Source organism: Solanum lycopersicum, chromosome 10, assembly GCF_036512215.1.
Source record: "Solanum lycopersicum chromosome 10, SLM_r2.1".
In the NCBI taxonomy this organism is placed as follows: Eukaryota; Viridiplantae; Streptophyta; class Magnoliopsida; order Solanales; family Solanaceae; genus Solanum; species Solanum lycopersicum.
The window spans coordinates 3,011,240-3,073,950 of NC_090809.1; the positions used below are offsets into that span (position 1 = coordinate 3,011,240).

Below are 62,711 nucleotides of genomic sequence, written 5' to 3' on the forward strand. Positions count from 1 at the left end.
TCAAATCACAGGGATGTGATATAAATAGAAATGGAAATACATATTAATAAAATAATTATTTACTATGTAATAGAAGTGTATTTCACAAGTTTGTATGCAATATATAATTTCTTCTTTGAGTTATCATAATCATGGGAAAGAAGCTACTAAGCTACGAGACATATTTATAAGATTTGGATAATCTTTCTTTCTTTAAAATTTAAAATTTAATTTCTCACATTAGTGAAATGAGATAAGATTAAAACTTAATTAATATAATCGGACCAACTATAAATAAATTAATTTAATTTTTGAAATTTGTTGACATATTATTGTTGACTAATTTTTCTAGAGAGATCTAAAACATCTAGAATCGCAATTTCTAGTTTAAAAAAACATGGCAGATTTGATGTGCCTCTGGTAGGCCATAATTCAAAATCAGCCACATATGTACAAAAGTCGCCCAGTGCAATTATACATTTTGAAATTTTTGATTCCGTCATTATCTGAGGTAGTTTAGACCTCTACATATGAATTTACGTAAAATTAATAATTTTTATCTAAATAATATATATATATATATATAAGAATTTATGAATATTTTACTATAAATCTAAGTTACTATATTATAATATGAACTTCATATTAATTTAAAAAGAAAAATATAAAGTCACCATTGAAATTGTCTCGAATTTTTAAAAAGAAACTTTAACTTTACAATCGTCCTATTATCCCACTAAACAATTTTGAATAGATATAATTACATCATTTTTCGTCTATCTAACAAGAAAATGGTGTGCAATCTCTCAAAGAGAGTGAGCACCTTAAAATAACTAATATAATTGTATTTTTACAAGTATTTTGTTATAAAATATATTTTCTTAATTTTCTTATTATTTTAACTTTTTTTTCCTTTTTATTTTTTCTCTTTTTTTCTTCTTTCTTTTCAAAAATTGATTTTCATCACCATCAATTGAAATTTTTTACTTTCAATGTCATTTTTACCATAACTTTACTTTCTGCTTTTTTATTACTATTAGTTTTACTCTCTTTAGTTTTAAATTTTTATCTAAATATGTTATTACATTTTGGACAATTCGATAAACTCATTAGATTTGAAGATGATTAGAAAGTATCATATAGTATTTTTATTCGATTTCAATTAAGTTCTTTCAATTTTCGAGAAATTAATTGATTCTTTTAAAATTTTCATTTCTAATTTTGAATGTATGTAAAAATGTCACGACCCAAATCGGGCCGCGACTGGCACCCACACTTACCCTCCTGTGTGAGCGAACCAACCAAATCTAAACCTTAACATTTCAATATAATATCAACAAAAGTAATGCGGAAGACTTAAACTCATTAATAAAATCAATAACTATTATTATCTCCAAAATCTGGAAGTCATCATCACAAGAACATCTATGATCAAAGTACTAAACTAAGAGTATCCTAAAAAGCTAAAACAAGTAAAAGCTAGTCCATGCCGGAACTTCAAGGCATCAAGACATGAAAAAGAAGATCCAGTCCAAGCTAGAAGCATTAGCTCACCCTGAAATCCGGTGTAATGAAGACTGGCTAGAGTTGCGGTTGAGTTGAAGACGATGGCACGTCTGCTGCACTCCACAAATAACAAAGAAGAAAACATAAAAGTAGGGGGTCAGTACAAACACAAGTACTGAGTAGGTATCATCGGCCAACTCAAAATAGAAAACAGTATATACCAACTAATATCATAAAATCAACTATGATACTCAACATGTAGAATTTACAATTACCATAACCCTTGGTTACAACACCAAGTTCATCAATGAGGACTTACGCCTCCTCATCATACTCATTTGGGATTTAGGTTCATTAGATTGAGTATATTAACATCTTTCAAGATTCATTATCTTTATTTCTCTCGTGTCGATACGTGACACTCCGCTCCTCATATACTATCCTGGTGTCGGAACGTGACACTCCGATCCTCATATACTATCCTGGTACCGGAACGTGGCACCCGATCCATATTCTATCCTGGTGTCGGAACGTGACACTCTGATCCTCATATACTATCCTGGTACCGGAACGTGGCACCCGATCCATATTCTATCCTGTTGTCGGAACGTGACACTCCGATCCTCATATACTATCCTGGTACCGAAACGTGGCACCCGATCCATATTCTATCCTGGTGTCGGAACGTGATACTCCGATCCTCATATACTATTCTGGTACTGGAACGTGGCACCCGATCCATATTCTATCCTGGTGTCGGAACGTGACACTCCGATCCTCATATACTATCCTTGTATCGAACGTGGCACCCGATCCTCATATACTATCCTGGTACCGGAACGTGGCACCCGATCCATATTCTATCCTGGTGTCGGAACGTGACACTCCGATCCTCATTCTATCCTGGTACCGGAACGTGGCACCCGATCCCTTAATCTCCTTCTATCAATTCATCAAGCCTTCTTTCTTACCAAGGCATCATCAATATCATTATTTTAGTTCATCACGCCTTCTTTTATACCAAGGCCTCATCATTAACAAAGAGATTAGGGTTTTTCAAGATTTGGGATTCAATAACTTCATCATGCTTATATAATCACAATTATATAATTACATTCAAGCAAGCATACAAGTAAGCACATAGCAGGGTTTACAATATTATCAATACATATCATTCGCTATTAAGAGTTTACTACGAATATCGTAAGAGAAACCATAACCTACCTCCACCGAAGATTAGTGATCAAGCAAGCAATTTCCCCAAGCTTTGTTCTTCGTTTTCTCTCTGCTTCGTTCAACTTTCTCTCTCTTTCTCTTGTTCTTTCTATTTTCTTTATTCAAACCCTCTTTCTTTTACCCTAATTAGTATATAATTAAGAATAAAAGATGGCAATAATAACCCACTAATTAACTTAAGGTTACCTCTTTTAACCCCCAAGTAATTGAGTTATTAATATAAACCCACGAAATATATAATTATAGCAAGAAATAGTCCAAAACGCCTCTTTAAAACTTAACCAGAAATCCGACTCCGACTGGGATTATGCAACCTGTGACGGACCGTCATGCCTGCGACGGTCCGTCCTGCTGCTCCGTCACAGAGTTCAGAGACTGAAATTCTCTGAAGAGTCTGTGACGGTCCATCACGCCTGTGACGGTCCGTCCTGCACTTTCGTCACGAAGATCAGAGAGTCGATTTCAGTACCCAAATTTCAGAATTTCTAAGTGTTTTGAAACGAGACCCCTCGACGGTCCGTCGTGGGTTCCGTCGTCTCAGCCTGTTTTTCCAGAAATAAAATTTGCTGCTCAAAACGACTAAACAGGTCGTTACAAAAAATGAGTACTTGATGATACCTTCAAAATTTTAAATTTTCTTTTAAAAAAATAATTAATTGTGTTATCAATAACTCAATAAAGTCTAAATAATTGTATGAATCTTATAAAGAATTTGACCAGAGAAGGAAAACAAAAAAAGAAAAGAAAAAAATGAAAGTGAGTTTTAATTTGACACGAAGGGTTGTAAGGTGAAGAAAAAAGAAAGAAAATGAAAGGATGAAAGTGGAAGGTGGAAGATGAAAATAAATTTAAGATATATCAAAATTAAAATTCAAAAGTAAGAGAGAGAGAAATAAAAAAAAAGATTAAAAAAAAATTAATTGAAAAAAATTATAATTTTAATTAACATGTGTCATTTAATGATTGGAGTGTGAACTTACTTGCTTGTTATAATTTGAAGCTAATCAAAAAATGATATAATAACATCTGTTCAAAATTGTTTAGTAAAGTAATATGACAGTCACAAAGTTAAAATATACGTATAAAAATTCGAAAAAGACAAAATTAGGCCAATCACTTTATGTATGACGCGAAAGGCAACCACTTTCACGGATCCATGTATATTGATGATAAGGCATGCCATTCCAATTCTATTTGTGTATTTATTAGCCAAAACATTCTACATTCTTCGTTTAAAATTGAATAATCTAATTTAACTTGGAACGAAGTTTAAGAAAGAAAAAATATTTTTTAATTTTGTGATTCTAAATAAAAGTTACACCAAATGTATCAAAATACATTTTGATCTTATAGCCTTAAACATGTTACGTAAATATGATTTGATTTTTTTCAATTTGCTTGATCGCTAAAACATGACTTAATTCTTTTGCTTCTATATTCACGCACGTGCTTAGCTTTCTATACCAAGGCTGAGTGTTCGAGAATTTGAGAAAGAATAAAAAGTTAATTCAACAAGAAATAATGAGAGTTGTTGGTAATATAAATTTATTATTTGAATATACAAAGCGGTTAAATTTTTCGAAGTTTTAATTAATTTTAAGGTTCTTATTATTATTAGAGAGATAATAAAAATGATAATTTTATCTTATTCCAAAACTTCAATAATATTGTTTTCTTTTTGTATATATAAAAAGAGATTCTAAATCTTTTGAACACAAGACTAGAGGATTGACTCTGAAATTTATGAGTTCAAAAATTTAGCAAACAACAATGACTTTACCAAACAACAATGACTTAACTACTGATTGAGCAATGCCAAGTTGCGCCACCACCCCACGGTGGCGCAGCTGAGCTAACGTTTATTGAAAAGTTAACCACTCCAGTCTTTACCGTTTGCATTTAACTTAAATTATTTTAGATGTTTACATTTATTGTGTTAATTGTAATTTTTTTAATTTAAACTAATTAACTAAAAATTGGGGGGCCCTAAAATTGGGGACCAATGAATTTTTTTTAAAAACCTAACTATCCGCCCGTGATATTATGGGATGTGATTTCATATTCACTAAAATCATACTATGAGAATTTCATATCATGATTTGAGATACTTTTATTATAAAAAGATCCACAAGTTTATGTTTTGTTAAAACAATCTCACATTTATATGTACTAACTATTTATTTTCGATACGCACAACGTCTAATATCCATCGTTTACGGCTAGGACTATGGGGTATCTAATACCATTCAGTCCCTTAGCTTTTGTCTCTCAGTGTCAAGTGTCGGTCCAGCAGAGTGCTTTCGTCGTTGGTGTTCTTTTCGATTTCTACTCATTTCACCTCTCCACGACACCTGGCGCATTACCCCAAGGATGTCCTATAGTTCCTCCACCGAACTGTAGTACGGAATCATCGCCAAAAGATCTCGGTCAGAGGTTCCTTATTGTTTCAACTGCAAACTCCAAAAAATGATCCCTCTTTATACTGCTTGTTATTCGTTAGCTACTCTAATTCTCACCCAAGTATTCCGTTCATTCGGACTCTCCATTTTGGTTAGCTCGGTAGAGTGGCAAGCATGGTGCACATGGAATCCCGTGTGAATCATCAAGGACCAACTTGCAAGGCTAAATACTCTTTGGTGACCGATAGCGAAGTAGTACCGTGAGGAAAGGGTGAAAAGAACCCCCATCGGGGAGTGAGATAGAACATGAAACCCGCATGGAGTATTATATCCCTGTCACAATAGGTCCTTCTCTTCCTACAGTACAGGTAGGATCGGGAGCAACAATGTTGGGGCAGTCAGTGTTGCGGTTGACGATTCAACATTTGGTGATAATGCTACAGTATGATACCAAGAAAGCTAAGTCAACCACTGTTTTATCCAATTAAGGATAACAACCCGCTCAAGAATTTTCCGTTCTCCATCAAATACCAAATCTTTTGGAAAGATTTGTATCTACTTAGGCTTTACAGCCTCACGTAGATGATGAATCAATTTCATTGATATGTCTGGCACTATATCTTTGTTAGTGTTGTCTGCCTATAATAATAGCTGAATCAAAAACTTTTCATTTCAACTTATTCTTTCAATTGAAATTGACCAATCCGAGTAATCAACCACTTTTTTTTAATCTGCCTCAAACACCCTAACCTTACCGCCAAAAAACCGTCTGTATAGGGCATGAACGCTCACATTTTTTTGCTTACTCTTCATGATATTGGAAAATCTCATTGCTATTACTCAAACTTGCATTAAACATATGCTTGCATATGTAAATAAAATTTATAACGACTTTTAATAATTTATCAGTCTCACTGAAATAAAATTTATTATTCTCACAAAAATGTAGTTATTTAACACACAACAATCGATTGTTAAGTAATATTAAAGACTAGTACACCACAATTTATATTCAATATTTTTTTTATTGAGTTAAAGTTAGATTAAACAATTAATTTGGGAAAGAACAAATAACAATATAAATAATTTATTATGCAATTTAATAATTTCTTATCTATTTGATAAATTGAATAAATAATTGAGACTATTTTAATTATTTTACAACTTTTGAATTCGTATGTTTGTGAAAAAATATAAATACCAAAATTTTATATTACATATCCAAATATAACTTTAATTTCATTTCATAATTTCATATCATAATATTATATTATAATATCATATCCGTGACCAAACATGCCCTAAATTTAAACTCTAATTTAACATGTGGATCATCAAGGAATAGGACAATTGTGCGGTACAAATAATCTAGTTTAACATATACTTTTTTCTTTTCTTTTTTCAAATAGTATTAATTTTTAGACCAAAAATAAATAATTTAGGCTTAAATCATCTGCGGCCCCTTAAAGTTGTCCACATAATTCACTTAGACACCTGAACTAGGACTTATACTTATTAAACACCTAAATTATCAAGAAATGTGCCTATTAAACACAAAACGCTGATGTGACAATAAATGTATCTCACTGCTGCTGAGCGCGTGAATGCGTTTTTTTTATTTTTTTTAAAAAAAATATTTATACCTACTTTGTTGACACTTGGCATGCATTGACTAAATATATTAAAAAAATTAATTTAATTAAGCATAAATCTTTTAAATCATTAAAAAAAAAAACCACCCCACACTCATCTTTCTTCAACTCAATATTTTAAAAACTTCAAATTTCTCTGCCTTTTGCTATGATTCATTTTTTTTTTCATTTTCTGTAAACAAAATACCTGCTGAATTTTCAAGAAGAAGAAAAAATGGACCATTTGGAGTTAAAAAATTGACCCATATCTGTACTTTTTTATTTTCAATAACTCCAATTGAGCAACTATCACCATCATAAACTTATTAGAAAGCTATAAAATATTTGATATAATTTTAATTTCTCTTTTCTGTCGATTTCAAAATAATTTATCAAGGTCGATTATATTTACAAAATCGAAATAGTCGTCGAAGGAATAACATATAACGAAGAAAATGAAAGAGGAAAACATTTGGTGGATGAATTCGGAATGAGATGGGGTTAGACATTTTTTTTTGTTATGCAGAGGAATGGTGATTGTGAAACAACAGAGAAGAAGAAGATGAAGAAAAAAGGACAGTAAGTTAGATGGAATGGGAGTTAGGTGGGGGTGAGGGTGGGGAAAGATTTTTTTTTAATCAATTTAATTTTTTATATATTATTAAAGGAAGGAAAATATTCTTTATTTTTTAAAGTTAAAATAATGGGCCCATATGCCACGTGTGATAGTTTTATTCGTAATTTTTGTCAAGATAACGAGTGTGCATTACACGCACAATATTTTAATTTGCTTTTTGAAATTTGTTTACATGATGTTGTGGACTAAATTTTCTAAAGAGATCTAAAATATCTAGATTTATAATTTCAGGTCACAAAAAACAATAAAAAAAGACATAGCAGATTTGATGTGCCTCTTGTCATTAATAATTCAATATCAGCCATATGATGACTCAAATTAGGACAAAAGAGGCCCATTACAACCACACATTTTTCGAGGTCGATTAAGATGTCAATAATTTAAACTCTAAATAATAGATATACATTATGATATCTATTGGGGAATATTTTTATATCTATTTGATCATGAACTCAATTGTTATTATAATATTAAGGGCTCCATATATGTGTTGTGTGTATTTCTTAGCCAAACATTATATCAATTAACATGGCCACCGTGATTGAGCAATGTCAAGTTGCGCCACCTCCCGGCGGCGCAACGGAGGTGATACTCCCTCTTACTTATTTTGACCATGTTTGGTTAGGGTTTCGCCGTATGAGGCGGATATTATTTTACAAGCTCTCCATTTCCAAACCCGATTTCGTTCAAAACATTATTCCTCCTCTTAAAAATTCACTCTCCCTCACTCTCAAACACTATACGCCCTTAGCCGGAAACGTTGCTTGTCCACTAGATACAAACGGATATCCTGAGTTACGTTATGTGACAGGAGATTCTGTGTCTGTTACTTTTTTCGAGACTGATATGAATTTCAATTATCTCATTGGTGACCATCCGCGTAAGGCTAAGGATTTTTATCACTTTGTTCCTAAGTTAGGGGAACCTAAGGATGCACCGGGGGTCCAACTAGCCCCGCTCTTAGCCATTCAGGTGACACTTTTTCCGAATCTTGGTGTATCCATTGGTTTCACTAACCATCATGTTGTTGGTGATGGAGCTACTATAGCAGGGTTCATTAAGGCGTGGGCTCTACTCCACAAATTCGGTGGACATGAACAATTCTTATCGAATGAGCTAATTCCATTTTATGATAGGTCCGTAGTAAAAGACCCATATGGACAAGGGATGTCCATCTGGGAAGAAATGAAAAGCAAGAATCTAGATATGCGTGACGTTATGACTCCTCCTCCTGAACACAAGGTTCGAGGTACATTTACTATTAAAAGAGATGAAATAGAGAAACTGAAGAATTTTATATTGAACTCAAGAAGACGGGGTAGTAGTAGTACTACTCTAACTCATGTAACATCTTTTACTGTAACGAGTGCTTATATATGGACTTGTTTGATAAAATCAGAGGACGCGATAGGAGAAGAGATGATCATAGATGATAGTGTAATGGAATGTTTCGGATGTGCAGCAGATTTTAGAGCGCGATTCAATCCACCACTTCCTCAATCTTATTTTGGGAATTGCATAGTTGGGTATGTCACAAAATCAATAAGGCATGTTGACTTAGTTGGAAGGGAAGGGTTTAAAATTGCGGTAGAATCAATTGGAGAAGTCATTCAAGAAAAAATGAAGTATGATGAATGGGTCCTTAATGGTGATTGGTTAAAAGAACTCGACAATGTAGATGTGATTCGATCGTTTTCAATTGCTGGATCGCCAAAACATGACTTATATGCTGCTGATTTTGGATGGGGAAGAGCCGCAAAGTTAGAATTTATTTCTATCGACAATGATGATGACGGAATTTCGATGTCTCTTAGTAAATCTAAAGATTTTGATGGAGATTTAGAGATTGGTTTGTGTTTGTCTAAAACTCGAATGAATGCTTTTGCTACTATATTCACTCACGGGCTTAGCTTTCTATGCCAAGTCTGAGTACTTTTCGAGGATTTGGCAAAGACCCCTACCCTTACAGACTCTCATATTCAATTGCTTGATATTAGTTTTTTCTAAGCCGAATAATTAATTTTTTTTTAAATTTTGTTTATGTATTTTGCACCTTCAAGAGTAATGTATCTTCTAAAAGAAAATGTACTGCTATATATATTATACTTTTCTTTTTGACAAATCTTCTTAAGGTTTAATTATTGGAAAATACATGAAGTCTACTTAAATTAGTCTTCTTATTTTAAAAATATACTTAAACTCTGCAAAAATCTTATAATTCATTCTTTTTGGTAGGAAGATTATTTTCATACCACTTACCTTGAAGGAGGGCGTTGAAGAATAAAAAGTTAATGAGAGTTGTTGATAATGCAAATTTATTAATTAAAAATATAACAAAAATCTAGAAAAGAGCATAGGGTACGTAGCACGTGTTATTTACTTTTAATGTTCATCTATTCTGGTGAAACCAAAATGAGCATTTAGCGCATCTCCTCTGCACTCTATTTTATTCTCTAAATACGGAATTTTTTATTTTTAAGATAATTAATTTTAATTTAATTTTCTATTTTACTCTTTTAAAAAAAAAATTCTCTATTCTCAATATTATAATATTATTTTCTTTGTTCTTATTTTCTTATTTCATTATATAAATCATTTATTTCTTTTTCTCAATTATATATATAATTCTCATGTAATAAAAAAATTATTTTTTCAATTTCTTAATTTAATTATTATATTTTATTCAAAAATTTTAAATACCATAAATTGCACGAGAATATTATAAAATATATGAATTAATGAACAAATTCAAATAAAATTAAAATTATTCAAATCGGAGATTTTCATCTAACACTATTTCTATCGTTGGGGTTGGAGCCTCTACGACATCTTGAATTGGTGGATTTTAAGATTTCGTTCATCCTTAACTGTCACGTTGTGTAGTATAATATATGTTGTCATTATATCATGTAGCACTTTCTTTCTCCGTAAACGTGAGGGACTTGCAATACTTGCAAAACTCTGAATTCTCGTTCAACATCTTTTTTACATGGTTCTTGTTTCATCGCGAATTAATTATTATGTAATTATTGTATTTTATGTTGTATTTATATTATTATTTAATGCATTGTATTGTCATGTTGTATTCAAATTAAAATTTTCATCTTACTATTTTAATTTTGTATATTCTTTATAATGAAAATTAATAATAAAATAATTTTTTATTTTTGATGAAAATTATAAAAAAAATGTATTAATTTGAAATTAAAGTAGCATATATTAAATAATATATTTTTTAAAATATTATATTACATTCAAAATGACTTATGAATATTAGTTATTTAATTAGTGAAACTATATGTAAAATAATATGTTAATTGGAAAGTAATGGTAATAATAGTAAAATATTAAAAAAGTAAAATAGAGAGCATGAATAATAATTCTCCAAATTTAGAGAATATAGAGTGAGTTGGAGTAACCATTCTCTATTTTACTCTCCAAATACAGAGAATGAAGGGTAAAATAGAGGTGGGTTGGAGATGGTCTTAGTTAATTTTAAGGCTCTTATTATTATTAGAGAATTAACAACAAAGATAATTTTATCTTATTCGAAATTCTTTTTAAAAGGATCAACATTTTATATACGATAATTACATTGTCTAGGTCAGCTAATAATTTTTATATATATATATATAAAGAGAGATTATGAAATCTGAATCTCTTGAACACAAGACTAGAGGTTGACTCAATAATTTAAGAGTTCAAAAAAATTACCTTCAAAATTCCAACCGCAAATATTTTTGAATTTTCTTAATGAAAATTCTGAATCTGGCAATGATATGCAAAGTAGCAACAATCACTTGACTAACTTTCATATTATTGTCTAATACATTGATATATAAGCCACACCTACTTTGTGTATCAGCCACACATTCAAAGTCATGAGTAGATATTTATATACCAAACCTATACTTTGTGCATCAGCCACACATTCAAAATCTTTAGATATTGATAAGCCAAAGCTAGTTTGTCTATTACTTTACCAAACAACAATGACTTCTCTTCTGATTGAGCAATGCCAAGTTGCGCCACCTCCCCACGGTGGCGCAGCTGAGCTAACGCTCCCTCTAACTTATTTTGATCATATGTGGTTTGTTTTTGGCTATATGCGTAGGATTTTATTCTACAAGCTATCGATTTCCAAACTCGATTTCGTTCAAAACATTATTCCTACTCTTAAACATTCACTCTCCCTCACTCTCAAACACTACACACCCTTAGTTGGCAACATTGCATGTCCACTAAATTCTAGTGGTTATCCAGAGCTGTGTTATGTGACTGGAGATTCTGTATCAGATACTTTTACTGAAACTGACATGGACTTCAATCATCTCATTGGTAACCATCCTCGAAATGCTAATGATTTTTATCCCTTCATTCCTCAATTAGCACAACCTAAGGATGCACCGGGGTTTAAACTTGTAATGACCCGGATCCGAAAAGATCATTTTTGATAATTTTTAATTGTCATTTAACTAAATTAATTAATGTCGGGTAATTTATTTATTTTTAATAATAATAGGCCAAGTTTGAAATATTTAAATAGGTTATTAGAAAGTGTTACTTTTAATACATATATAATTTTAAAAAAATGGAAAAGGAATTAATTAAATAAATTAATAAAATAATAATAAAAAAAGGGGGCAAAGTGCCCTAGGCTATTAAAAAGCCGCATGGCTTAAAGAAACAGAAAGAAAGGAACGATCTGGAAAAAAAAATACGCAGGTAAGAAAAGAAAAGAAAGGGAGAAAAGAAAAAGAAAAAGGAGGAGAAACAACGATATTTTTATCTCGAGATATCAAGGTAATTATTCTTATCCTTTCTATTAAATTTTTGAGTAACTAGGAATAGATTTTTAGGTTAAAACATGTATAATTTATACTAATATGTGAACTTGTGAACTTGTGAACTTGGGGTTATAAATGTGTATAAGTATTATGGTTCAATCATTGGACAATGATTACTCCAAGATTAGGATTATTAATAGTGGAACGATAAATATGAATTTGAACATTGAGAATAAGTGGTTTCAGCAAATAGTTTTGTAGTCCGTCATTGATGTGTTGGGCAGTTAGTTTCGGCTTTAATTATTTTCATTTGATTATCATATTAGGATTCAAGTTTTGATATATTGAGATATGTGTTAAATAGTGGGTGCATTATGATATATAAAAATCATTATAATTATGTTATTCGGAGAATTAAGATTTAACCCTAAACTTGAAATTCAGAAAATATGAGATTTGATCAATTGGTTGGAATAAAAATTTAGAAATTTTATTATGAATTTGGATGAATTTTGGGTCTAAGATAGAGATATAGCAATATTAATGTTGTTAGTTTCGAAATCATATCGTGGTTATTTATTTGAATAGATTTTATTGGTTTGGAAGTCAACAAAAAGAGGAAGGCTCAAGTTTTGGAGTCATTGTTCGACTATTTGAGGCAAGTGGATTTCTAACTCTTGTTAAGTGTATAAAATGCGTGTATGTCCTTGTGGTATATGTTGGGAGTAACGGGATTGGTGATGAGTTGACTTGTCCACATTGATTAATTCTAATGATGAAAAGAATGGGGATAACAAAAGGCAATGTGATTAATTGTTTATGTGTGTTGTGTTGAGAAAGGGTTGAAGGCTTGTTGAATCATTGTTGATGTAACTTCATGTTTGTGTGGTTGTGAACTGTGCGATGTTATGAAAATGGTCATCTCCTTATTATATGTGTGAACTTGTCATCTGCATTATTCTGAGGCATTGATTGTGGCAAGTGTTATGTGCATTGAGAAATAATGGTACTTAAGAGGATGTACCATTTCGAGGGACGTATCGCGCGCCGCGATGGATACTATATTTCGAGGGACGTATCGCGCGCCGCGATGGTTACTATTATCGAGGGTCGTGTCGTGCGCCGCGACAGATGCATGGACAGATATGTCCCCCATGGGTCCCGGACTGAGAGACAGCGGGTGTGTATCACTAGGTCAGACATGCATCATTATGCTTGACATAGCATTCCATTACATTGCACATACTTATCATTAGTGAACTTGATATTGTGTTTTGCTGATCTAGTGATTGCCTTTTTGCGGAACTTGTGATTGTTGAATACTGAGCTTGTTATTGAGGATATATAATTTGTTGAAGTGTTGTTGTTGAGGATATGTGATTTGTTGAAGTGTGTTATTGAGGATATGTAAATTTTTGGAAGTGTTGCTATTGAGGATATCTAATTTGTTTAAGTGTTGATGTTGAGGATATATAATTTGTAAAGTGTTGTTGTGGAGGATATGTAATTTGTTAAAGTGTTGTTGTGGAGGATAAGTAATTTGTCTAAATGTTTTTGTTGAGTTACGTTCTATGTAAACTGTGAGTTGTTAGGTTGGGCTGATGTTTATGTAGGTTGTAGTTGTGGAGGTTTGGTTGGGGGTGGTAGGAGTACCCGTATTTCATCCCCTTAGCTTGTGTTTAGAGGTTTACTTGCTGAGTACCGTGTGGTTTGGTACTCACCCCTTGCTTCTACAAATTTTTGTAGGTTACTAGCCCGGACTTTTATGATATATTCTCTTCTTTTTCGAGGCTTCCTGGAGATTTTGTGAGGTAGTTGTTGGTCATCTCAACATCCCTCCTTACTCTTGTTTATGATTTTGTTCTACTCTAGAAACAAGTTCATTTGAGACTTATATTTTCTTTTGATCCGATTGTAATACTTTAGAGGCTTGTACACGTGACAACCAGGTTTTGGGGTATAATGTAAGTTGATAGTAAATTTTCCGCATTTTTATTGTAATAGTTGAGTTTTAGGCTTTCTTGTCTTGGTGGGATAAGACGAGTGCCATCACGTCCATTTTTGGATCGTGACAAAACTAGTCCCGGTCTTAGACATTCAAGTGACACTTTTTCCAAATCTTGGCATATCCATTGGTTTTAGTAACCATCATGTTGCTTGTGATGGAAATATTATCGTAAAATTCATAAGAACATGGGGTTTACTCAACAAATTACGCGGTGATGAACAATGTTTAGCTAATGAGTTGATTCCATTTTATGATAGGTCCGTAATAAAAGACCCTTATAAACAAGGGACGATTATATGGGATGAAATGAAGCAAAACATGCCGGAGATAGGTGACATAATTGTGATTCCTCCTCTTGATAGAGTTCGAGGTACATTTATTATGGAACGAAATAACATTGTTAAGCTCAAGAATTTAATATTGTCAAGAAGACCTAACCTAAGTTATGTGACATCTTTTACAATAACTTGTGCTTATATATGGACTTGTTTGATAAAATCAAAGTTCGCGATTGAGGATGAGATGATAGATGAGGATGTTATGGAGATTTTTGGATGTGTAGCTGATTGTAGATCGCGTCTCAATCCACCACTTCCTCAATCTTATTTTGGGAATTGCCTAGTGACGATTGCTTCAAAAGCAAGTCGTGTCGAATTAGTTGGAAAGGAAGGGTTTATAACTGCTGTGGAAGTCATTGGAGAAGCTATCAAGAGTCAAATGAAGGATGTGGAATTGATCTTGAATTGTAGTTGGTATAGAGAATTTTGTGGTATTAACATGAAACACACACTTTCAGTTTCTGGATCACCAAAGTTTAATTTGTATGAGGTTGATTTTGGTTGGGGTAGGCCAGAAAAAATAGAGATAATTTCTATTGATAATAGTAGTGGTATATCTATGTCCATTAGCAAGTACAAAGATTCTCATGGAGATTTAGAGGTTGGCTTGTCTTTGCCCAAAACTCGAATGAATGCTTTTGTTGCTATATTCAACCATGGGCTAAGCTTTTTGTAAAAATGTACCAAGGTCTATCGGAAAATCTATTATTATAGAATCGTGGATTGTAATTCAAGAATTTCAATTCTCAATCTCTATTTATTACTCTTTTGTGATGCATGTTAGATTTTGAGTACGATCGCACTTTATAGAGTTTTTGTATCTGAGTTTGGATCATCTTGAAGTCGTGGTGAGCTGCTTGGTTATTCTGTGGCCACACCTTTCCCTATCTCTATTTGTTCAGATCGTTTTGATATTCCGATAAGATATTTGTTATGTCCATTTGCAAGTACAAAGATTCACATGGAGATTTAGAGGTTGGCTTGTCTTTGCCCAAAACTCGAATGAATGCTTTTGTTGCTATATTCAACCATGGGCTAAGCTTTTTGTAAGAATGTACCAAGGTCTATCGGAAAATTTATTACTATAGAATCGTGGATTGTAATTCAAGAATGTCTAATTCTCAATCTCTATTTATTACTCTTTTGGTGTGCATGTTAGATTTTGAGTACGATCGCACTTCATAGAGTTTTTGTATCTGAGTTTGGATCATCTTAGAGTTGTGGTGAGCTGCTTGGTTATTCTGTGGTCACACCTTTCCCTATCTCTATTTGTTAAACTGTTTTGATATTCCGATAAGATATTTGTTATGTCCATTTGCAAGTACAAAGATTCACATGGAGAGTTACAGGTTGGCTTGTCTTTGCCCAAAACTCGAATGAATGCTTTTGTTGCTATTTCAACCATGGGCTAAGCTTTTTGTAAGAATGTACCAAGGCCTATCGGAAAATTTATTACTATAGAATCTTGGATTGTAATTCAAGAATGTCTAATTCTCAATCTCTATTTATTACTCTTTTGTGGTGCATGTTATATTTTGAGTACGATCGCACTTTATAGAGTTCTTGTATCTGAGTTTGGATCATCTTTGAGTTGTGGTGAGCTGCCTGGTTATTATGTGGCCACACCTTTCCCTATCTCTATTTGTTAGATTGTTTTGATATTCCGATAAGATATTTCTTATGTCTAGACTTGTCATATAGTTTCAGATTTATATCATCTTTTAGAAATTGTTGTACTTATGACATTAAATCTCAGACAGTATTCAACTTTTCGCATTTTTATATTTTCGAAAGACTTGGTATTTGAGATATTTTTGTTTGTTGCTTACCTTTCCACTTTATTTATTAATATCAAATTATAGCTACAATAATTGGATGTTTGATACTGGGTATATAATCAATCAAGATCCAAATAGTATAGTGGGGAATATGTAAGTTGACATTTTCTTAAAGAATAAAAAGATGGGCCCAATAATTCTCACAACAAAATTTATCTCTATCCACTCGAAAAGCATATTTCATTTGAAAAAGAAGAATTAATATTCCATTCTTGTTTCGATAAATCACTTAAATATGCTATATGGAGAAAATATTTATTAAGATCTATTTAGCATTTATGATAATAATTTTTTTAAAACTAAATATAACAATTTTCTGGATCAAAATTGTATAACAGTTTGATCCATTTTTTTCTGTTTATCTGTCTCTGTAATGACCCGCTGGTCGTTTTGAGAACTAGGACTAGTTTGACTCCTTTTGAAAATTTAAATGGGTACTTTTAAATTATTCGAAGACTAAGAGTATTTAGTTGGAAAAAAAAAATTAGTGAAGGATTAATATAGTTAATAGTTAATGGGTCATATCCATAATTTATTCAATATCTTATACTTGACCCATTAATTTATTTATGTTAGTGGGATTAGTTTATTTGTTATAACAAGTTAACATTAGAAAAAAAAACAGAAAAATAAAAAGGGTTCAAAAACTACTGGCGGCGTGGGCATAATATTTACTCGTGAGTCGTGTATTGCAGGTGAACTTTCAATCTAATTGTGTTATTGAATGTTCATAATAATATATTATTCTTATTTTTTTTTATGATTTAATGGGATAATATAGTGCAAAAGTGGTGGGGTTAGGTGTGTGTTAGTCATTGAGTGGAAGAGTTTTTTACTTTTGTTGTTTTCTGTTTATATTTTTATGTCAATTTTCCAATTTTGCTTTGTATACCTGCAAGGTTAGTGGACAAATTTTGTGACTTTCCAATTCTTCTTTATAGATAAAAATTTTTTTTTTAAGGTTTTGATTTGAATTCAAGAATGAAATTGTCAGAATAGGTAGAAAGAGACATTAAATAATAGTTTTATATTATGGGTCCTTACTAGTACTTGGTTGAAACATTTTGAATTTTTTTTTCTACTTTTGGCAAGGTTTTTAGTTCCTAAGGATTTTCAATGGCTGCAGGGATAGTTCTCTTTCTTTTTGGGATTGAGAAATTGTATGCAAATAAGCAGATGTATAGGAATTTGAGGTGCAACAAACTAGTTCTTCGTAAATGGTTTTAAGTTGGCTTATTTTCTTATTATTATCACATTAAGATACTAGTTTTTGGTATATTGAGATAGGAAATTAATTATTAGGTGTATATTATATTAAGATTGATATTTAGGGTATTTGGAGAGATGAAAGTTCAATTCTTGACTTAAAATTTAGCAAGTATAATAATTTTGGCATATAAACTATATTAAAATTTGGAAATTTATTTGAATTATGATTGAGTTTTTTTTTTGGGTCTATGATAGACATACAATAATTTTAAAGTCTACAAACTCGCTTACTTACGAATACGGCGTAATTGGTAGATTGTGAACATTCCGAAACTTTGCGAAAGGGAAAGAAACTATCTTGAAGATTCGTGGCACGAGGTTCGGCTCTTAAGGTATGTTAAGACTTTTTAGACTTGTTGAAGGACGTTTTCCTAATTAAAGATTAAAAATGAAAATAGACAAAGGAATAAGGGGGAAAGATGGTGGTCTCGTATCAATGGTGTGACGGGCATTGGTACGAGTACCGATGTTATAAAACGGAAAATTACTATTATAGAATGTGGATTGAAATTTGAGAATGCCAAAGCATATGGGCATTAGCTGATATATTATTGACTTGAATTCCATGTGTGATTGTGTTCTATTTATTTCACCCGTATAGTTGTGATAATTGAGGTGGTTACGTATTATGTTCATATTGATTGATTGAGATGCATCATCATCCCCTCTATTGAAATAATATTGTGCACATGCATAGACATGAGACTGAGTATAAGTTGGGCACGTGGAGATCGTCCGTGCTGGGGATGGTGAGATGTTAAGATTGTAATTTGGGCACGTGGAGACCGTCCGTGCGAAAATTATTTGATATTATGATAGTGCGTTGAGATCGTCCGCACAGACACGTGGAGATCGTCCGTGTCGGTATATGGACCTCGCGAGTCCCCCATGGGTCATGAGCTCTCGATGTATTTCCGAGGAGTATCATGTATATACGGTTGAGTGAGTACTGGGTATTCTGAGTCATATCATTACATGACATCATATTGCATTGCATTTCATCCCATCATTCATTCTTGATGACTATATGTTTCGTTTGGTGTTTGGAAAATATTAAATGTTGATTTCCTTTATTGATGAAACTTAAATAGTAAGTGTAATATATATATATATATATATATATATATACTTGTACAATCTAAGAATTTATTTTCTTATATAACTCCCGTCACTACTTCTTCGTTGTCGGTCAATGAGACATACTGGGTACACGTGGTTTCGTACTCATACTACGCTTGTTGCACACTTTGTGGTGCAGATTCGATTCCAAGTAGGAGCACATCTCGAGGAGCAGTTTGAGTCCGAGTTTGGAGTGTCTTGGAGTTGTGGTGAGCTGCTTGGCTGTTCCGTGGCCCACACCTCCCTCTATCTTTTACTTATTCTGTTATTCAGTATTCAGAAAGGATATCCCTTATGTTAGATTTGCCTTTTTAGTTTCAGACTTGCATCGTATTTTAGAAGCTCTTGTACTCATGACACCATTTCTTGGGTAGTATTTATTTTTCAGTTTTCTGCATTCGTACTTATAAGAACTCAGTGTTGGAGATTTGAAAATTGTTGTCTTTTCACTTCTTGTTAGTTAAGTTTGTTAAAATATGTTAGTTGGTTTACCTATTGGTTGGGAATATAGGTGCCATCACGACTCGTGATTTTGGGTCGTGACAGTCTCTTTTTCTACATATGATTTCTCTTCTTTTTCAAAATTTTAATTCAAATAACAATTTTTTATTATATTTTTTTAAAGGAAAAAAAAAGATAACAATCCATAAATTGTCACATCTTCATATTGATTTATACTGCACCATTAACTCTCAAAATATCACGAGGAAAAGAATACAAAGACCTAAAAATTGTACAAAATTATATGTGTAAATTGAGATTTCAAAATTTTAAAATTACAGTAGGAAGAATTTATCATTGATTACCAATAAAAAATTTCGGTTTTCAATTTATTATTTGGATTTTACGAAATTATGATGAGTTTGTATAAGTTGTTTCTCCGTATTATTGAAAAAAAAAACATTTTTGAGTTTATATCTTAATTTTAAGGGAAACTAATTAAGTTTAGCATTGATTTTAGGAGAAATTTCAAATTAAAACTCGAAGAAGATGAAGATTCTGGAATTGTCTGTATTAAAATTGAATTAGATTTGTTTCATAATTGTTCTAAAATTGAATTATAATCATGAACAATACTTTTATATACATATTTAAAAATATATCATCTTTTTGGTGATACCAATTAGAAGAATTTAGGTAACTCACATATATCCTCTTCTTTGCGATACTAATTAGTAGGGGTGTGCAAAAATCGAATCGACCAATAAACCGAACCGATAAAATGTTATTGGGTTATTGTTATTGGGTAATTGGGTTATTGGGTTTTTAATGGATTTAGAAAAAATAATTATTGGGTTACTAGGTCGGTTTCGGTTTTTCCTATTGGGTTATAATCGGAGTGAGAAATTAAAATTCGGAAAATTGTATATAATGATAAACTAATAAATCAAATTAAATGTTATAATCGCATTTTGATTTAATTGTACCATGTAACAAACTGTTTGTCAGTCGCCTCTCTCCCTCAAACTCTCGCTCGCCACTCTCCTTTTCTCGCTCGCTACTCTCTCTTTTATACAAACACAAATGTATAAATTGTGTTTGTATTTGTATAAAGCGAGACAAAATTGTATATATATACATATATTTTTGTTTTCCTCCATATCCAGATCTCGGTCGCCACTCTCCCTGATCTCACTCGCCACTCTCGCCTCTCTCGCTTATACATATAGAAACGAAGTATATAATTGTGTTTCTGTTTGTATAAATCGAGAGAAAATTATATATACATATGTAAATACATATATTTTTGTCTTATACATTTATAATTATACAATAAAATTATTCTCATGCCAATTTTCTTTTGTCTTTCTCTCTTTCTTGTTTTATACATACACAAATTATACAACTGATCTTTGTATCTAACTGCTTTTTTTTTTTGTATATGTATAGCGAATTATACAACTAGTTTCTTTGTATATGTATAGTGGATTATCTAACTTTTTTTTTGTATATGTATAGCGAAATATGCATATTTATGTTTGATATGAAGCGTAATTATGCAAAGTATAACTATAGTATACAAATATGATTGTTATGTTTGTTATATTGAAGTTACTCATTAAAAATAGGCGAGAGACAGAGAAAGAGTGGGAAATTAAAAAAAGTGACAAAGAAAAACAAATTTAATAAAATATATAATGTTGTTATATATTGTTATAAATGGTAATAATTAAGAAGTAAATTTAAAATAAGTAATTATTTTTCTTAGAAAATAAATTTTAATAATCTTCCTTTTAAATTTTGTGCCAAATCAATATTAGCCGCACATTAATTTTCTTACTGAATCATTCACATGTTGTCCGTAACGAGTAGGGTATTTCTATTTCTTTATGAAGACAAGGTACTCCTTCAGTTTCGATTTATTTGGTTAATTTTGATTAATATTGAACATGTCACATGACATTTTTGAAATAAAAATTATATATATATATATATGTGTGTGTGTGTATGTATGAGTTATAATTGTACAAATATATATACAAATTATTTTAGAAAATAAAATTTAAAAATCTTCCTTTCAAATTTTGTACCAAATCAATGTAGGTCGCGTCACACATTGATTTTCTTACTGATTCATTCACATGCTATCCGTAATGAGTATGGTATTTCTGTTTCTTTACGACGATAATGTATTCCTTTATTTTTATTAATTTGTTTAATTTTTGTTTAATACAATTCTTTCTTTAAAAAATTAAATTTGATGATATTGAACATGTCACCTGACGATTAAAATAAAGAATTATAAATATTCATCATTTGACTCGTCCAAATAATTGATATGGAGTACCTTCTTTTCGTTAAAGTACTCACAAGTTTTACACCAAATCATTTATTGGTCACACAATGATTTTCTTTTGATTTTATTCCCATACTGTCAATAAGGAGTAGGGTACATTATTCGATGGCATAGATAATTTTTAACTCGAAGTTTGATGGCATATTAAGTCTTTTCTCTTTTTATAATAAAGAATGTATTTATTCGAAATCACAAAGTTGACCGTTGTGTAAGCCAGAACATATTCACTTATGGCCACAAAATTTTTTGGCCAAACACACAAAAAATTCATGAATTATATCACACGAAAAATGAAAAGATCCTTATTATTACTTGATATAAATAGCACTATAAGAAAACTGTTAGTTACACGGGATTTCTTCCTATTTTTCTGGGAATCAGTATGAAAATCCGCAAGAATCTTATTTTCCTGCAAATTTTCATATTAATTCCTAAGAAAATTCCCGTGTAATTAAAAGTTTTCTTATAGTGAAGTTCTAAAAATTGTCAAAAATATCCATAAGTTTGTAATATTATTATTTTATAATGAACGTGTTATGTAAAAAGCCAAGATCAACTAACACAATTAATATGAATCTGAAAAAGAGGAATTTAGAAAACAAAAATAAAATACTATTGATTTGTTTACGAAAAACTGTTATTACTACTTGTAATTGAAAGTTACTAAAGAGGGCAAACTCAGATAACAACAAACTAGAACTGAAATTGAGTCCAAATTATAACACTATGTTTGGATCATTGTTATCCATTGTATTGTATTGTATCGTTACTATATCTACAATGTTTGTTTTGATTGTTACTTAAAATCTATTGTATTGTTAAATTTCATTGTTACGTAACAATGAAAACCCTTGTTTTATGGAACAACCAATTTGGTGTTTTCCCATTGTTACTTAATTTCTTTTTTCAATTATATATTTACATAATATTTCAAAATACTATTTTACCCTTAATTTTAATTATATAAATCTAGTCAAACCTCCTACCCTAGAATAATTAGGATATTTTAGTAAACTTATAAAACTATCAAAGCAAACAATTAAAATGTTATTAAACAACAACAAATAATACAGTTTAGCCAAACATTGTATCTACCATACAATACAGTTATAATAGAGTATAATACAATACAATACATTATGAAACAATGATCCAAACAAAGTGTAAATGATGATTGTTATTATAAAATATAAAAATTTAGGTGATTTTAAATTTATTAAAGTTCCCAAATCTAAAAAATGGTTTTGCATTATAGAAATTATTTTCTTAACAAATAATGGCATGGACGAACTTTTTTACAAACAAAAATGACGTAAATCAGTTAAACTTTTAACGAATAGCATAAATAAACTTTTTCTCAAAACTCGATAGCATCTTTAACCCTTTTCCCTTTTTATAATAAATCGCAAAGTTGCCGCTATATAAACCAAACATATTGATCTCATTTGTTAACCAAACAAAAACATGGTTTCGATTATTGAGCAATGCCAAGTTGCACCACCTACATGTGCCATAGATAAACTAACACTCCCTTTAACTTGCTTTGATACTTTATGGATATTACATAACCATCATATACCAAGGATTTTATTCTATAAACTCCAAAATATTGACAAAAATAGTTTCATTCAAAACATTATTCCTACTCTCAAACATTCACTCTCACTCACTCTCAAACACTATCTACCACTAGTTGGCAATCTTGTATGTCCATGGAATTCTACCGGTTATCCTGAACTACGTTATGTACCAGGAGATTCTGTATCTGTTACTTTTTCTGAAACTGACAAGGATTTCGATTATCTTGTTAGTTATGATCATATACATAACGCTAAGGATTTTCATCCCTTTGTTCCTAAAATGGCTGAACCTAAAGATGCATCCGGGGTCCAATTTACACCGGTTTTAGCTATTCAAGTGACACTTTTTCCGAATCATGGTATATCTATTTCTTGCATTAGCCATCATGTCGTTGGTGACGAATCTACCATAGTAGGGTTCATAAATTCATGGGCTTTGCTCAACAAAAACAAAGGAAATGATGATCACGATGATAAATTCATCGTTCCATTTTATGATCGGTCTATTGTCAAAGACCCTTATGGATTAGGAGATTGTATATGGGAAGAAACGAAGAAACATAAGAAAGAGATGATGAGTGACATAATTGTAACTCCTCCCGATAATAATAACAACATGGTTCGAGGTACATTTACTATAAGACGAGATCACATTGAGAAACTCAAGAATTTAATTTTATTAACACGACCAAGCCTGGCTCATGTAACATCATACACCGTAGTAGGTGGTTATGCATGGAGTTGTCTGGTAAAATCAGAGGGCGCGAATGAAATAATAAATGAGAATGTAATGGAATGTTTTGGATGTGGAGTAAATTATAGAGCGCGATTTGATCCTCCACTCCCTTCATCTTATTTTGGGAATTGTATTATTTGGTACATTGCAAGTAAAAAACATGTTGATTTAGTAGGAGATGAAGGGTTTAGGGTTGCAACGGAATCGATTGGAGAAATTATTTATGAAAGGAACAAGGATAAAGAATACGTGTCGAATGGCGAGTGGTTGAAAGAAGTTGGTGGGGCATCCAATGAAGGGAGATATCTTTGCGATTGCTGGATCGCCAAAATATGACTTATATGAAGCTGATTTTGGTTGGGGAAAACCACAAAAATGGCACTTTGTTTTTTTTGGGAGTGGTTTATTGATGTCTCTTGGTAAGTCTAAGGACTCGAATGGAGATTTGGAAATTGGTTTGTATTTGCCTAAAACTCGAATGGATGCATTTGCTACTATATTTAGTGATGGACTCACCGTCCTATAACTCTAGAGATGATGGTTGAAATCATTTATATTAGTTGTTATTTGACTAATTTGTATTTGCGCTTTTCTTTGAATAAATTTAAACTATAATATGAAATTCTTCCTATTATTTCGTCTAAGTGAGTTTTGTGTATTTATATTTAAAAAAAAAAATTGAGCATGACTTTTATAATTAACATGATACACCGTAATATGGGGTTATGTATGGACGTGTTTGATAAATTTATGAATTCGATTATTGAGCAATGTCTCCAAAAATATATTTGTTTATTTAAAGTAATTTTAAACTTTTAAGAGTTCCCAAATAATAATTTATTCTGGTATGTGAGAATTTGAATTATTGGCCAAAGAAAAATTGTATGGTCAAATGTCACAAGTTTCACATGTCTCTTTATTTTTCTGCAGGTAGTGCTTTTTATTTTCTGATGTACTTACTGATTTATTATTTTAATTCAAACATCAAGTATTTATAATTTTTTAAAAAAACTTTTTTATGCCAATAATTAAAAAAATATTTTAATTTAAATAATATTTAAAATAACTCAATTCAAACAAACTCTTAATCGTAATAAAGATATACTCAATATATAAAAATATAAAAATTATTGAGTTATTTAATAAAACGGTCCACCTCCTATTTGAAGATCAATGAATTTCTCCTATATAATTATAAGTTTTATAGTTTACTTGTCATAATTATATCAAACTTATCCTTTATATTATTGTCAAAATCAAGTACTAGTAGTATAAAGGGAAAATTTCATATATGGCAAACTTATTAGATTAAATAACATTATATAGGTATGGTTTACTTAATTACTTTATATGGGTATAGTTTAGTTATTTTAGGTATCTTTAATTTTGCATATAATGTTTTTTTTTATTTATACAATTATATTTTAAAAAGTGGTTTGTAACTGAAGCGTTAAATATGCTAACAATAAATTTAGATAATGCCACAATTTTAGGGAAACGTCCCTTTTTTTAAGCTAAACGTTCAAATTCAAAAAAAAATATCTATATATATATGAACTTACCTTTTTTGTATATTTATATATGTACATGAATATATTAGTTAAACGTGACATTATATACAAGTTTCTAAATGACTTTTTATATACTCCAATAATATATAAAGTTAATATATACTAACTTCAATAATTTGTATATAAATACTACAATATACAAATTATAATCGCATATGATATTTTCCCATCGATATAACTAAATCCAATTACTTTGTGTACATATGTATATAAAAAAAATAATGAGTCTTTCATATACAATTCCCTACTACCAGTTATTAAAACAGACATGTACATATCAATTTTTGTATATGTATATAAACTTAATATATACTAACTTCAATAATTTGTATATAACTAATAGAATATACAAATTCTAATCATATATAAAAAAAAATTCATCTGTATAATTAAGTCCAATTACTTTTTTGTATATATATAAAAAAACAAAAATAACATAAATATGCAATATACTATATACAATTACTAAACATGCAATTATACTATATACAATACTTAAGTAATATTTTTTGTATATTGACATCTAATTAACCAAAAAATTGTATCTAACTTTATGTTTTAATACAGTACCTCATGAATATTATGTTCTTCATATCCGACAACTTCATAAGCATTTTCCTCTGATTCAATGTTTACAGCTTTCCTCTTTCTTCTTCCTTGTACTATTTTAATGCCTCTAGTTCTGACATTGTTAATAGCTTGTTGAACTGCCGTAGGATCATTTTTTTCCTTTGATCTAAGCTCTTCCATTGTTTGTTCTTGTATAACTTGATTTGATTTTCCCAATGACCCTACATCAAACCCAAAATCTTGAGTTAATCCCATTGAAAACGATGGTAAAATGTCAACAACATTGACATGCAAAGGAATACCTCTGGTAATCCTCAAAGATGAAAATGATTCATTCATTGTGTGACCAATTTTAGATCTATCAAGAACAAAAAATCGATTATTTCATCAAAATATATGGAAAAAAAATAAACAGAACACATATACAAATTTTGAATAAGTAAAAAAAAAACAAGAGGTAAACAACTAAAATTAAGGAGTACTTATGAAATTGACTTCAACTTCGGGAGGGAACTTCAACTTCGGGAGAGAGTAATCTAATTTTGGACAACAATTTGAATTTCAAACCGGATAGCTGGAGTATTAAATGTAGGAGAAAATTTTGGAATGTGAAAAGGAGAGAGAAAATTGTTTTGTGTATAATTATATACAAAATTAGAAAATAATATTTTTATACCATTGGTTATATAATAGGTTGTGGACCCCATTAAATATAGCAAACAAAAATAAACTATAATTATATAAGGTAAATAAATTAAACTATACCCCTATAATATAATTAGCTATGAATGTTTGTCATCCATGTAATTTTCCCTAGTATAAATTAAGGGAATGGAATCATCATTTATACTTTTAACAATGGTTTAAGTAGTTAATTTCGATTTTCGAATGGTTACAAAGTAAAAATTATTAACTACGATAATGTCTTAAATATGGCTATTTGTGCAAACTATAGGACTATAAGGCCCAACCAATTGAGCCCAATTATTTAACGACCCGGACTCGAAATATCATTTTTGATAATTTTAAATAGTTATCAAACTATAGTTAATTAATTTATTGAAAATAACCAATTTACCCACAAATTAATTAACTACAATTCAATAATTATTTAAAATTATCAAAAATAACATTTTGGGTCCGGGTCATTACAAATTAATAACCTGCATATTATCAATTTTACTCATTTAGTTCGTCATTATTACTTGTCAATTGTCATGTTTCATTTTTTAAAAATCAAAATACATGAATTTTGATCAAATTGACTTTCAAGAAGCAAAATATGACAAGTAAAGATGAACTAAAAAAGTAATTTGTAATAATTATTTTTAGAACCCATAATAGTAATTTGAGACGAACCTAGGGGAATTATTTTAAATGATTTTTGTTATCCTCTTTAATAAAAAATATAAGTAAAACAGATAACTTGAAATGTTCGACTCTTGAAATTTAAATTGTATCACATAATTGATATAAAGAAAATAGTATCTGAAAAAATATATAAAAGAGAAATATAACAGATATTTTGAGACGGAGAAATAATATTCAAAGTGGATTAAAATAAAATTTAATTTCTATATAACATATTTTATATTGGGGTGATTACGTTTTAATTTGAAAAAATTAGGGAAACATTAATAATATATTAATCTAGAAACATTGAATGGCATGCATCAACACGTATTTGCATGAAGCGTAACCACGTACGTATTATATGAGACACCAAATAATAAATCAGTTCTTTAATAATTAATAATAATAATATTTCCTTCGTCTATTTTTATTCATCAGGTTACATTTTTCAAAAGTTAATTTGACTAATTTTCATAGATAAATTAGATTACATTAATTCGATATTTTTAAAAAATTAGATATTCAAAAACTATACGAAAAATACTATAAATTACAATTTTTTGCATACCAACATGATGAAAAGATATAGGGAAAATGTACAAGTACCCCTTAGACTATGACCGAAATTTCAAAGACACGCCTTAACTGAACTAAAGTCCTATGAACTTATTTTTTTAAAAAGAATTTGTGCACCTTTTATCTTACGGGGGCTTACTTTATGACTCCATGTAATCGAGGCGTGTGGAAAATATTTGAATGTCACGTAGGTTAAAAAGGTACACAAAATTATCAAAAAAATAAATTTAGGGGTAATAAAACCTTAATTTAGTTAAAGTATGTCTCTAAAATTTCAGTCATAATTTAAAGGATACTTGTGCAATTTCCCAAAAATATATAATATAATGTTAGTTAAATTTTATAATTAAACTAAAAAAAAAACTATTATAATTAAAAGTGGACGGAAATTATAATAATAATTAGTTTTGTTTGATCAGTTTTTTCAACCCCAAATACATCACCTCTACCATTCCTTTTAAATATAATTATTGTTATGATCCCTAATTCACAAACACGATATATTTAAAGATTTCATATAAGAATAGACGTAATATAAATTTATATGTAAGAATTTTTATTATTAATAAAAAAAAAGTACTATATGATAGACGTAAACTTATAACTTGAACAAAAAATAATAGATTCAATACTAAAAATTTTGAATTTAAAAATATATATTGTAAAACTTAAATTTTGATTCCCTATTTATATGTGTTGATAATATAGTTTTTTTTCTTCAAAATACTGACTAGTGAATTTTAATATATTATCACATGAAATTAGTTCTATTGTTCACATTTTTTATCTCACCTCTTATGAAAATTATATACATTATTTTTAGATAACTCATACATTTGTTGGTAGATAAAAAAATAATTATAACTTATACACTTCATCAACTATTATTTTAGTAAACAAATATACTATATAAAAATTCCAAAATTATATGGAGACATGCATGAGATTAACCAAATATTCATGGATCACAAGAGTGATGCATCCACATTTGATTCGATTTTATATGTGTTTTATACAAATATTATTAATATATATTAAACAATGTGACTTCTCCCAAATAATTAATTAATAAGAAGTTCTATAGATAATACACATGTACTATATATAAAAAAAAAGAAGATTTGTAATTCAAAGTTTGTTGAAGGCTATTGAACGTACACCTCACAACTCACAACAATAACCTAACGACATTCACATACTAACTTTTATATTTTATTTTTTATAAAACTTATCTGCATTCGATATGTATTCTGTTCGACTCAATACATATAAATCACATAATCATGAAAAGTTATATTAATTTGATGTATACATAAGGTGAAAATAAATTTTTACTTTTTTTACCATGTTGTTAAAAACTCAAGCATGTACGTTCCTTTAGTATATCATCAAAACACATTTCACAAATATTAATTGAAAAGGATCGGAAGAAATAACACTTTACTATAATTAAACAATTTTTAGCTGCATTAAATATTGACACTAATAAAGAGTGCTAAAGTATTTAATTGACCGGCATTAGTTAAATGCCTTTAGAACCAATGTTGCTAAAGACTTTAAGAACATGTATAAAGAGTGTTAATTGTCGCTAAAAATACATATTTAATGGCAATTAAACTGATGATCAATTTTTATATGTAGTGTATGCAATTATAATAAAGTCAAATACTTTTTTTGGTCTATTTTTATTTATTTAATATTGACTTAGACACATTTTTTAAAGAATAATAAATAGTAAAGAAACTTTAAATAATATTAAATTAAAATTTTTGAAGAATAATTATAGTCAATAATAAAAGATAATATTAGAAATTAAATTAAAAATTATCTTTTCTTTTTAATTATTTCAAAACTTTTTTTCAACATCAATTTGGTTCAAAGCGTCGATGATCGAAAGTAAAAATAAATAAAATAGAGAAAAATATGTGAAGGGTATCTTCACATATTTCCAAGATAAGTAATTTTAAATATAAAATTTTAATTCTGTCATCGACGAAAGAAAATGGTATAAAAATTAACATTAAATTTATCTATACATTTCCAAGATAAAGACTAAGATTTTAGTGTACCAAATGAGTACATATACACCAAAATTCATCATTCTTTAGTGTATACACTATAATACTAAAGAATTTGAACTTGCAAAATTTCAAAGATGAAGAAATGTGGATAACCAAAATTAATATGTGTACATTGTGGCCATGTGTAATATATGTGGTTGTGAAAAAGCTAATTATTTAATCTGATTAATTAATTTATTAATTATAAACTTTTAATCAACAATTGTAGACTGCTGATAGTAGAAGTGAGGCTATGAGAGACCAAATAAGGATCCTTGTTGGTTTATTAACTAATTAATTAATTAATTAATTGATTATATCATTGAAATATAAATTAAAATTAACACCTGTACTATGCTTTAGGGTACGTGTATGGTGTTGGATAATTTTAAATGACCTCACTTTGTACCCAATTTAAACAATTAGCCTCTTAATTTCTCATTTCGTGTCTAATATTTATATTAAAATTTGATTTAAATCAGATCAATCACCACGAGACTTATTTTTTTGCAAGCATCACAACTATGCTAAGTATCGATAGCAAAATAATGTGAATTTCTTTTACAAAAAGTAAAAATACTAGTCCTTCTAGATAAATGATTACAATATTATTTAACTTTCTCTCTAAATGATCAACAGATGTACTTGTCAATTATTTTATATTTTTTATACAGTGATCATCTTTATATTTATTTAGTAACGCTTTCAAAATTAAATATATACTCATAAATCAATTAAATGTCCATGCACCGGTACTTATTGCATTCATTCATTTAATAGACGACACTAATAACATTCATAAATCAATTTCAAAATTTGTACAATGATAATATTATTTTTGATATCATTACATTCCTATCGATATGACCATATAAAACAAATATTCATCAACTTTAATATTTTTTAGATTTATTCTTTTATCAACGGGCCTTTAAAATTTTTTATGACACTCACTTCAATTATCAAAATGTGTGACACTTGTCTAAGGTTACATTTATATAATGAGTTATTTACTCTCAAATTTTAGCACTTGTTACTCTAATTAGCATGTCAAGGTCCTCAACTACGCAATCAAACCTCGTTATAATAATATTTTTTTGTGACATTTAAATTTTTGGAGAACTAAATTTTCATATAATGCTTTACTTTTCTACAATAACATTCTATCTGGCACAGCACATTTATTATAATTGTACACTCTTTGCAAAATTATCCTTTTAAAATAGTCATATGCAAATATTGTATAATAATTACAATTTTGTAAGAAGTATAGTATATGTATAACAGTTAAATAAGATCTAAATATCAAATATCAGTATACATGTATAATATACTATCTTACTATAGCATTTAATGAAACTTTAAGATAAACATTATTAGTGACACCTATAGAGTGGTGTGGCTATTTTTTCAATTTAAGTTATATAATAACTTTGGTCTCCAATATTTGGTCCCAAACCTTCAAAAAGTGACAAGTTAGAATGATGATGACACCAATCATAATAAATGAAATATACACATATCTTTTTGTGAAGTATTATAGAAATTTAATTCAAAAAGACATTTTTCATTACAAAGAAGCAAAGACTTCCATAAAAATTGAACATGAAATATTGTCCTCATAATTGGTAGGGGAAATCTACCAACCATACCAACTAAATCAGTCTTTGTTTGAAGACATTATTGCAAAGTCAAAACCATTAGTTAGCAGCCACTTGTCCCTAACTATTCTTCCAAAATTCACAATTTTTTTTTCAAGATAATTTAATAAGTTGGAAAAAAAAATAATGAAATTTCCAAAAATTTCCTTTTGATATGCAACAAAAGGATATCAAAATGGGTAATGCATGGAGTGAGATCATTATAATTATACCTTTGTCATGTTTTTCTTTCAAACAATTGAATTATGAACTCGCTCTTAGCTTAACTAATTCTTAATTTCGAACTTTTCTTTATATATGAGATTTTCGCAGTATAATTTGATACAATATATTAACATTATTATATAGATAAAATTTTCGATATTCATATACAGATTGTATGACTTAAATCATTTTTTGACATGGGTGGAGTCACATGGATATGAGAGATTTATCTGAATTTTCTTATATAAGAAAATTAAACTATATATTTAAGATTGATTTATTTTTAATTTATATATCATTGATGTTTATTTTTCTTAATTAGGTTTTTTCAATATTTACTTTTTATATTTTAAATTCTCTTTTTTTTTTTACTTCTAAATCTTCTAAAATTTTCAACTCATGTGTATCATGACAAAAAAAAAATTAACAAAAAGGGGGGGGGGGGGGTTAGTAAAATAATTAAGGGCATAGATCCTATTGACTTTCAATATTTTTAAATTAAGCACTTATTTCATCATCTATAAATAAGTGTCATTAATCCCCCTTAACTATAGGGACCTACAACTTCACTTTTGTATCCAAAATACTCACTTTCTTCTCTTTCTTTAATCAACACATTTCTTTCTATTTTCTTCAAACATTTACAATTTTCTAAATCAATATTCCTAAAATACCAACAAAAAAAAAACAAAAACAATGGGAAGAACACCATCTTCTGATAAAAATGGACTGAAGAAAGGTCCATGGACTCCAGAGGAAGATCAAAAACTCATTCAATATATTCAACTTCATGGCCCTGGAAATTGGAGAAATCTCCCCAAGAATGCTGGTAAACAATATATATTATTTTTTTAATATATAGTATAATTTTTCGACAATTTTTTTTAATAGCTATATATATATATATATATATATATAATTAGTTTCTTATATACAATGTGATTTTCCAGCAAAGGGCTTCAGACGAAGCCCTTTTCTACCTTCTATGTCTCCCTCCTAAGAATAATACATAATTGTCATTTTAACAGAGTGATAGAAGCAAAACTTTCATTAAAGAATTAATTAAAAAAAAACTTTTAAACCTTATATATATCATGTGAACTTTCAAGGTGTTTCTAATATTTCAATTTTTTTAAAAAAATTGTGTAGGACTTCAAAGGTGTGGCAAGAGTTGTCGACTTAGGTGGACAAATTATTTGAGGCCTGATATTAGGAGAGGAAGATTCTCTTTTGAAGAAGAAGAAACTATTATCCAACTTCATAGTGTTCTTGGTAACAAGTAAGATTTATATATATATATATATATATCACTCTTTCGATATTTATATCGAGGCCTGATTGATTTCAATTATGATTATTAGACATGATAGTATATTTTACTTTTTCTTACTTAACTATATTTTGAACATTTTAGCTCACATGCATGTATATCATTGTGTTTGTGGTTAGGTGGTCAGCTATAGCAGCACGCTTACCTGGAAGAACAGACAATGAAATAAAAAACTATTGGAACACGCATATAAGAAAAAGGCTATTGAGGATGGGCATTGATCCAGTAACTCATAGCCCTCGTCTTGATTTTTTAGATTTATCATCACTTTTTAACTCGACTCGACTTAATCTTTCAAGTTTACTAGGACTACAAGCACTTGTAAACCCTGAAATCTTCAAACTTGCAAATTCCCTTTTACTATCCCACACACATGAAAATCAAGAACTATTATTACAAAATCAAAACTCTCAAGGACCTGAACTCTTGCTCCAAAAACTTCAATTATTGCAAAATCAGTCCTCTATTTTCCAACATAATGATCAATTGCACCACCAAGTTTCGGAAATACCAAATTGCACCCCACAAAATGTTTCATCTTCATCTTCTCAATCCATGCAAGGTAACATGGGACACTATATGATGAATAATGACCAAATGTTTCAAAAAAATGTGATGTTACCTCTTCAAAACTATAGTTATTCTGCGACTGATGTATCTGAGAACTCAATGATTCAATCCTTAAACAACAATAACAACAACAACAACATCAACAATAATCAGAATTTCAACTTTGATACGCCTTTATCAAGCACGGAAGAAGAGAAAGAGAGTTATTGTAGTAACTTCAATAATTTCATGAAGTTTGAAATCCCAGATAGTTTAGATTTTGATGATTTATTGTAATGTCAAAAACATTTGTATAATTTCATATTTGTCATCTTATTTTTTTTCCTTTTTTCCAAATTATGAATACTTGTCAATTGTTTGTTATCTTGCATTATCTTCTTTTGATTTTTATTTTTTTTTGCAAATCATAATAACAAAGTATGATATGATAATCCGAAAAATATAGTACATAACTTGCTATAGTATATTAAATTGCACTCATCATGTAAAACTTGTTTACATTACTATTCTCTATGGATTAAATTTCCATTATATAAACTTGTATGATGATAATGAAATATATTTGAAGTGACATTTGAATTTATTGGTACATATGTTTTTTTTAAAGAATAAATGATTTGAAATTGTACTAGTTGAATTTACACTTTGAATTTCCTAAATAGTGTGATTTTGTCTTGGCAATTGGCACTCACATTTTTCTCATAATAAATCATGTTATGGAGAAGAAACTAATAAGGCTCATCATGAGTTTTATGTTTTATATATAAAACCAATATACATTTGATGAGTTTTGATGTATCTCAATAGTATAATGATTGATGTTTATCTACAATAATATAAGACACTTTAACTTATGAATTAATTATTTAAATATTTCTACAATTTATGTATCGCATTAATATAATTGGGTGTCAAACTCAATGGAAATGAGTTAGAGTATTTAGTTGTCAATTTAGATCAAATTATGATGTCAAGATGTACACTTTTTTTTTTTGGTGTAATATACCATAAATTAAAATAATTACAGTTGAAAATAAAATGACAAAAATAATTAAATAAATCTTTAGGCCGAGGAGATATATATATATCACTCTTTTTAAGGGGATTAACTATCACTGTGTTATAAATTACATCAATACAGTAGTATGTCTTTTGACTAGTCCGCTCCAAGATACAACAATTAACCCAACAACGTCGTACAATTCAAGCAACTCCGGATTAATTGAAGAATTCAAAACTCCACAAAAAAAACACATTCCTTCAACATGTAGATACTTTCTTTTGTATAGTAAATATAATTGAAGGCTTAAAATATTTTCTTTGTCTCAACTCTCTCTTTCTGTCTTTGAACTCAATATAGACAATATAATACTACTCGATCATCTTCTTTACTTTTTTTTTCATATTTTGTTCTTCTCACAAAGTAAAACCATCACTATTTATAGGTAATGAATTATTCCTTACAATAAATAGGAAGATAATGAATAGTAAACTGGGCAAATGATTGGCCCAAATGTTACATCAGTTACAAGAATAATTAAGTAGTATAATGGACGAAATGAAGAGTTGGTGGTTACATAAGTTACAAAAAAATAATGACTACTTTCTTCCACAATTGATGAGATCAAAGAGACGAAAATGCAACGTCCATCAATAGACATAACATGATACATAATATGACATATGATATATTTTTATTAATATTAAAATATCACACTAACAATTCCCTACTCATTTTAATATCAAGATACGAAAGTACTTCACAATTTAGTTTAAGGTAGAGTATTATGGATAATGAATGTGTGTTTTGCATTGAACCTTCACTTAGTAAAATAGTAACATTTACTCTAGAATCAGTAGTATAGTCTCAGACTTGAACTATGACTGCTTAAGGGAAATAAAGTATCACTGTTTACACACAATAATCAAGATGTTGACATAAATTTTTTTAGGCAGCACATTACGACCTTGTACTAGCCCGGTTTTCATGAGTGTTTTTCATAACAAATTCATAGAAAGCGACCTACTTTCACTCTCTCATAAATGAAATCTGTCAAGGATGCTCCTATAATCTAACAACCCACTCATACAAGATACAAACTTACATTAAGAGTTCAAAGGCTCAATAAATCTCAACAAACTATTATAGGATAAATGCACTCACATCATAGGGATTGAATAAAATTAACAATAGTGCATTTCATAATAAATCATCATATGATTTGTTCTTCTCATTGATCCTTAACTTGACTTCAACTAGCATGTATGGGTGTGCATGTAAATTTGTATAAGATTGAAAAGTAAACACACTTGTCATATGTAACATGATATATGTAGGATGACACGTAGGACACAAAATATTCATATAGGGTGTCATGTCGAGAGAATGTATCTATTTATTTAATTTTATATAAGTTTAAGTGTCTATTCGTACAAATCCAAAGTTAAAGACTATAATTATCTGCTAAAGCCATGCGGAAGATCATATTTATGTATCATGCTTTCAATAAAAGTAACATGAAGTAGAAACACTTCTTTTATTGCCCATATATGTCACTTTAATTTCTTATTTCATTTCTCATTATATATGGTAGTCAAGTTCATTGATTGTAATTACACTGCATATGCATGCTTTTCATATTGACTAAATATATATGATCTTATCTTAAAAAGGGATTGTTATCAATTCTTATATGGCTAGTGGAAATTATAGCCGCCCTCACAAATCACAATCAAAGCTTAGACATGCTATTCATATTTCTTACAATTAAAATAAAAACTTGTGATTTGCTTAGCTCAATGGAGGAATACTGTCTTTTCTAGTTGTGTTCTTAATGGAAGATTACTGTCTACTCACTTTGTCATTTGATTTAGACATCATATCATTGAAAATAGGAAAAATATACAAAGTATCTTTTTAATTTATGTTTGAAATTTTAGAGATACAGTTATACTATACTAAGATCTTATTAACCTCTGAACTTGTTTTATAAATAATTTTCTATCACTTTTCGTCCAACGTGACACTAGCTTGAAAAAAAAGTCAACCAGCATTGAACCCACAAGATAATGTCATGTAGGTTGAAAAAGGGTACAAAATTATTAATAAAATAAGTTTTGAGATAATAAGACCATAGTATAATATAAGTGTGTCTCTGAGATTTCGGATATAGGTTGAGGAGGTACTTATGCATTATCCCTTAAAAATATTCATCATACATGCATGCACCTTAGATGTAACGTTTCAATTTTTTCAATTCGTAAATATAACAAGCCTATATATAGTTTTTTAATCTTTTCAACTAATAAAATAAGACTTTGTTCACTTACCTATAACAAACAAAAATGGAAAAAGAAAAATTATACAGAAGATTAAAATTATATGTACTAACCAACATAAATATGATTAGTGCAGTTAAACATGTTATAACTTATTATTCCATTGTTTTTATTAGATTATTAATGAATAATTATCATAAAAGAAATTATTATAAATATCTTATAAATGACATCATGGAAGGAAAGACAAATATACAATCTTAAACACGATCATGCCTTGCTTGATTTGAAGCAAATACAAATCCTACATCATGCTTATACCTACTTTTTTTGTGAACAACTTGCATCTTAAATAAATAAATAAATAAATAAACAAACAAACAAATAAATAAATAAAAAAACAATTATTTGGGCAAAATAATTAGTACATAAAATTTGATGAATCAACTATGAAGGGTGTCTTGTGGTGACGTTTTGGCCGGAATTCGAGTGAAATTTTTCTTGAACATTACATCATGCATCTAGAAAAGTCTCGAAATAAATTCTCTATAATAGGATTTTGACCCAAAAAAAATGGAAATTTTACACAATCTTATAGTGTTAAAAGCTAATTGTATTTTATTTCCATCTTTGTTCAAATTATAAAAAAAATCTTTAAATTTGATGGAATCCAGATACATCCCAAAACGTCTCTATACATCATGTCCTAGTTTCAAATACATCGCTCAATATCCCGATACATCTTATCTCGATTTCAGATACATCATTTAATGTCCCGATACATCGCGTAAAGTGATGTATCTGATCAATACATAACTTAAGTGATGTATCCGAATGTTACATTTCGTAAAGTGATTCATTTGAGAATAGGAGAGAGCAGGGGTTTTGTAGTTTTTCAAATGGTATGAAATTTTTAAAAATATAGTAAAATAAGTTATGTATTTAACTTCAAAACCTAATTTCTAACGGGCTTTTACTATTAATAATGACAATTTTAAAATATTCTCACTAGTTTAGGAGTGAATTACTTGGATATAATCTAGTTTGCGATATTATGAATCTTATCAGATTTTGGTGTATTCAGATTTATGTATCTCAGAATACATGAGATCAAAATTAGGTGCAATTATTTGTTTTTGATACACTCTATCCAAGTAGATTTACATGTACGTGGATACATAGACAAATGTTGTTCGCCACCCTCGCATCCCGTTCACCACTCTCCTATATATCTGACATAAAACATGCGAATCACAAAGTTACATATATCAAGTGTGATTTATATGTATCTGAGATACATGGCTTTCTCGCTCGACTCCCTCCGTGTATCACTCACCTCTCTCCCTTAATGTATATTTAAGTCTAGCCTTTCTCAATATATGTTAAAAAAAACTCTTAATTAACAATAAGATACGTAATTATTTAAAAATATAGGTAAAATTTATATATATATGATATGATTGCATGTCCAATAATAAGGTAGTTCTTCATTAACTATTACTGAAATATAATTTTTGCATTTATACTAGGTTTTTGCTACCACTTTTTATTGTAAAAAATAGAATAAGAGAATATGAACATTTGCAATTCAAATGATAAAGTTTTATAAGGAACAAAATAACTCACATATATAGAGCTATTATTTTTTTGGGCTTTCTAAATTTGGGAAACTTGGGCCTCAACAACATCAAAAAGACACAAATTCTTCATAGGAGGATAACTAAATAGGCCTTCCAATAAACTTTTTGTGATCCATTTATAAGCTGCCTCTGAAAAGTGATATCCATCCCAATTCACATATTGCTTAGGATCCTCACAACTTGTTGCTTGAGAAGTGCCACATTGAGCTGAAACATTGAAATTATAAGGACCTCCACCTCCACAACATGCTACTAGTACACTTTTCAAAAATCCTATAAAATATAACACATTGTTGTAAAATTATATATGTAAGCACATATGTCTTTGTTAACGTGTGTACTTTTATTGATAAATAAGTAATTCAAATAAAGAATTCGCTTTTGAATGAAAGTGTGTGTCTTTTTATTCTTTAGTTAGAGTCTTTTAAATGAAATGACTTGTCTTTTCATTCTTACTTACATGTCTTCGTTAAAGTGTGTACTTTTATTAATAATAAGTAATTTAAATGAAGAATTCGTTTTTGAACGAAAGAGTATGTCTTTTTATTCTATAGTTAGAGTCTTTGGTGTGTCCTTTCATTCTTTGTTTAGTACACGTTCTTCAATTAAAAATGTATTGTCTTATATCATTCTCCAAAGAATTCTTTTCTTCTCTAAAAAAAAAAGCATAATACATAAATGTGTCCTTTTAACTTGGTTTCAAATCGCATTTATGTCCTTCAACTTTGGATTTACACGACACTTAAACTCGTATAAAGTTGAACAAATAGACACCCATGTCCTACATGTCATTTTTTATCATACGTGGTGTACTACGTGTATTGTGTCTGTCATGTTAAAAGTTGGATTATGAAAGTTGGAGGCCAAAGTTAAAATTTGAACCCAAGTTTAGGGTCCAATATATGTATTATGCCTAAAATCAAGTTCAAAGTTTTTTCTTTTCGACAGCAATCTTGCTGATGAGAGAGACCAAATATCATTTTTAGGAAAGTATTTCACACATATTTTAAAACCTTTTTCATATTATCAAACCTTTTATCTTTAGTGTTCTTTTTCATATAAATTTGTGTTCTTGGTATATATTTTTCAATAATATGTGGAAAAAAGTAGTGGGACATCTATACAATTTTTTTAATTTTTTTACTCTATCATATCATGTCAAACAAAAGTAATATCTATAATTTGTGAATCTTATAACTTATAAAATAAGGTGAGTATACGACAACTTGAATTGTTGGTTGTGTAAAACTTTGTTCGCACACTTTTTATTTTTATTTTTATCCAATATATATTCGGTATACGTTTTAAGATGTACGTTTTACTTTAAGAATGTAAAATATTTTTTATTAAAGACATTTTATTTTCTAAGCTTAAATTTGATACCTCTATTTATGGACAAGAATATTTATTTCCGTACCACATCAATATTAAATTGCGTTGGTTGTGTAAAGTTGTATTAGCACTATCATTCATTTGTTTTTTCACTGATGTTCAACATATGTATTGAGGATTGATTAATCTGAATTCTCACCAGAAAGTTCCTCTTTCATAGAGTAACATAATACCTTAGCTTCTAGAGGTAATTTTTATTTTCGGGGCTTAAACCATGGATCAGACCTTTGATTAAAAATGGAGAATGCTTACCATGTCGCAACAACATTGAGTGGCATTCATGGGTCGAGCCTAATAGGGACGATGGTGTTTATTCGAACCCTATTCAGTTGAAAGTCACTCTATTTAGAGGGTGTTTGAATTGACTTTTTAAAATAGTTTAAAAATCAATACTCAACTTTTAACTTCTAGCTTAACTTTTTTTTTTTTTGCTTAAAAGTAAGTATTTGAAAATACTTTACTTTCCCAAACACTCAAAAAAACACTTGAAAATAAGTCAGTCTAAACACCCTCTTATACATGGTTTATGAATATACTTTTTCATATTTTGAACGTGGCCTTTAATAAAAGTCTTGACTCTGCCTCTAATTATAACAACTATAAAGTAAACTTACCGTATTTTCGAGGAGCTCGATAAATTTTCATAGAAGCATTGTAATAATCAGCATAGATAATATTGACATGAGGATGAAGCTCTCTAAGTCGATGTAATTCCTTTTGAAGAAGTTCATTATGATAGGAAGCAAGTTCATTTGGCCAAATGAGACAACCTAATTCATCATAATCTTCTTCATTCAAGCTCTCAAAATTTGTCAAATAGGATGAAGAACATCCAAGTGGTAACACACTAGGCACTATTATTGTCCTAGCCCCAAGCTCCACTAGCTCCTACATGTAATAAATAGATAAATATTAAGGATCTTTTTGGTATATTTGACATAAATTTATTTCAGAATCACAATATTAAAAAATATTTTTTATTTTCTTAAATTTCGTGTCAAGACAAACCAGATCATTCTTTTTTAAATAGAGACAATATATTTGTTCTAAACATACGTCTACAAAAGGAGATTCATATTCGCATTATCCTGTATCGAACACTAGAGCCTGACTAACCTGAATTCATGTCACATATGAGCTCATTTAGGGGGAAATACTCTATATCAAGAATTCATACTTAGGACTTAAATCAGATAAATAATTACACTTACATGAGCACCTGAGGCAATAGATTGGGCAACTAAAGGGATTATAGGAAGAATATCATTTAAAGTTTTATGTGAAAGAAGTGCATGTGTATAATCATTGCCTCCAAATTCACCAAGAAGAAATAAGGAGCTCTCTAAAAACTCTTTGCAACCTGTCCAAAACAACCAAAATATAATAGGTAAATTTCTTGTCAATGTACACTCTCAATTTAGATACTCAATTTGTATATATAAAAATATATATTAGGGTATGTATATACCTGAAGAATTATGACATAAATGTGGAAGCATTTGTTTAAACCAATTCAATTGATCCCACATAGAAACATTTGTTACTATATCATAAATTCCCATCTTCTCATAGAATTGTGCATCCATAACTCTTGATCCCACCACTGCAAAGTTTGTTCCATTTTGAGCATTTCTTCTATCAAGTGAAGGTGGTGGAAGTGGAAGTCCATAATGTTGTGCTACAAAATTTTTGAGTATAAAATGTATAGGTCACTACTTCTGTTTCAATCGTTTGTCTTACTTTACTTTCTAGTTGGTTTTATCGAAAGTAAAATAAAACAAAAAGTAAATAATACCGACCAATGAGATCTATAAGAAGACGTCCATCAGAACAACGACCAGTGGGATGATGGAAGTATGTCTCTCCATAAGGAGGAAAATACATGTGAGGTTTATTACCATTTGGATAGAAGTGAACTAAGTTTCCAGTATCAGTAAGTGAATCACCAAATCCAAATATTGATGTGTAACAACTTGTAGCACAAGCTAGCAATAAGAAAAAATTACATCCAATAAAGTAAATTATAATGGGTTGAGAAGAAGCCATTTGAACTTAGATACATATATACGTATACATATATAAGGATCATAAATAGAGTTACATTATATGCTACTTCATTATAATATTCAGGGGCAACTACAGGGTCGTTTGGTAGTTGATTAGCGTTAGGATCGAAATAATTAGGTATCGTGTAGAAGTTAAGACTATGAGTAAGAAAACAAACGTAAATATACCAAAACACACAAATATTTAACGTGGTTCGATCAATCAATTAAAATCCACAAGAGGAGACGAGCAATATCCAATATATTCATACGAGAGTACACAATATAAAGAGAAATAACCTTATACAATTCACTCGGAATATGAAAGAGGTTCACACAAGTGTTAACATAACACGTGTATCTCACAAATTCTCTCCTTACACAAAACTCTCAAAGCCTCTAGCTAGGACTACATTGTGAATGCTACAAAATCTAATCATGCTAGAAAAATCATGGCAAATAAACTATCCAAGAGTTAGAGTTATGCAAATATTTGTTATATAGAGATTATAAGTTAACACTAAATCTATGTTTTATATATATATATATATATATATATATATATATATATATATATATATATATATATATATATATATATATATATATATATATATATATATATATTAGCTATTTCATATCCCATCCTGTATAAAATAATACATAAATTTCCTTTTAACATATATATGTATCCAAAAAAATGTATTAGTTATGCAAGATATTAAATTGTCAACTAAATATCATGTAAATTTATACATGAATAACTTATTTGAGTTCGGAGCCTAAAGGATATAAAATATTAACAAAAATTTCAAAACAGTATATAAATTTTATATTAACCAAAACGGCAAAATCGCTGGAACAACAGCGATTTACTCCATTGGAAAAAGCAAAATCGCTGCTACTGCAGCTATTTTGTAAAATGTGATTATTTTTTTTTAAAAAAAAAGTAATCGCTACCTAGGCAGCGATTTTCAATTTTGTTTTAATTTTTTTTTTGAAAATAGCTGCCTAGGCAGCGATTTCCATTTTTTTTAAAAAAAAATAAAGAAAATAGCTGTTTTTTTTTTAAAAAAATCGCTGCCTAAGTAGCGATTTTCAATTTAAAAAAAAATAAAATGTAAATTGATGGCAAAGGCAGCGACTTTCAAACAAATTCTTTTTTTAAAAAAAATAATTGAAAATCGCTGCCTAGGCAGCGATTTTCTAAAAAATAAAAAATTTTAATCGTTGCCAAGGTGCTATTTGAATTTTTTTTAAAAAAATCACATTTTGCGAAATCGTTGCAGTAGCAACGATTTTGCTTTTTCCGGTGGAGTAAATCGTTGTTGTTCCAGCAATTTTGCCGTTTTGGTTAATATAAAATTTTATATACCGTTTTAAAATTTTTGTTAATATTTTATACCCTTTAGGCTCCGAACTCTAACTTATTTTCTATCTACTTACTAAATATTCTATAAGTTATACAAAAGTTGATATATGAAGAACTTGTTTCTTATCCAATTACCAAACGACTCCCTTAAATATCAATCTTAACGGAGTCCACTCCACATGGTATATATTAAAAAAAAATTGTTTAAAATCATTCTTACAATTAAGTATATGATGTGACTACTCTCCTAAATAAGTTGCCATCCCCTGACTTTCAAATGACAAATTTTTCATGTGCTATTTGGGTTTGCCCCCACCTATATGGTGACTACTTTCTACAAATTAATACTGTCAAAGATCCTTACACATAATATCTTCCTCACATTCAATATTATATTGGGGACTACTTGGACATGATATCGAAAGGTTGGTGTAACAACAGGGTCGTTTGGTAGTTGATTAGCGTTTGGATCGAAATAATTAGGTATCGTGTAGAAGTTAAGACTGTGAGTAAGAAAACAAACGTAAATATATCAGAACACACAAATATTTAACGTGGTTCGATCAATCAATTGAAATCCACAAGAGGAGACGAGCAATATCCAATATATTTATACGAGAGTACACAATATAAAGAGAAATAACCTTATACAATTCACTCGAAATATGAAAGAGGTTCACACAAGAGTTAACATAACACGTGTGTCTCACAAATTCTCTCCTTACACAAAACTCTCAAAGCCTCTAGCTAGGACTACATTGTCAATGCTACAAAATCTAATCTTGCTAGAAAAATCATGGCAAATTAACTATCCAGGAGTTAGAGTTATGCAAATATTAATTATATAGAGATTATAAGTTATGAGTAAATCTATTTTTTATTTTATGCATATATATTAGCTATTTCATATCCCATCTTGTACAAAATAATACGTACATTTCCTTTTAACTTATATATGTATCCAAAAAAATGTATTAGTTATGCAAGATATTAAATTGTCAACTAAATATCATGTCAAAAATAATCGGTAAGGAAACTTTTGCGCACGGGTAGAGAGTCTGCCTGAGTCGTGCTGCCCCAGGTAACGCCTAGCTTAGTGTAGCACTTGGGTTCCATCTTTTGTCACGACCCAAAAATGGGTGTGATGACACTCGTCTTATCCCACCAAGACAAGTCAGCCTAAAACCAAATATCTAACAAAGTGCGGAAGTAAATGACAATCCAACTACAATTCCTATTATGAAACCAAGTCATATTAATTCAATCCCCAAAATCAGGTTGTCACGTGCACAAGCCTCTAATGTAAATATTAGAATTGAAATAAAATAGGAGTCTAACATGAAGTTGTCTTTCAAGTAAAAACAAAGTCATAAACTGGAGTAGGAAAGTTCGCTGAGATGACAAGCAGCTACCTCACAATCCTCCACAAGATGCCTCGGAAACGAAAAGAATGACAGGTACCACGAAGATCCAGGCTCGTATCCTACAAAAATTTGTAGAAGCAAGGGGTGAGTACCAAACCACGCGGTACCCAACAAGCAAACCTCTAAACACAAGTTAAGTGAACAAAATACGGGCACTTCTTACACCATATCTAAACCTCCACCTTACAGTCTAATAGTTTACAGTTTACCAAACACACAACTCAATAACCACACTCTATCAGTTTACACATTCTCAATAACAACTCAATATTCAACAGTCACAATCTTCACAGAGAAACACTCACAAGATCAACAAAACACGTGTTCAAGTTCATCAATAATAAAATGTGTAATGTCATGAGATGCAATGTCAAGTATAGTGATGCATGTCTTCCCTAACGATACACACCCGCTGTCTCTCAGTCCGGGACCCATGGGGGACATATCTGTCCATGCATCTGTCGCGGCGCACGACACGACCCTCGATAAATAGTAACCTTCGCGGCGCGCGATACGTCCCTCGAAATATAATATCCATCGCGGCGCGCGATACGATCCTCGAAAATAGTACATCATCCTCTTACCACAACCATGTCTCAGATACAATGCAAATGACATGCTCAAATGAAAAGGAGGAGATAACCATTTGATAACAAAGCACAATTTACAACAAGAAATACAACACCAACAAATAAACATCAAGTCTCCAAATCATTCTCAACATCACACAAGGAAATACACGAATTTCGTATGCTTAACAAGAGTTTAGAAATCCACTTGCCTTAGCCAATCGAATAATTACTCTTGAACTTGAGCCTTCCCTTTCCGTTGAGCTTCCAAATCAATGGAATCTATTCAAGTACATAGTCAGAGTAAGCTTTCAAAACTACAACAACCATATTGCTATATATCTAGCCTAAATTAAAAATTCACCCAAAACTATAGTCAAGTTCATAAGTTTTGATCCGGTTAATATGTCAAGTTTCATATTCTCCGATTCCAAGCCTAGAACTGAGTTTTAACTTTCCAATATTATAAATTCGAATGATATCCACATAATATCATACTTCCAATATTTAATTACCTTTCTCTATATATTAAAACCTTAATCACTATATGCTAACAAAAATAATAATAAAAATAAAACTAGACGAATTGCTACAGAATAACAAACAGAATCTAAACTATCTACATATTTGCTTCTATTTCACTCATTATTATTTAATCATTAACTACCTCATCATTACTTCATTTAATCCTCACATTATATTTATATATAATGGCAATCTTTGTCAGCATCACACAAATAAGCATCCTATTTTTTTCTTTGTCTTTTCCAATTTACCTACAATTCTGGACCAAAATCCTTGTTTCAAATCTCACTTTCCATTCATATAATAATATAATATTGTTATGTGCATATGTACAACAATTGATGGAATCATCTGCAGATGTGCAATTAATGCTACGCAAGAAGAAGAAAAAAAACGAACACTTTAGTTCATACCTAAAATCGTCGGCAGCCCTTCTTCCGTTCCAAATTTCTTCTTTCTTTTTTTTTTCTTTTGTGAATTAATTAAGTACTAATTGTGATAGGTTTTACCCACATATTTTATTAAATAAAGGCTAAATAGTATAGGATCTTAAATAAATTATCACTTTAGCCCATAAACTATCGATTAAATAACTTAAGTTAAACAAATATTGAAAACTCTAAAGAGGAGCTTTTGGGTCATTACAGTCTTCTCCTTGTCGAGTTTTGTTTCTGATCTCTCTTTGAGTCTCTAGTTCGTTACCTTCTACTACCGATCTTCTTCCTCTGCAACTCTACTTTGTGCTAGGAGTTTCTAGTGACCTTAATTGATATCCAAAATCATTCCCAAACTAAAAAATTTACCTTAACACCTAAGAAAATTTAGGAGTCACTCAACACGACCTTATACACAATTCAAGAATGGTTTGTGCTTAACTTAGAAATTTTCGGAATATTACAGTCATGACCTTCACAAAAGTGAGGCCTGCAACACCAGAAAACAAAGCAAACTCTCAGAACATTGAAAGGACACTCAAGATTCGTTCGGAACCCCGTGAATACAAATCATATATGCAAATTAATTATACTCAACGTTTTGGACTCAACGAAACCGTCAAAACATGAATTCAAGGTTTCTTTGACCCGTCATCCCTGAAAACCACAAGAAACTAACTCACGCCTAAAAAGATCAAAATTAAACTAGCTTGGGACCTCTTAAAAATTGACCAAGATCTCACTTGGGCATAAAATCATTCTTCAAATTCAACGTAACTCTCGAAACTCCGATTCGAGTATTCAAACCTCGAATATTGACCAAAGTCCATCCAAGCTAAATTTTCACAAATTCACAACATAGGACCTCAAATCCTATAAAAGACTTGGAATCTGAGACCAACAACACTCAAAACTCATATTCCATATTTCCGGACTGATGGAATCATTGGAATTGAACATTTGAAACTTCAAAAGACCCCAAAAATCGCTTTCTTAACAATATATGTCTTTCAAACTCAAAAGTTACTAAATTCTAAACTTTTAACTTAAAGTTCAAAACCAACTTCTTAAACTCAATCATGAAAGACTCGAGGACAATCACGAAAGAAAAAAAGGTAAATTATGAGACTTTCCAAAATACGGATCATTACATTCATAAATTTTTATGTAAGTTCATTATTAACAATATAAGCAGAGTAATCTATTTATAAATTGATAAAGAAATCAAGTACTGCTCCTTATAAATTTTATCTTAATATTATATGCATTAAATATGTATGTATATCATGGATATGTGTGTGTCTGTTTAACTGTTTAAGTTTTTTTGTTTTTTTTTTTAAGTTTCATCTTCTCTTTTTTCTTATTTTTTTCCTTTTATATTTAGATAAAGAGGTTTTAATTATCGTTAACGAATTATTTTTTAAAGTTTTTTTGCTATATAGGAAGACGATCTTTAGAATTTTATTTTAAAATATACCACTATTTTTACAAATTATTTTGCATTATGTGCTTTAAAATATACTTATAAAGTTATTACTTTTTATAATTTTTGTTTGCACATATTTAGTTATCTCGAAACAAATATATATTTATTTTTATAGACAAATTTATTACATAATTTTAAAAAATTAGTAATGTATATCATGATTTTAATGAATTAAAAATAAAAGGCAAAAGCTAATAACATAAGAGAAAGGCCAAATACATAAGTAGATTTCTGAACTTATTGGATTTTTTCCCTGGGGTACTTTAATTACGTCATTTTCCTATTAAATCATTGAACCCTTATGATTTGTTCCGTTTGAACAAACACCGTTGTCTGATGTGGAACTAAATTTGTGAGGGATTATTGATAGAGGATACATATGTTATTCCACAATTCATTAGTCCAATTGATAGTGAAAATGTTCAAGAATAATTGTGTTTTACTGAAGTCATTTAAAACATATTAGAAAACAAATGAGACTAACACGGTTTGTCTTTATTCTTTCAATCAAAATTATTACAATTCGAACGCATTTAAAGGCATTTACAATAGAAAAGCCGATCAAAATCAACCAACAGGTGTTTTAAAGGAACAAATTATAAATGATTCAAAGATTCAATAGAAAAATAACGTAGTTTAAATACCCGAGGAAAAAACCCAACAAATATAGAGATCTGTTTATGTATTTGACCTAAGAAAAAAAAGAATTCCATAATAATAATTGACATATTATTATTGTGGTCGCTCATTATATTTATTAACTAATAGTGATGTACCCATCACTCTCAACATAAAAGCATTGTACGATAAAACATGTGAAAATGTTTGAAATGGCCAAACAATAATAGAGGAACATGTTAATGTTTTTATTCTACTTTTATTAGCTTTTCTCAACTAGTATTTTTCACTTTTATTTTTCCATAGAAAAAAATTGTATCTATTTTTTCCATAGAAAAAATATTAATTCTCACGTCACTAATTTAAATATTTAATTATTAGTCCCCACATCTCTTTTCATCTCGAAAATCAATATATATTTAATTTTTAGGTATAAATTTTTTAAAAATAGAAATATTATAATTTTAATAAATTAAAAGTAAAAGAGAAAAGCTAATAACGTAAGAAAAAAAGAATTCAAAAATAGTAATTGACATATATAGGGGGATTTGGGGGAGGTTAAAAAGTGAGTTGGGAACCAAAATAAGCCACAAAAATATAAAAGTAACCAAAATAAGTCACTATTTTAGTAAGTAACTAAAATAAGCTTAGTGGAAGAAAAAGTTCCACTATGTCTAATAATCTAAACATTTTCCGTGTCATGACGTTTAGTTTTAATATATAACGGAACTTTTTCTTATACTTTATAAAGTGGAGTTTTTTCTTCCACTTTATAAAGTGAAACTTTTTATTACACTTTATAAGAAGAATATTTTTCACGTCTTAAAGAAACTTTTTCAGTGTTGTCATACAAATTATATTGATTTGATATGTCATTAAAACGGAAAAAATATTTAATTATGTATTTTTATTCTTTTATTCTAAAAATCTTTCAATCTCTATTTAAGGACGTTTATACATAGTTGATAGCACCTACAACATAAAGTCTTCTATATTTGTTCATTTCAATCTAAAAAAAATGTCTTCTACACCTAAAGTTAAAGTTTCAATTTGTTGGGATGACGAAATTATACATGACGGAAATAGCGTTTATTATAACTGTCCTCCCAAACACAATTCTAAATATCCAATTAATGTCCGATATCATAAATTTATTTCATCAATTTATAAAAGAAAGGGTATAAACAGTATGTATTAAATTTGATTGTAGTCGAAAAAAACCATACTTCATTTTTATCACAAGGACAAGTAAATTTTGGAGTGGATTATTTGAAATTCCAGATAACCAAAAAAGATAGTGGATTATAGCAGACGAAAATTGTAAAAATGAGGGGTTTACCTACTCTGGGGCTCGTTTGACCTTGAAAATGTGTTTTTTGGCCATGGCGATCAACTGGCTCCATAACTAAGGTGTCAACCAATGTTCATGTAAATTTTCGACAAAAATGACGTCGAAATTTCAGATCACCAAAAAAGACGGTAGACTATAGCACACAAAATCAGCAGAATGTGAATTTACCTACTCTGGGTTCGTTTGACCTTGCAAATGGGGCATTTTGGTTGTGGTGACCAACTGAATCTAACGCTAAGGTTTTAAAAGATGTCCATGTAAATTTTGGCAAAATTGACGTCCAAATTTAGAATCGTTGAAAATCTTAAGGATTATAGCACACGAAAATTGACAAAACATGGGGGGATTAACTGCTTTGGGACACGTTTGACCTTGAAATGTGTTGTTTTAGCCATGTTAACCAATAGGCTCCATAGTTAAAGTTTTAATAGACATTTATGTAAATTTTTGGCAAAAATGACGTCAGAATTCTGGATCACCATAAAAGATGCAGTATAGCACACGAAAATTGGCAAAATTATGGGTTCACCTGCTCTAAGGCACGTTTGACCTTGAAAATGGATTGTTTTGACCGTGGTGACTAACTGTCTCGATAGCTAAGGTCTTAACGGGCGTCGATTTAAATTTCTGGCAAAAATAATGTCAGAATTTTGAATCATCAAATAAGATGGACTATAGCACAAGAAATTGACAAAATGGGGAGTTTAACTGCTCTAGGGCTTGTTTGACCTTGAAAATGGACCGTTTTGGCTGTGATAACCAAATGGATTGATAGCTAAGGTCTTAATGGATGTCCATATAAATTTTTGGTAAAAATGGCGTCGAAATTCTAAATCATAGTGGACTATAGCACACGAAAATCAGCAAAATTAGGTGTTTACCTGAATAGAGGCTCATTTGACCTTGAAAATAAGTCGTTTTAGTCATGGTGACAACAAAAGCTAAGATGTTAAAAGACATACATATAAATTTTTCGCAAAAATAACATCGTAATTTAGGATCACGATAATAGATGGTGGAATATAGCATACGAAAATTTGAAAAACAGGAGATTTAGCTGCTCCGGGGCTCATTTGCCCTTGAAAATGGATCGTTTTGGCCATGGTTTCAAACTTACTCCATAGATAAGGTCTTAATGGATGTCCATGTAAATTTTTGACAAAAATAAATTCAGAATTCTGGATCACCAAAAAAGATGTTGGACTATAGCACACGAAAATTTACAAAATTAGGGGTTTACCTTCTCTAGGGCTCATTTGACCTTCAAAATGGGTCGTTTTAGCCATGATGACCAATTGGCTCCATAGCTAAGGCCTTAATAGATGTCCAAGTAAATTTTCGTTAAAAATGAAGTCGAAATTCTTGATTACCAAAAAAGATGGTAGACTATATGATAGAAAAATCGAGAAAATTGGGAGTTAACCTGCTTTGTGTTTGTTTAACCTTGAAAATGGATCGTTTTGGCTGTGGTGACCAAGTAGCTCCATATTTAAGGTCTTAACGGACGTCCATTTAAATTTTGAAAAAAAATGATGTTGGAATTATAGATCACCAAAAATTTCACGGACTATAGCACACGCATATAGAGAAAATAAAGGTTTACCTCTCTATGACTTGTTTGACCTTGAAAATGGGTCGTTTTGGATATGGTGACAAACTATATCTATAACTAAGGTCATACCTGATGTCCACTTAAATTTTTGGAAAAAATATCGTCAAAATTCTAGATGACAAAAAATTCCATGGACTATAGCACACGAAAATTGGCAAAATATGGGTTTACCAACTCTAGGCTCGTTTGACCTATAAAATGGACCATTTTTGTCGTGTTGACCAACTGGATCCATAGCTAAGGTCATAAAGGACATCCATATAATTTTTTTGCAAAATAATATCGGAATTCCGTATCAAGATAAAAAATGGTGAATTATATAACACACGAAAATCAACAAAATTGGAAGTTTAGTTGCTCTAGGTTCGTTTGATCTTGAAAATTGATCATTTTAGTCGTGGTGACCAACTGGCTCCATAGCTAATGACTTAATAAAAATTTCTGAAACTTTGTGGCAAAAATAACGTCGAAATTCGGGATCACCAAAAAAGATAGTGAACTATAGCACTGAAAAATCGACAAAATGGTGAGATTACCTTCTCTGGGGCTCGTTTGATCTGTAAAATGAGCCGTTTTGGTTGTGGTGACCAACTGGATCCATACCAAAAAATATTGTGAATTATAGGACACAAAAATCGTTAAAATAGGAGGTTTACCTTCTCTAGGATCTTTTGACCTTGAAAATGGATTTTTGGCTCAATTACAAAGGTCTTAACAGAGTTTAATGTAAATTTTTGGCAAAAATGATGTTGGAATTCTGGATCACCAAAAAATGTTGGACTATAGCAGATGAAAATTGGCAAAATGGGGAGTTAACCTACTCTTGCCTCGTTTGACCTTTAAAATGGGTTGTTTTTGTCGTGGTGACTTACGACTCCATGTCTAAGGTCTTAACAATGTCAATGTAAATTTTTTGGCAAAAATAGCATCGAAATTCAGGATCACCAAAAAAGATGGTGGACTATGCATACAAAAATTGATAAAATATGGGGTTTACCTACTCTGGGACTTGTTTGACCTTGAAAATGAGTTGTGCTGGCTATGGTGACCAACTGACTCCATATCTAAGGTCTTAACATACGTACATGTAAAATTCAGCAAAAATCATGTCGGAATTCTGCATCACCTAAAATCTCATGGACTATAGCACACGAAAATCGGCAAAATGAAGGGTTCCACTAGTGTGAGGCTCGTTTCACCTTGAAAATGGGTCATTTTGGTCATAGTGTATCTAAGGTCTTAATGGAAGTGCATGTAAGTTTTTCACAAAAAGTTACATCGAAATTCTGGATCACCAAAAAATAATGGACTATAGCATACGAAAATTGGCAAAATGGGGATTTACTCGCTCTGGGCTCGTTGAACCTTGAAAATTGATTGTTTTGGACACGGTGGCCAATTAGATCAATAACTAAGGTCTTAATGGATGTTTATGTAACTTTTTGGTAAAAATAACCTCGAAATTTTGGATCACAAAAAAAAGATGATAAATTATAGCACATAAAAATCGATAAAATAGAAAATTTACCTGCTCTGGATTTCTTTGACCTTGAAAATGAATCGTTTTGACCGTGGTAACCAACTGACTCTATATAGTTACTAATATTTGTATTATGTGGGCAACAACTAATAAAGAATCTTAACAAAATGGTACTTAGTTGATACTACATACACCACTTGTGATAATATTCTTCTTTGTAAAATAGAAATCATTCTATATATAACTTAAAAGTAAAATTACAATATATGTGAATTCAGAATTTCAATTTTATAGTATAATTAATGTGAATTACTTTTTAAACAAAGTTTATTTCTTGTTAACGGTTGATTTGTTATATTAAAGAGAAGTATACTTTATCCAAATTCCATAGTGTAAATAAGCCAGCATTAATAAGATTTTTGAGATGATTCACACATATAAAAATAGTTTTCGAATGCAACGATGAGGAGGTGAGAGATTGACTATAGTGAAGTTGGAAAAACATAAATAGTATTTTTTACTTTTACTTTTTTGATAGAAAAAAACTATATCTACTGTTTTCATAGAAAAAGTATTAGTTCTTACATCACTAACTTAAGTATCTAATTATCAGTTTTCACATCTCTTTTCATCTCAAAACTAAGATATATTTATATTTTTAGACAATCTTTTTTATATAAATTAAATTTTTTTACATAAATTAAAAAATTAGATATAGTAACTGACATATATAGGGGAGCTGTGGGAGGAAGGGGGGGGGGGGGGTTAAAAGTAAAGTTGAAGAAGGTATCCAAATGATTTTCGCCCATTTTATTAAAGTATCGATCAACGATATTTTTGAGGTGATAGTTCACCAATCTTATTAATGCATTATTATTTGCCGTTGCCTATTATATTTATTAACTACAATAATGTTGCGGTCCCTTACACTGCATCACCCTCAAACATCATCTTATGTAGATGGCAATGTAACAATCTCATCAATACACTTATTGTCATCGCTTATTATATTTTTTGATAGAAAAAAATTATATCTACTGTTTTCATAGAAAAAATATTAGTTCTTACATCACTAACTTAAGTATCTAATTATCAGTTCTCACATCTCTTTTCATCTCAAAACTAAGATATATTTATATTTTTAATTTTTTTTTAATAAATTAAAAAATTAGATATAGTAACTGACATATATAGGGGGGCTCTGGGGAGGGGGGGGGGGGTTAAAAGTAAAGTTGAAGAAGGTATCCAAATGATTTTCACCCATATTATTAAAGTATCTATCAATGATATTTTTGGGGTGATAGTTCACCAATCTTATTAATGCATTATTATTTGTCGTTGCCTATTATATTTATTAACTACAATAATGTTGCGGTCCCTTACACTCCATCACCCTCAAACATCATCTTATGTAAATGGCAATGTAACATTCTCATCAATACACTTATTGTCATCGCTTATTATATTTATTAATTATTAGTAATGTTGCGAACCCTTACGATCCATTACCCACAAACATTATCTTTTATCACAACTACTATGTACTAGCCACTCATAATCAGGGACGGACCCACATTGATTAGAGTGGGTTCAATGAAATCCACTTCTTCGAAAATATTTGTATTATACATATATAAATTATTTGTGAAGTTGTGTGTACAAAAAAAATGAGTACACTCTACTCACCCTGCAAATCCAAATAACTATTTTATTCTTTTTTGTATTTTCCCTTTTTAATTAACTAGTAAATGCAAACTATTATAGTTCTACGCTTCTAGTTCATGTGAAATAGCAATATGATATTCTAAATTTGTTGGTTAAGTTTTCTTTTTATATATGCTTGTATTTGACCATTATTTTTAAATTGTCAATAATTTAGGCTATATATTTATAGCTTTTAAATATTCTCTCCAGTCCATATTATTTGATCATTTTCCTTTTAACATAATAAAAATCATAAAGAAAAAAATAATTTAACTAATTCATCCCTCTTGCAAATTTTATAAACAAATGTGGACGCTTTCAAAAAAAATAAACTAAAAGGGTAATATATGAAAATTTTCCAGGTGTTAATACTAAACATCAATTAATAGAAATAGTGTGACAACATAGATCAATAATTATTTCTTATTATAGATGTGCTAAGTCAAACAGTAACAAATAAAAATAAACAGAGGTGATACTTAAGAGTCAAAATGGTTTACATTTGGACTCAAACTAGTACTACATATTTTAGGGAGTGAAGGGAAAGTGAAATTTCCCTCTAAAAGGCTTGTGGCTATTAATTTATAGGCAGCTTCTGTAAAATGCATTCCATCCCAACTAGCATATATTGAAGGGTCACTGCAAATATTTCTTGCTGTTGGATCCCCACATAATTCAAAAAGTTTATAGTTATATGGACCTCCAGCTCCACAACATGCAACTAAGGCTCCTTTTGTAAATCCTATAAAAAAAATACATCTACATTAATTGATCAATGATTATATATGTATACTTATAGTACTCAAGAGTTGAGTTATAAACACACTTCAATTATTTTAACATTTTGAGTTTTATATCTGAATGATCACTCAATAGTTAGTAACACTGCAACAAAAATAATTATTAGCTGCAATTAAGAATTGATTACCGCTAAATATGTATTTTTATGGTAATTGTCACTCTTTGTATATGTCTCTAAAGTTTTAGCGACATTGGTTCTAATGACACTTAACTAATGTCGGTAAAGACTTTAGCATTCTTTTTTAATGTCAATATTTAATACTGCTAAAAGCTGTTTTTGTTGTAGTGTAAAATACATTTTGATTAATTTTTTATGATGTGTGTACATTTTCTCTTTTGTTTCGAATTTTTTTGTCACGTGACACTCGATGTGAAAAATATAATTCCAGCGTGGCAAATATAATAGTAAATTAATATTAGGTTAAAGATTAAAATTATCGCAATATAAATTAATTTATTTCAACCGTGACATTCAACGACTCTTTCTCCATCTTCCTTGTTGTGGTCTTGTCTCTGTTGTGACTTTTATATCTCTAGCTAATTGAAAAGAGGAGAGTTTAAAGTTTTAAAGAAGTCGATTGAGAATATATTTTGTAATGTAACAACGAATAGAATTGTTATACATGTCAGGTGGACGGAGATTTTATAGATAAACACGCCTAGAAGCTTTTCTAGACAAAAATTGGTCTAGTAAACATCCAGGTGTGTTTTGTTAATCACTGGGTGATAGTTCAGGAAACTCACACGCTCAATAATTCAGGTATTAAGTTAAATGTGTTTTTGACTCTTAACTCTATATCTATACTTAATATTTAAACCTAGATCGTTATCTTTCGAGCGGTCAAAAAACGTACTCCCTTCATGTCATATTAAAATCAGACAAATAAATTGAAACGAGAGTGTAGTTGTTGCATACCATATGTGTTTGGAGAGAGATAAAATTGCATGGCAGCATTGTAGTGGTCAGCATAGATGATTGTAACAGAAGGATGAAGCTGTCTAACAAGATGAAGTTCCATTTGAAGAAGCTTATTGTAATTCTTGGAAAATTGGTTTAGCCAATTAATACAACCAGTAATTGGATCATAATCTTCCTTATTTGAGTCCATAAATATTGTTAAAAGAGCTGTTGAGCATCCTAGGGGCATACTCCCTGGAACTACCACTCTACTTGCTCCAAACTTAATTACTTCCTGCGGTCCAATAACATCGTATATTTATGACTGCTATAGTAAAATATTGTTGTACAGAACATACATAAACGTGTGGATCTAGAAATTTTAATAAGGATGTTCAAGAATATTAGTGTATGGTTGTCAAAATAAAAAACAATATTGTGTCATGAAATTTAAACTCGAAACTCCTCCTTCATTCAAATGGACACTCATTACCACTGCATCAAAAGCATAGCTTTTTTCAAGGACGCACAACTTTATATATATATATGTATATATATATACCTTGAATAGCTATAGCTACGCTTCTTTATATATATAAGATCCGTTTCAAATAAAAATGACAATCACGATTATAGTAAAATATTATTATAAGTAACATATAATATAAGTTATAACATATGTAGCTTAATATGGAAGATTGGTTTCACATTAAAAAAAAGAGCATTACATTATATTACAGAGGATTATTATTATAGAGAAGATCTAATTATATTTTTTAAAATGTCATTTTTTAATTATTAGAAACAACTCTAAATTTTTAAAAGTTTTATAAAGTAAAAACATAACATAACAATAATAAAAGGCAATAGTTTTAAAAAGCAACAACATAACATTAATAATAAAAAAGCAATGTATCTTTTAAAAATAAAATTCATTTTTAACAAAATGTATCAAAATTTATTTATTTATTAATTAATTATTGATATTGTTGTTAATTAATTTACCTTTATAACTGAGCTAATAGTGTTGATGACTGCTGGAACATATGATTCAACCTTTTCCTTAGTGTTATTTCCAAAGAAACCATAGATGAAATCATTTCCTCCAATTTCTCCCACAAATATCAATGAATTTTTTAGAAATTCCTTGCACTCTATAAATGTGAAATATTTATTATAATTAAAAAAGAAAAAAAAGTAAATTGACATAAAATGTTGAATAAAACTTACACCAAACACATTGTCTGAAATATAGTTAATATTAGATGTTAGGTAGTAAAAAATGTTTAGGTTTTTTTCCAAAGAGAGTAAATTTTTAGAAAATTAAGTTCAAAATAAGTACCTTTTAAAAATTCGATAAAACTCTCATAATTGTTTAAATACTTTTACAATCAATTATTTTTTAAAAAATATACTTTTAGTATGAAAAAGTTTGTGTTTGACCAATATAAATTCTTAAAACATTTTTGATCTTTGACCAAAGCTTTTTAAAACTGCACTTTTTTCAAAAATATTTTCCAAAATATTACTTTAGGAGATTATTTTTTTTAAAATAAAAAAACAAAAAAAAAACTTTTTGAAAATTAGATTTTGCTACTTCCCAACCACAACACTTATTTTCACTCAGCACTTTTGGCCAAACAACTCACTTTATTAGAATAATAAATTTATCTTTTTTAGGAAGAAAAAAAATTACATTTGCTCCGTTTAGAAATTTAATCAAACAGACTATTAAATTAATTAGTCAAATATAAATATAATTTCTATAAAGTGAAATGTGTACCTGAGGGAAATTTGCAATGGGATGAGAGCATTTCTTTTAACCAGCCCAATTGAGCCACTAAAGACGCATTGGTCGTGGTTTTTACTCCCTTGTTCGATAAATAGGTAGGATCAAGCGCCGTTGATCCTCCTACCGCAAAATTCACACCTTGTGTGAATTTCACATTATCTTTTTCTCCGAAATATGCTGGTATTAACGGTAGCCCCAAACTCTCCGCTACATATACAACAAATATACAATTAAAAACCTTATAAAAATGAAATGAGAATCATTATATACATAATTGAAATTTTTGTATACACATACGTACCAATAAAATCGATAATTAAACGACCATTGGAAAATCGACCAGTAGGACGATGAAAGAATGTTTCTCCATAAGGCAAGCGAGCGAAATAGGGAGAAGGATTTCGATATCGAGTTAGATAAAATTCGTTTCCAGTATCAGTTAGCGAATCGCCGAAACTAATAATAGAGTTGAAGCATCGTAGTGATATTAATCGTTGACCTTCAATGGAATTTAATAAAACCAAAAAGATAATGAAGGCAATTTTACTCAAACAAAAAAACATTTTTTTTTTCTAATTTTAAAAACAATTACCAATCACCCACACAACTTATAAGGATATATATGTATGGCCAAGGACTACCGGTCAATTAATACATAGTTTTTTTTTTTTTTGAGGATATTTAATCGAAAGATGAAAATTGTTAATTTTTAATATGAAAGGATCAGAAAAAAATATTTTAAGGATGTTTTTGGTTAAAAACTATCAACTTTCAAATATTTAACGGATGTTTTCTGCTAAAACAGATATTTTAAGAATATAGTTTAAATTTAACGTATACTTTAAGAATGATTAATTTATGGCTAAAAATTATTTAACAAAAAGATGAAAATTATTAACATTTAAATACTTAAAGGATATTTTATATTACAAACATATTTAAAGATATAGTTTAAGTTTACGATATAATTTAAAGATATTTATATTCAAAACTCATATTCGAAAATCAAAGCATAAACAAATTAAAACAAAAGAGATGGAAAAATAAATTTAAAAAAAAGGGCAGGGAACAAGTGGAAGACATTATTACTAAGGGTGTATCCCTACGTGGTTAGGTGCAACCATGTGACTAAATTGGACGAAATGGGCCAAATTTATAATTATATATGGGGGAAATTTCGTAAAATGACAAATATCTGGAGTATATTATGTAATATAGTAATAGTTTTGATTATTTTTAATTTGTATTTAAGTTTTACAAAAAAAATTTTTTAATTTTTTAATTCTATAGATTAAGAATTTGTATAATTCAATCTTTAATTGTATAAATTCAAATTTTAATAATTCGATTCATAATTGTATAGATTTAGAATTTGTATATGCTTACCCTAGTTATTCGTATAAGATTTATGAAAAATTCGTAATAAATTATCTTGTTTGTATACTGACAAGTGAAATATAGAAACAAAATTCTAAAATATTCATAAATATATAAACAAAGAATTTGTATATACTTACCTGATTTGTATATTTGCAAGCGAAAATATAATTGGGCAAACAAAATATACAAATTGAAGCCTCTATATATATAAAAGAAAATTGTAATGAAAATACATGTTTCTCTGCATAATAAAAGACAATATATAATATGAGTAAATATGAATATCCATTTTTATTCACATGAAATATGAATCAAATTAAATAATTTAATTATTTTCATTCAACTCATTTTCGTTCGATCCATACTTAATTTACCCATTGATCATTCCTACCCATAACCCTCTTGTACTTTTTAGCCCAACTCACAATAACTATTAATATCTTTGCACGATCAGTAATTTCGAAAAGTTAATATCTAATCTCGTAAATATTTTTAAATTATGTGAAATGAACAAATATATTTTTAGCTGCTAATTGTAAATATTCCCCGGAGCTATATTGCCGTATGGTTCTATTTTGGGCTTTTTATAATTGCAAAACTTGGGCCTCATGATTGGGCCTTCGAATAAGTTTTTTGTTATGAAAGAATTACGTTTATACGCAACTTATTTTATCATATTCTTTAAAATTTCCTATCATTTCAAAAAAGAATAATTTTCACATATAAAAAATATAAAAATAATATTTGTATGTTATAGTTATAGTTTGCATAATTATACTCCATAGCAAACATAAACATGTATATCTCGCTATACATATACAAAAGAAAGCATTTGTATATTAAATGTTTTTATTTCGGTATGCATATACAAAAGATCAATTGTATAATTTGTGTTTGTATAAAATGAGAAAAAGAGAAAGACAAAAGAAAACTGGCAGGAGAATATTTGTATTATATAATTATAAGTGTATAGGACGAAGATATATGTGTTTGCATATGTATATACAATTTTCTCTCGTTTTATACAAACAGATATACAATTTATACATTTCTTTTCTGTTTGTATGAGAGAAAGAAGCAAGGGTAGCGAGTGAGATTTGTGAAATTGGCATGCGAGATTTGGGAGAGGGGAGAAAGGGGAATGAAAATATATGTATATATTCAATTTTCTCTCGCTTTATACAAATATAAACACATTTTATACATTTGCGTTCATATAAAAAGTGAAAGAGGCGAGAGAGAGAACGAGAGTGGCGAGCGAGATTCACCAGAAGAGAGACGAAATAGCAACAGTTTGCTATAGGGTACAATTAAATCAAACTATGGTTATAGCATTTAATTTGAATTAATAGTTTGCAATTATAAACAATTTTCCCTTAAAAAAATTATAAAAATTTCTACTCTCTCCTATTCTTGGATACATCACTTTATGTAATGACAATATGTGTTTGCTCTTTGACTTATCACACATAGTCCCGACTTATTGATTTATTTTAAGTCGATATAGTTTGGTATAAATACTTATAATACAAAGTTAAAGGGTTAACCTCTCTGATCCAAAGTGTTGGTGTTTTAGTCAAACTAATATGGTCCAAAATAAGTGTTGCTTCAGAAAATCTAGAGAACATTACTGTAAGGCTCATGTCAGCATACGCCTTGTAAGACTCCTTAAAAGACTCATATCAGTGTGCGCCCTATAAGGCTCATGTCAGAGTACGTCTTTCAACTAATGATTTAACGACATTTATCATTCCGTTCGAATATTTCCCCTTTGGTTTGATACTCAATATTTGTTACCCTTTTGACTTCAGACTCTATGAAATTGACTCATAAAACATACGCCTATTCAAACACATGGTGTGAACTTTCAGCCCATATTTTGGGCTTCCATGCAGCCACTAAATAACACTTTTTTGGGCTTGAACTTCCAATTTTTCCTATTGTTGGACTTGAATTTTGTCACGATCCAAACCGGGTTGCGACTGGCACCCACACTTACCCTTCTATGTGAGCGAACCAACCAATCTAACCTTAACATTTCAATATAATATCAACAGAAAGTAATGCGGAAGACTTAAATTCATTAAATAAAGACCAATTCATTAACTTCTAAAATTCAACATCTATTATTCCCCAAAATCTGGAAGTCATCATCACAAGAACATCTACGATCAAATGACTAAACTAAGAGTATTCTAAAAGCTAAAAATACATAAGAAGCTAGTCCATGCCGGAAGTTCAAGGCATCAAGACTTGAAGAAGAAGATCCGGTCCAAGCTAGAAGCATTAGCTCACCCTGAATTTCCGATGTAGTAAGACTGGCTTGAATTACTGTTGAGTTGAAGACGATGGCATGTTTGCTGCACTCCACAAATAAACAAGAAGAAAACATAAAAGTAGGGGTCAGTACAAAACACGGGTACTGAGTAGATATCATCGGCCAACTCAAAATAGAAATCAATATATACCAAGTAATATCATAAAATCAACTATGATACTCAACATGTAGCAACAACAAATACTATATCATTAACAATTACCGTCAAGTTCACACATGAGGACTCAAGCCTCGATACCATACTCATTTGGGAATCATGTTCATTAGATTGCGTATATTAACATCTTTCAAGATTCATTATCTTTATTTCTCTTGTGTCGGTACGTGACACTCCGCTCCCTCAATATTCATTAATCCTCTTGTGTCGGTATGTGACACTCCGATCCCCTAAATCTATGTGTCGGTTCGTGACACCCGATCCCCTAAATCTATGTGTCGGTTCGTGACACCCGATCCCCTAAATCTACGTGTCGGTTCGTGACACCCGATCCCCTAATACTACGTGTCGGTTCGTGACACCCGATCCCCTAATACTACATGTCGGTTCGTGACACCCGATCCCCTAATACTACGTGTCGGTTCGTGACACCCGATCCCCTAATTCTACGTGTCGGTTCGTGACACCCGATTCCCTAATACTACGTGTCGGTTCGTGACACCCGATCTCCTAATTCTACGTGTCGGTTCGTGACACCCGATCCCCTAATCTCCTTCCATCAATTCATCAAGCCTTCTTTCTTACCAAGGCATCATCAATCTCATTACTTTAGTTCATCAAGCCTTCTCCCTTACCAAGGCATCATCATTAAAAAGAGA

The 62,711-nt window shown here is 29.8% G+C and overlaps 5 protein-coding genes and 1 pseudogene across 11 annotated transcripts; 4 read left to right on the plus strand and 2 right to left on the minus strand.

The window, feature by feature from the left end:
* The first annotated feature begins 6,862 nt into the window (after positions 1-6,862).
* On the plus strand, positions 6,863-9,510 carry LOC138339167 (phenolic glucoside malonyltransferase 1-like). The gene has a single exon (XM_069290523.1). The coding sequence runs from the start codon at positions 7,917-7,919 to the stop codon at positions 9,315-9,317; it is 1,401 nt and encodes a 466-aa protein (XP_069146624.1). The 5' UTR covers positions 6,863-7,916; the 3' UTR covers positions 9,318-9,510.
* Positions 9,511-11,276: 1,766 nt separating this feature from the next.
* LOC101256527 (phenolic glucoside malonyltransferase 1) lies at positions 11,277-19,206 on the plus strand. 4 transcript variants are annotated; one of them, XM_069290275.1, is made up of 5 exons: positions 11,277-11,726; positions 12,764-12,833; positions 14,441-14,553; positions 17,884-17,960; positions 18,887-19,206. In XM_069290275.1, exons 1-4 carry the CDS (start codon positions 11,381-11,383, stop codon positions 17,928-17,930), a joined length of 576 nt encoding a protein of 191 aa, XP_069146376.1. In that variant the 5' UTR covers positions 11,277-11,380; the 3' UTR covers positions 17,931-17,960; positions 18,887-19,206. The 4 variants fall into 4 exon arrangements, with proteins under 4 accessions (XP_069146376.1, XP_069146377.1, XP_069146378.1 ...); XM_069290276.1 differs by lacking the exon at positions 17,884-17,960 and having other exon boundaries at positions 11,278-11,726; XM_069290277.1 differs by lacking the exons at positions 17,884-17,960; positions 18,887-19,206 and adding an exon at positions 14,688-15,297 and having other exon boundaries at positions 11,283-11,726.
* Positions 19,207-22,983: 3,777 nt separating this feature from the next.
* On the plus strand, positions 22,984-24,565 carry LOC101256718 (phenolic glucoside malonyltransferase 1-like; annotated as a pseudogene).
* Positions 24,566-32,405: 7,840 nt separating this feature from the next.
* MYB49 (R2R3MYB transcription factor 49) lies at positions 32,406-34,118 on the plus strand. Its single transcript, XM_004248417.5, has 3 exons — positions 32,406-32,684; positions 33,005-33,134; positions 33,305-34,118. Exons 1-3 carry the CDS (start codon positions 32,552-32,554, stop codon positions 34,029-34,031), a joined length of 990 nt encoding a protein of 329 aa, XP_004248465.1. The 5' UTR covers positions 32,406-32,551; the 3' UTR covers positions 34,032-34,118.
* A 4,480-nt stretch (positions 34,119-38,598) lies between these two features.
* Positions 38,599-47,692, minus strand: LOC101256134 (GDSL esterase/lipase At1g28590-like). 4 transcript variants are annotated; one of them, XM_069290357.1, is made up of 8 exons: positions 46,415-47,692; positions 45,689-45,758; positions 44,896-44,966; positions 41,866-42,051; positions 41,535-41,744; positions 41,278-41,426; positions 40,681-40,954; positions 38,599-38,947 (listed from the first exon to the last, which is right to left on the minus strand). In XM_069290357.1, exons 4-8 carry the CDS (start codon positions 41,948-41,950, stop codon positions 38,691-38,693), a joined length of 975 nt encoding a protein of 324 aa, XP_069146458.1. In that variant the 5' UTR covers positions 41,951-42,051; positions 44,896-44,966; positions 45,689-45,758; positions 46,415-47,692; the 3' UTR covers positions 38,599-38,690. The 4 variants fall into 4 exon arrangements, with proteins under 4 accessions (XP_069146458.1, XP_069146459.1, XP_010327054.1 ...); XM_069290358.1 differs by having other exon boundaries at positions 46,647-47,624; XM_010328752.4 differs by lacking the exons at positions 44,896-44,966; positions 45,689-45,758; positions 46,415-47,692 and having other exon boundaries at positions 38,599-38,881; positions 41,866-42,552.
* A 7,403-nt stretch (positions 47,693-55,095) lies between these two features.
* On the minus strand, positions 55,096-58,851 carry LOC101256225 (GDSL esterase/lipase At1g28610). Its single transcript, XM_004248094.5, has 5 exons — positions 58,479-58,851; positions 58,169-58,384; positions 57,391-57,539; positions 56,404-56,680; positions 55,096-55,428 (listed from the first exon to the last, which is right to left on the minus strand). The coding sequence occupies exons 1-5, from the start codon at positions 58,738-58,740 to the stop codon at positions 55,166-55,168; spliced, it is 1,167 nt and encodes a 388-aa protein (XP_004248142.1). The 5' UTR covers positions 58,741-58,851; the 3' UTR covers positions 55,096-55,165.
* Between the last annotated feature and the right edge of the window lie 3,860 nt (positions 58,852-62,711).

What these genes read in the sequence shown, in the direction of transcription:
- LOC138339167 (XM_069290523.1), top strand. Translation starts at nt 7,917, where the DNA reads ATGGCCACCGTGATTGAGCAATGTCAAGTTGCGCCACCTCCCGGCGGC.
- LOC101256527 (XM_069290274.1), top strand. Translation starts at nt 11,381, where the DNA reads ATGACTTCTCTTCTGATTGAGCAATGCCAAGTTGCGCCACCTCCCCAC. An exon ending in GGACTTCAATCATCTCATTG is followed by an intron (nt 11,727 to 12,763) that starts GTAACCATCCTC and finishes TTATTTGAATAG; the next exon opens with ATTTTATTGGTTTGGAAGTC. An exon ending in TCATTGTTCGACTATTTGAG is followed by an intron (nt 12,834 to 14,440) that starts GCAAGTGGATTT and finishes ATTTTATGATAG; the next exon opens with GTCCGTAATAAAAGACCCTT.
- MYB49 (XM_004248417.5), top strand. Translation starts at nt 32,552, where the DNA reads ATGGGAAGAACACCATCTTCTGATAAAAATGGACTGAAGAAAGGTCCA. An exon ending in AAATCTCCCCAAGAATGCTG is followed by an intron (nt 32,685 to 33,004) that starts GTAAACAATATA and finishes AAAATTGTGTAG; the next exon opens with GACTTCAAAGGTGTGGCAAG. An exon ending in CATAGTGTTCTTGGTAACAA is followed by an intron (nt 33,135 to 33,304) that starts GTAAGATTTATA and finishes GTTTGTGGTTAG; the next exon opens with GTGGTCAGCTATAGCAGCAC.
- LOC101256134 (XM_004248416.5), bottom strand. Translation starts at nt 42,112, where the DNA reads ATGGCTTCTTCTCAACCCATTATAATTTACTTTATTGGATGTAATTTT. An exon ending in TCTTCTTATAGATCTCATTG is followed by an intron (nt 41,745 to 41,865) that starts GTCGGTATTATT and finishes AAAATTTTGTAG; the next exon opens with CACAACATTATGGACTTCCA. An exon ending in TTTATGTCATAATTCTTCAG is followed by an intron (nt 41,427 to 41,534) that starts GTATATACATAC and finishes TGTTTTGGACAG; the next exon opens with GTTGCAAAGAGTTTTTAGAG.
- LOC101256225 (XM_004248094.5), bottom strand. Translation starts at nt 58,740, where the DNA reads ATGTTTTTTTGTTTGAGTAAAATTGCCTTCATTATCTTTTTGGTTTTA. An exon ending in CCATTGCAAATTTCCCTCAG is followed by an intron (nt 57,540 to 58,168) that starts GTACACATTTCA and finishes TCACATTTATAG; the next exon opens with AGTGCAAGGAATTTCTAAAA. An exon ending in TCTCTCTCCAAACACATATG is followed by an intron (nt 55,429 to 56,403) that starts GTATGCAACAAC and finishes TTTTTTTTATAG; the next exon opens with GATTTACAAAAGGAGCCTTA.